We start from the raw sequence: 60,948 nt of genomic DNA, 5'->3' as shown, positions 1-60,948 counted from the left end.
TGGCTTTGAGCTTGTGTGCTGCTTGTACTCGTCATCATGTGTTGATCCCATAGGCGTTTGTGATGTGCGATCATGTGCCTTCGCAAAGCAGTTGTACCGAGGTGGGTGTTGGATTCCCCACGACTCAGTTTCTTTTGGCACAGGTTGCAAATGGCATTGCTGTTGTCAGAGGCAGACACACACAAAAAAAATGCCACACTGCTGAGCTCTGCAATGACGGCATTCTGGTGGTGGCATGCGTTGATTGGCGTGCTGTCTGGCTGACCCCGGGGGCCGATACATGCTGTCTGACTGTGCCACTAGCTCCTTGCCACGACCTCCCCCTGCTTCCAACTCGTCTCCTCCTTCTCACTGTCTCCCCTTCTGAACTTTCCCCCTCTTCTTCTTCTCTTCGAGCAGGCACCCACGTGACATCCACGGACACATCGTCATCATCAACCACTTCACTTGTATCTGACACATCAGCAAAGGAAGCAGCAGCGGGTACAACATCATCATCATCATCACACTGTACGTCCATGTGTGTAATGCTGGCTGACTGAGACATATCCCTGATATCTACCTCCCCTGGCAATAATGGTTGTGCATCACTAATTTCATCCAACTGATGTGTAAATAACTCCTCTGACAGATCAAGTGAAGCGGCTGTGGCGGCTGTGGTGGCTGTGGTGGCTGTGGCGGCTGTGGTGGCTGTGGCGGCTGTGGTGGCTGTGGTGGTAGTGGTGGCTGTGGTGGTAGTGGTGGCGGTGGTGGTGGCTGTGGTGGTAGTGGTGGTGGTGGTGGTGGCGGCGGGAGAGTGGTGCCCGAAGCTGAGCTGGAGGAGGATGGTGCGTCAAGGTTCCGAGTGGAAGCTGTAGAAGATTGGGTGTCCTGTGTAAGCCAGTCAACTATGTCCTCAGAACTTTGCGAGTTCGAATATGTGATTTCGAATATATGTGACGAATAAGCATGAGGGTGAGAAAATGAAGATTGAACCATATCCCCTTTTTTGTGGTGGAAGGGGTGCAGGGAATACAGTGTATTCAGTACATTATAAACAGCACATGTAAAGTGTCTTTGTTCAGCCGCTTTCCTCTGGTGGAGTCGAGAAGTCAGGGGCAATCCAGGCCTTGTTCATTTTATAAGAGTCAACTTGTCAGCATTTTCAGTTGACAGGCGGATACGCTTATCTGTTATTATGCCCCCAGCAGCACTAAATACCTACCGCTAGTGTCCTTTAGGACTTTTTAACACCTATTTTTCCTGCACCTACCAATTGCCTAAGACTTAACTTTTAATATTTCTCAAATAAAAAAGTAAATTTTGGTAGTGCACCGACATACATTTGTGTTTTAAAATTTCCAGTGTCACTGGCCTTTATTTGTCACTTTATGCCTAGACACACTGTTGCCATAGCAGGCTGCGCGCTTGCCTGTCTTTATTATCGGCACTGTATCTAGAGTTCATTTATACATGGGCTCCAGTGATTACTGTTTTAAAAATAGAGCCTCACGCTGCCCCCCGACATGTTTCGCCGAATCACGGCGTCCTCAGGGGTTCGGGCAGTGTGTGAGCGTGTTCGCCTCGCTTAAGGCTTTTATGACCTAGGTTGATGACGTGTTTCCTATGCGTTTGCTTGGGGGCGTGGTGTCCACCTTTGCTGGGCTACTGATTGGATGAATGGTGGGGCTCGGCTCTGTGACGACCTGGCCCCGCCCCTTGACGTCAGTTGTGTACAATTCCTCTGCTCTCTATTGGTGCGGGTCATCATTCCGTGCCGCGCTTATTGGTGACGCGGGCGCTCTCTCAGCTCCTGTGTTACTGCGCATGTTTTCATACTTTCATTGCGCATGCCCATAGACTTCGGCTCCAGCGATATCGCAGCACATCTGTTCCTCTGATGATCTCTACTGTAGCCTGTCAGCTATATTGTTTAGCAATGCGCTCTTTGCCTCTACTTACTGAATAGTCTATCTCCAAACGGCTTGAATGAAGGGTTCACGTACTCGTCCTTCCTATAGATGGTACCCTCACCTGAGAATAAATGAAATAAAAACATTAAAAGAAAAACTATAGAGTAGAATTTACGATGTATCATCAGTAGAAGAAAGAGCAGCCTCAAGTTAGGCTAGACCTAAATAATTAAAACATTCCTAAAGGAAAAATAGAAAAAGAATAATAGAATAAGATCAATTCCATGGAAAAAGTTGGAAATTCAAGCAAGGCCCTGTCGATTTATTGGGGACAATAAAAGGGAAAAAAGAGGAAAAATCAACCTAAGGAGATGAAAATAATCAAAAGGATTATTTTCCGAGCCCCACCAAATAAAGAGCTAGGCAGAAGATAATTCGAGATGAGGGTAAGATATACTCAAGGAACAAGTACATGTGGAACAGCACAGAGGATAGTATGTCTAGTGAGTAGCCATGAATATAGACAACTGTAAAGTAAACTAAATAAAGCAAAAAGCCTATAGACCCTACCCTTGTGTCTCGTTATTCCTCTTCTACCCTCCCCCCTCCCCAATTGATTGGACAACCAGTAAAAACAAGTCCAGTATTATATATTAAAATTCGGATAAATATGGAAACATATGGAAAGACTAGGGGAGATATACCGAATTGAAAAAAACATACCCAATTGAAGAAATGACAAGCCAACTGCTAATCCTGGAGAATAAATGCAAAATGAAGGAGCTAATCTAAAAAAAATCTGGGGGATACCAGCTGGGAAATAGTCTCTGCCGTTGGTGAATAGAGGCAAAGAGCGCATTGCTAAACAATATAGCCGACATCAGAGGAACAGATGTGCTGCGATATCGCTGGAGCCGAAGTCTATGGGCATGCGCAATGAAAGTATGAAAACATGCGCAGTAACACAGGAGCTGAGAGAGCGCCCGCGTCACCAATAAGCGCGGCACGGAATGATGACCCGCACCAATAGAGAGCAGAGGAATTGTACACAACTGACGTCAAGGGGCGGGGCCAGGTCGTCACAGAGCCGAGCCCCACCATTCATCCAATCAGTAGCCCAGCAAAGGTGGACACCACGCCCCCAAGCAAACGCATAGGAAACACGTCATCAACCTAGGTCATAAAAGCCTTAAGCGAGGCGAACACGCTCACACACTGCCCGAACCCCTGAGGACGCCGTGATTCGGCGAAACATGTCGGGGGGCAGCGTGAGGCTCTATTTTTAAAACAGTAATCACTGGAGCCCATGTATAAATGAACTCTAGATACAGTGCCGATAATAAAGACAGGCAAGCGCGCAGCCTGCTATGGCAACAGTGTGTCTAGGCATAAAGTGACAAATAAAGGCCAGTGACACTGGAAATTTTAAAACACAAATGTATGTCGGTGCACTACCAAAATTTACTTTTTTATTTGAGAAATATTAAAAGTTAAGTCTTAGGCAATTGGTAGGTGCAGGAAAAATAGGTGTTAAAAAGTCCTAAAGGACACTAGCGGTAGGTAGTTGTTGCCCAACACACCTTATCCTAGCACTTAAAGGGAAAACGTAGAAGTTGACAGCAGCACTAAATACCCGCTCAGACAAAACGCTGGCGGCAGGGCAGCACCTCCAAAGCGTAGAGCGCCAGTTCGTGCCACACGTCCAGCTTGGACACCCAGTAGTTGTAAGGCACTGAGGGATCACTGAGGACGCTGACACGGTCTGCTATGCACTCCTGCACCATCTTCCAAAATGTTTCCCTCCTTGTGACAGTAGGCCGCGCATCAGGGTGAGGGTGCTGGCGGGTGTCATGAAACTGTCCCAGGCCTTGGAGAGTGTTGCCCTGCCTCTGTAGGAACTGCTGTGTGTTCCCCTCGTCTCTCCTCCTCGGTTGGCTAAGGAACTATGGACTCTGCAGCCAGTGTTGTCAGATGGAAATTTTTGGCACAATTTTTCAACAAGTAAAAAAACACCCATTTTGGGCAAAGTACTTAATTTTGCAGACTTTGCTGCATCTGTGATTGTTAAAAACAAGCTTCGAATACTTCAATAATTTTCTGGGTTTTAAAAAACACTCATTTTGGGCAAAGTACTTAATATTGCAGCCCTTGCTGAATCAGTGAGAGATACATGTGTTAGATACTGCTGTTCTATTCTGTTATTTAAAAAACACCCATTTTGGGCAAGATCCTTAATTTGAGAAATATGAGAAGAGCGTCAAATAAGGGACGTGGCCCCGGTCGTGGTGCTGCTGGTGGAGCTCCTGCTGCAGGGAGAGGACGTGGTCGATCTGTACCAGCTACACGCACAAGTCAAACCCCTTCCTCAGGTGCGAATAGGCGACAGAACCTGCAGCGGTATTTGGTCGGGCCTAATGCGGCTCTATGAATGGTGAGGCCTGAACAAGTACAGGCGATAGTAGATTGGGTTGCTGACAGTGGCTCCAGTTCCTTCACATTGTCTCCCACCCAGTCTCCTGCTGAAAGACCACAGTTGGCACCTGCAGCCGATGTCCATCAGTCTTTCAGTCTTTCACCTCACCCCCTTGCACATCAGCCAAGCAGTCTGAGCCCCAAGTCATGCAGCAGTCTCTTCTGCTTTTTGATGACTCTGTTAGCAGGGTTTCCCAGGGCCATCCACCTAGCCCTGCCTCTGTAGGAACTGCTGTGTGTTCCCCTCGTCTCTCCTCCTCGGTTGGCTAAGGAACTATGGACTCTGCAGCCAGTGTTGTCAGATGGAAATTTTTGGCACAATTTTTCAACAAGTAAAAAAACACCCATTTTGGGCAAAGTACTTAATTTTGCAGACTTTGCTGCATCTGTGATTGTTAAAAACAAGCTTCGAATACTTCAATAATTTTCTGGGTTTTAAAAAACACTCATTTTGGGCAAAGTACTTAATATTGCAGCCCTTGCTGAATCAGTGAGAGATACATGTGTTAGATACTGCTGTTCTATTCTGTTATTTAAAAAACACCCATTTTGGGCAAGATCCTTAATTTGAGAAATATGAGAAGAGCGTCAAATAAGGGACGTGGCCCCGGTCGTGGTGCTGCTGGTGGAGCTCCTGCTGCAGGGAGAGGACGTGGTCGATCTGTACCAGCTACACGCACAAGTCAAACCCCTTCCTCAGGTGCGAATAGGCGACAGAACCTGCAGCGGTATTTGGTCGGGCCTAATGCGGCTCTATGAATGGTGAGGCCTGAACAAGTACAGGCGATAGTAGATTGGGTTGCTGACAGTGGCTCCAGTTCCTTCACATTGTCTCCCACCCAGTCTCCTGCTGAAAGACCACAGTTGGCACCTGCAGCCGATGTCCATCAGTCTTTCAGTCTTTCACCTCACCCCCTTGCACATCAGCCAAGCAGTCTGAGCCCCAAGTCATGCAGCAGTCTCCTCTGCCTTTTGATGACTCTGTTAGCAGGGTTTCCCAGGGCCATCCTCCTAGCCCTGCCCCAGAAGTGGAAGAGATTGAGGGCACCGATGCCCAACCACTTATCTTTCAAGATGAGTACATGGGAGGACCATCGGAGCACGTCTCGGATGAGGACGAAACACAGGTGCCAACTGCTGGGGCTTTCTGCAGTGTGCAGACCGACAAGGAGGGCAGGGGTGAAGACTGGGTGGAAGATGATGTGGAGGACGATGAGGTCCTCGACCCCACATGGAATCAAGGTCATGCGAGTGACCTATGTAGTTCGGAGGTAGAGGTGGTGGTCGCACAGAGCCACCAGCACAGCAGAAGAGGGAGCAGGGTGCAAAAGCGGAGCGGCCGTCCCCTAGACAGAACGCCTGCTACTGCCCACCGCAGCAAGGGACCGAGCACACCAAAGCCAGCTCCAAGGAGTTCCCTGGCGTGGCAGTTCTTCAGACAATGTACTGACGACAAGACACGAGTGGTTTGCACGCTGTGCAATCAGAGCCTGAAGCGAGGCATAAACGTTCTCAACCTGAGCACAACCTGCATGACCAGCATCTAAGTGCAAAGCACGAGCTGCAGTGGAGTAGACACCTCAAAAACCAAGAAAGGTCTCTGGCTCCTCCTGCTTCCTCTTCTGCTGCAGTCTCTGCCTCTTCATCCACCTCTGGAGTGACAGTGCCACCTGCCACCCCGCAAACAGAGGATCTGCCAGCAACACCACCACCTGGGTCACCAAGCATCTCCACAATGTCCCACGGAAGCGTTCAGCTCTCCATCTCCCAAACACTGGAGAGGAAGAGGAAGTACCCCCTACCCACCCGCGATCCCTGGCCCTGAATGCCAGCATTTCTAAACTACTGGCCTTTGAAATGCTGCCATTCCGTCTGGTGGAGACGGAGAGTTTGAAAGGCCTTATGGCGGTGGATAGCAGTTTGGCGCATGTCCTTCCACCACCAAGGATTGCAGGACGCTTCAGTTTGCCTCCTGTTGCTTCCTCCTCCTACTCCACTTCCTCATCCTCTACCGGCTCCTCATCCGGTCAGCGTAACACCGTCACCACCAACTTCAGCACAGCCCGGGGCAAACGACAGCAGGCAGTTTTAAAACGTATCTGTTTGGGGGACAGGCCCCACACTGCGCAGGAGCTGTGGATGGGCCTTGAACAGACCGATGAGTGGTTTGTGCCGGTCAGCCTCAAGCCCGGCCTGGTGGTGTGCGATAATGGGCGAAATCTCGTTGCAGCTCTGGGACTAGCCGGTTTGACGCACATCCCTTGCCTGGCGCATGTGCTGAATTTGGTGGTGCAGAAGTTCATTCACAACTACCCCGACATGTCAGAGCTGCTGCATAAAGTGCGGGCCGTCTGTTCGCGCTTCCGGCGTTCACATCCTGCCGCTGCTCGCCTGTCTGCGCTACAGCGTAACTTCGGCCTTCCCGCTCACCGCCTCATATGCGACGTGCCCACCAGGTGGAACTCCACCTTGCACATGCTGGACAGACTGTGCGAGCAGCAGCAGGCCATAGTGGAGTTTCAGCTGCAGCACGCACGGGTCAGTCGCACTGCGGAACAGCACCACTTCACCACCAATGACTGGGCCTCCATGTGAGACCTGTGTGCCCTGTTGCGCTGTTTCGAGTACTCCACCAACATGGCCAGTGGCGATGACGCCGTTATCAGCGTTACAATACCACTTCTATGTCTCCTTGAGAAAACACTCCTGGCGATGATGGAAGAGGATGTGGCCCAGGAGGAGGAGGAAGAGGGGTCATTACATAGGGTTTCCGGCCAGTCATTCCCAAGTGGCTCCGAGGGTGGGATCCTGCACCTACAACCCCAAGGTACACAATTGTCCAGCCAGGGCACAGTTCTGGAGGATGACGAGGTGGAGGAGAGGGAGGAAGAAGAACCGTGTTCACAGCAGGGTGGCACCCAGACCAGCTCATGGCCATCACTGGTGTGTGGATGGGGGGATACAGAGGACACAGACGATACACCTCCCACAGAGGACAGCTTTTCGTTGCCTCTGGGCAGCCTGGCACACATGAGCGATTACATGCTGCAGTGTCTCCGCAACGACAGCAGAGTTGCCCACATTCTCACTTGTGCTGATTACTGGGTGGCCACGCTGCTGGATCCCCGTTACAAGGGCAACGTACCGTCCTTAATTCCCTCACTGGAGCGTGATCGTAAGATGCGCGAGTACAAGCGCTCACTGGTAGACGCGCTGCTGGTGGCATTCCCACCTGACATCGGGGGCACAGTGGAAGCACAAGGTGAGGGCAGAGGAAGAGGTCGCCAACGCAGCTGGGGCACCGCCAGCACCTCAGAAGGCAGGGTTAGCATGGCAGAGATGTGGAAAAGCTTTGTCAGCACAACAACCAGCACCACCGGCTGATAAGGAACGTCTTAGCAGGAGGCAGCATTTCACCAACATGGTGGAGCAGTAAGTGGGCGCACGCCTACACGGACTGGCTGACGGGTCTGCCCCCTGCAACTTCTGGGTCTCCACATTGGGCACATGGCCTGAGCTTGCCCTTTACCCTTGGAGGTGATTTCAATGGGGTTCGAGGTCAAGTTCGGGTCCCGAACTCAAACTTTTTTGTGAAGTTCGGCCGAACCCGTCGAACCCGCACATCCAGGTGTCCGCTCAACTCTATTCGTCACTAAACATTTTGGAAGGAAAGGCGAGTTCTCTCAGGGGTATCTGTGCCCCCCGCTCTGGCCGGGCAGGAGAGCATGTCCATGGAAAACTCGCCCAACATGGATCATGGGTTACAGGGTGCAGTCCAAGTCTGTCACCGCCTGCTGGGTCAGGTTCTGCTGGAGGTCCTGCTGCTGGAGCCGGGTGGTGTCTTCAGAGGGAGGCTGAAGAAAGCTGCTCATTATAGACGGAAGTTGTTGCATATGGAGCTGGTGATGCTTCTACCCCCCCCCCCCCCAGTAAGACCTTAATGAGGACCGGCTGGTAATATGGAGGCTGTACTATAGTGTGAAGGCTGAAATCTGTAGGCTGCAATATAATGTGGAGGCTGTAATATAATGTAAAGGCTGTAATATAATGTGGAGGCTGTAATGTAATGTGGAGGCTGTAATATAATGTGGAGGCTGTAATATCATGTGGAGGCTGTAATATCATGTGGAGGCTGGTAATATGGAGGCTGTAATATAATGTGGAGGCTATAATGTAATGTGGAGGCTGTAATATAATGTGGACGCTGCAATATAATGTGGAGGCTGAAATGTAATGTGTAGGCTATAATATAATGTGGAGCCTGGTAATATGGAGGCTGTAATATAATGTGGAGGCTATAATGTAATATGGAGGCTGTAATATAATGTGGAGGCTATAATGTAATATGGAGGCTGTAATATAATGTGGACACTGTAATATAATGTGGAGGCTTTAATATCATGTGGAGGCTGCAATTTAATGTGGAGACTGGTAATATGGAGGCTGCAATGTAATGTGTAGGCTGTAATATAATATGGAGGCTATTATGTAATGTGGAGGCTATAATATAATGTGGACGCTTGTAATGTAATATGGAGGCTGTAATGTAATGTGAAGGTTATAATATAATGTGGAGGCCGGTAATATGGAGGCTGTTATATAATGTGGAGTCTTTAATATGAAGGCTGCAATATCATGTAGAGGCTGTAATATAATATGTAGGCTGTAATATAATATGAAGGCTGTAATATGGAGACTGTAATATAATGTAGTGGCTGGTAATGTAACATGTAGCCTGTAATGTAGAGACCAGTAATACGGAGGCTGTAATGTAACATGGAGGCCGGTTGTGTAACATAGAGGCCGGTAATGTTAAGTGGAGGCTGTAATGTAATGCAGAGGCTGGTAATATGAAGGCCGTAATATAATGTGGAGGATGTGATGTAATGTGGAGGCTGGTAGTATAGAGACTGTAATGTAATGTAGAGGCTAGTAATATGGAGGCTGTCATATAATGTGGAGGCTGAAAATATGGAGGCTGTAACATAATGTTTAGGCTGTGATGTAATGTAGAGGATGATAATATGAAGTCTATAAAATAATGTGGAGGCCGGTAATGTAACATAGAGACTGTAATGTAGAGGCGGTAATATTATGTGGAGGCCGGTAATGTTAAGTGGAGGCTGGTAATATGGAGGCTGTAATATAATTTGGAGACTGTAATGTAATGCAGGGGCTGGTAATATGAAGCCTGTAATATAATGTGGAGGCTAGCAGTATAGAGGCTGTAATGTAGAGGATAGTAATATGGAGTCTGTAATATAATGTGGAGGCCGGTAAGGTAACATGGAGACTTCAATGTAGAGTCCAGTAATACGGAGGCTGGTAATGTAACATGGAGGTTGTAATCTAATGTAGAGGCTGGTAAAAAAGAGGCTGTAATATGATGTGGAGGCTATAATGTAATGTAGAGGCTGAAAATATGAAGGCTGCAATATAATGCTGAGGTTGATAATATAAAATGGAGGCTGTAATGTAATATAGAGACTGCGATGTAATGTGGAGGCTGGTAGTATGGAGGCTGAAATGTAATGTAGAGGCTTGTAATATGGAGGCTGTGATGAAATGTGGAGGCTGAAAATATGGAGGCTGGCAATGTAATATGGAGACTGTAATGTAGAGGCCGGTAATACGGAGGCAGTAATATTATGTGGAGGCAGGTAATGTAATATGGAGGCTGTAATGTAATGCAGAGGCCGGTAATATGAAGGATGTAATATAATGTGGCGGCTGTAATGTAATGTAGAGGACGATACTATGGAGCCTGTTATATAATATGGAGGCTGTTATATGATGTGGATGCAGGTAATGTAATACGAAGGCTGTAATAGAAACATAGATGTAATGTGGAGGCTGTAATAGAATATGGAGGTTGATAATATAATGCGGAGGATATAATGTAATTTACAGGCTGGTAATATGGAGGCTGGAAAATGAAAACCACCAGCACTTCTGAGTTCAGCCAATCAGAGCGGGAGGGCGGGGCCTGGAGTTCAGGAATATTCCCGCCCCCAGAAATGCGACCTCTCCGTGCAGTTCTCCTCCAGGTCCGCCCATGCTCCATATAAAGGAGGGCTCTGGGCTGAGCAATCACTGCTTTCTGCTCACACCTAGAAGATGTCTGGTCGCGGTAAAGGAGGGAAAGGGCTCGGGAAAGGCGGCGCCAAGCGGCACAGGAAGGTGCTCCGTGATAACATCCAGGGCATCACCAAGCCTGCCATCCGCCGTCTAGCTCGCAGGGGAGGCGTCAAGCGCATCTCCGGCCTCATCTATGAGGAGACCCGCGGGGTGCTGAAAGTCTTCCTGGAGAACGTCATCCGGGACGCCGTCACCTACACCGAGCACGCCAAGAGGAAGACCGTCACCGCCATGGACGTGGTCTACGCGCTCAAGCGCCAGGGACGCACTCTCTACGGCTTCGGGGGTTAATGCTGCCTCCGTCCTCACAGCACAAAGGCTCTTCTCAGAGCCGCCCACATCTTCCCGGGGAGAAGCTACAATTCCTTCTGCGCTCAGCCACTGAGGGGTTAACACCGCCCGCACATCAGGGGACGGAGTGCCGGACAATTGTCCGAGATCAGCGGCGCCCTGTGCTCAGTACAGCCGGAGGTCCACAATACAGAAAGCCCCAGTAATGTAAATCCCGAGCCCCGGGTGTTCTCCACCGCTCCTGCCCCCGCAGCCACAAGACGAGCTGTGCTCGGAGACTGAGGGGTTAATCCGTCTCGGAGCTGCAGAGACAAAGACGCCAATGAGCGGCGCTGGTACGGGTCACATGACCGACTCCTCCTGTAGATCAGCAGCTCAACTATAGGCGGGAAATTCAAATGAGCGACGAGAGACGAGATCCTGGGCTCCCCCAGCCAATAGGAGCAGAGCTCTGGACCCCTCAGCCGTTATGTGCCCGTAGGAGTGGAGCCTCGTCCTCCACTGAGCGGCCGCACAGCCTGTCAGGGAGCGCCGCACTGAGAAGGAGGATGGGAGTAGTGGATGGGCATGGAGGAGGATGATGGGAGCAGTGAATGGGCATGGAGAATGATGGGAGCAGTGAATAGACATGGAGAAGGATGATGGGAGCAGTGAATGGGCACGGAGCAGGATAGCTTGTATTGTAACTTCCACTAGCGGTACCGCATCTCATCTAGCTGACAGTGAGGGAAACCGCAACCACTGTGAGAACGGGGAGACGCGGGAGCAGCTCCGCTGGAGACAGGGTGGGGGCTCTGAGAAGAGCCTTTGGGTCCGGAGAGCGGGGGGCGCTCACTTGGCGCTGGTGTACTTGGTGACGGCCTTGGTGCCCTCGGAGACGGCGTGCTTGGCCAGCTCTCCGGGCAGCAGCAGGCGCACGGCGGTCTGGATCTCCCGGGAGGTGATGGTGGAGCGCTTGTTGTAGTGAGCCAGGCGGGAGGCTTCCCCTGCGATGCGCTCGAAGATGTCGTTGACGAAGGAGTTCATGATGCCCATGGCCTTGGAGGAGATGCCGGTGTCGGGGTGCACCTGCTTCAGCACCTTGTAGACGTAGATGGCATAGCTCTCCTTCCTGCTCTTCCTCCGCTTCTTGCCGTCCTTCTTCTGGACCTTGGTGACGGCTTTCTTGGAACCCTTCTTGGGCGCTGGGGCGGACTTGGCGGGCTCGGGCATGCTGGGAGCTCGGTTGTCACTGCTGCAGAGCGGAGATCAGTAATGAAGAGAAGCCCCGCGCAGCTCCTTTTATTGCGGCCGCAGGTAAGGTGGGCTGGAGAGAGACGGCTTCCTATTGGTGGAGAAGAGGGGGCGTGTCCCCAGTGTCATTTCCAGATGATCGCTCATTGGCTGATTTCTGGTTTGGATTCGGCCAATCACAGAGGAGTTCTGACAGAAGCGCCAACTGTGGATTCACACTGTTCACCGGCCGTTTATAGTCAATAAAGTTGATTTATTTCTGCCACTTCAATACGGATAAGCAGAGAAGGAGTAGGTGGGTTCACTACAGAGCTGGCGCCGCTGATCTCCGCTGTGGAGGCGTCCTGTGCTCTGATGGTCCGGGCGTCACACAGGGGCACTTACCGCTCCTGACATGCGGCGAGTACATTGCTGCTGTAGAGGGTTCGTCCCCCCCTGTGTGTAATGGACTGCCCTCCAACCCAAAAGCCAGAGATCAGCCAATCACTGTAAAGCACTTGTTCTATAGCTCCGCCCCCTTCTCCAGTCTCTGCGCTGGTGTGCAGGGATAGAGCGCACGGCGGGGCTCCCATCCATCCATTAGCAGATAACTACTTCCCTCATTCTCCTCACTGGCTGACCACTACTCCCCTAATCATCCTCAATACCATATAACTACTTCACGTATTCTCCTTATTGCCCAACTTCACTCTGGCCGATCACTACTCCCCTCATCCTCCCGAGTATACGATCACTACTCCCCTCATCCTCCCGATCAGTGGTCTATAATGAGGGAATAATCCGCCTGGGACATGAGGCTTCCATGTATTCACACAATGCGGCAGCTCCGTCCTAGAGAAAGGGGGGGTCTCTGAGAGGAGCAGGAGCGGGGGGCGGAGCAGCAGGGGGGGGGGGCTCGCATAATCTATTCAGCTGAGCCGGGGGGCGGAGCAGCAGGAGGGGAGGGGCTCACATCCATGCATTCAGAAGAGCCGGGGGCGGAGCAGCTGCACAGGAGGGGCGGGGCTCACATCCATGCATTCAGAAGAGCCGGGGGCGGAGCTTCTCCACGCCCGCTGAATTCTAACCGGACGGTAATTGAGCGGACATTTCAAAAGCCATGGTACTAGTTCTAATAACCCCGCCCCCATAGCCTGCTCAGCATTAACCCGTCAGTGGCCGCCCGCTCCCCACCGGAGAAGGGGAGAACAGCTGGTGTCCAGGGATAGAGCGCACACTCAGCGGCGGCATCACTACCAGCAGAGGGCAGTGCGGGGCGGTTATCAGCCGAGCAGATAGGCCCTGATACACTGAAGAGAGCGGCGCTGACAGGGTTAACCCTATTCCTTCCCGCAGAGGAGCCGGAGCCCCCGCCCGCTGTGAGCGGAGATCGAGGGCAGAAGGGCGGAGTGAAGATCGTCTGAGGAGGAGGAGTTGGGAAGGGACTGACCGCATGCGTTATGTGGGAGGGGCGTATTACCTGAAGACACGCCCATCACCTGGGACTGGCGGAAAGGATGAGGTTGGGCTCCGCCTCTTTTGAACGATGATTGGCAACGGAAGTTTTGGCGGGCACATCATTGTACGAATAAACCAATAGGGATGTAGGGGTGTGGTTTACATGAGCCAATGAGGACGAGGCCGGGAGTATAAATGATCTGCACGGTCCGCTCCTCGCCTCATTCTCTTGCTGTGTACGGATCTCTGCAGAGCCATGGCCAGAACCAAGCAGACAGCCCGTAAGTCCACCGGTGGGAAAGCTCCCCGCAAGCAGCTGGCCACTAAGGCCGCCAGGAAGAGCGCCCCCGCCACTGGCGGAGTCAAGAAGCCTCACCGCTACCGCCCCGGGACCGTCGCTCTCCGGGAGATCCGGCGCTACCAGAAGTCCACCGAGCTGCTCATCCGGAAGCTGCCCTTCCAGCGCCTGGTCAGAGAGATCGCCCAGGACTTCAAGACCGACCTTCGCTTCCAGAGCTCCGCCGTCATGGCCCTGCAGGAGGCCAGCGAGGCTTACCTGGTCGGGCTCTTCGAGGACACCAACCTCTGCGCCATCCACGCCAAGCGGGTCACCATCATGCCCAAGGATATCCAGCTGGCCCGCAGGATCCGTGGGGAGAGGGCTTAGATCTGCGCCCCGCATCCAACAAAGGCTCTTCTCAGAGCCACCACCACCTCCTCCTCAGACGAGCTCCACTCCGCCCTTCACCTCTGCTCACAGCAGGCGGGTTAACCCTTTCAGCCCTGTGATTAGTAAGAGCAGTTCCTTTATCCAGAAGGCGCTCTCTCTGTATCTCCCCCCGTCTATCAGGGACTCGCTGAACGTGACCGATAACCGCCTCCATCCTCCCTGCCCACCGCCCTCTCCGCTCAGCGCTGCGGGAGAAGGGGGCGGAGCTATAGAACAAGTGCTTTACAGTGATTGGCTGATGTCTGGCTTTTGAAATTCCCGCTCAATTACAGTCCGGTTAGAGATCAGCGGCCAAACCCTCTCCAGCAGCAATGTCTGCCGCACTATGTCCGGAGTAGTGCTGTCCGATCCATGTCAGAGCAGCAGGGGGGAGCGGAGGCGCACACAGTACAGGGGGTCGTGCGCTGAGGCTAAGACTCCCATCATCCTACTGACTTATAGACTCCTCCTATTCTCTGAGTCACTAGAGCAGCACACGGAGTCTAGGACCAGGCTGCAGCGGTATAAAGCCCTCCCAGTGCTGTCCATATAATAGGACGCCTCCAGCAGTGCCCCCCACTCAGTATAATGCCCAGACCAGTGCCCCCAGCTCCCCCTCTAGTCCTCCGTCAGGGCACCACTGGTCTAACACTTATCACCTATCCGGGTCACTGGTCAGCCCGAGTAGGCGACTGAAGCCAAAGACTCCATTCATGTAAAACTTCCCATCTCTGGTCAGGAGCGGTAGGTGCCCCTGTGTGACGCCTCCACAGCGGAGATCAGCGGCATCGCCAGCTCAGTCGTACAGACCATGTGGGCGGCTCTTAGAAGAGCCTTTGGTTTGGGGCGGGGCAGAGCCGGGCTCACTTGCTCTTGGCCGGCTTGCTGCTCTCGGTCTTCTTGGGCAGCAGCACGGCCTGGATGTTGGGCAGGACGCCTCCCTGGGCGATGGTGACTCCGCCCAGCAGCTTGTTGAGCTCCTCGTCGTTGCGCACGGCCAGCTGCAGGTGACGGGGGATGATGCGGGTCTTCTTGTTGTCGCGGGCGGCATTGCCGGCCAGCTCCAGGATCTCGGCGGTGAGATACTCGAGCACAGCGGCCAAGTAGACGGGAGCGCCGGCGCCCACCCTCTGGGCGTAGTTGCCCTTGCGGAGGAGCCTGTGCACACGGCCGACCGGGAACTGGAGCCCTGCCCGGGATGAGCGGGTCTTGGCCTTAGCCCGCACTTTGCCTCCTTGTTTGCCGCGTCCAGACATCGTTCTCTTCTCTGTACAGATGAGACTGACAGCCCCGCTCCGCCCGTCACCTCTTATACCGGGTGGCGCAGGGAGAGCTCCTCTGTGATTGGCTGAATCCAAATCCGGTTTTCAGCGCCAAATCCTGCAGCCAATGAGGAAGCAGATGACCTGAAAAGGCTCGTGAGGACACGCCCTCTTTACGCCACCAATTGCCGGCCGCTCCCATAGCACAGTGTCCCGGTGTATCCCCGAGTGCCCGGCTCTGTATTCACACAATGCGGCAGCTTCGTCCTAGAGAAGGTGGGGGCTCTGAGAAAAGCAGGAGCGGGGGGCGGAGCAGCAGGAGGGGAGTTGCTCACAACATACATTCAGATGAGACCGGGGGGCGGAGCTCACAAATATTCATTCAAAAGAGCCGGGGGCGGAGGAACAGGAGGGGAGTGGCTCACAACATCCATTCAGCTGAGACGGGGGGCAGGGCTCACAACTATTTATTTAAAAGAGCCGGGGGGCGGAGCAGGAGGGGAGGCGGGGCTCACATCCATCCATTTAGATGAGTCGGGGGCGGAGCTTGTCCACGGCCGCTGAATTCTTACCGGACGGTAATTGAGCGGGTATTTTAAAAGCCATGGTACTAGTTCTATAGCCCCGCCCCCATAGCCTGCTCAGTAATAACCCGTCAGTGGCCGCCTTCTCCCGCTCCCCAACGGAGAACAGTCCCGTATTCTCTGTGCGGAGAAGAGCGGCTCCATCGCTGCGCTGGTGTCCAGGGATAGAGCGCACTATCCCCCTGCACGCACAGTACACTCAGCGGCGGCATCACTACCAGCAGAGGGCGGGGCGCAGTGAGAGGCGGGGCGGTTATCAGCCGAGCAGAGGCCCTGATAGACTGAAGAGAGCGGCGCTGACAGGGTTAACCCGCCCCCTATTCCTTCCCGCAGAGGAGCCGGAGCCCCCGCCCGCCGTGAGCGGAGAACGAGGGCAGAAGGGCGGAGTGGAGCTCGTCTGAGGAGGAGGTGGTGGCTCTGAGAAGAGCCTTTGGGAGAGAGGTGCGGGCGGCGCCGGTTACTTCTTGGCCGCGCTCTTCTTGGCTTTCGCCGCTTTCTTAGCCGGACTCTTGGCAGCCTTGGGTTTGGCCGCCTTCTTAGCCGGACTCTTGGCCAGCTTCTTGGGCTTGGGGGCAGCCTTCGGCTTCTTGGGGCTCTTGGCTGCTTTCTTGGCCGCGGCTGGTTTCTTGGTCTTTTTCGGGCTCTTGGCCGGAGCCTTCTTGGGCTTCTTCGGGGATTTAGCGGGTTTCTTGGCCGCAGTAGCTGCAGGTTTCTTGGCCGCCGCCGGCTTCTTCTTGGCCGCCTTGTCCTTGGTCTCCTGCTGCTTCTTGTTGAGCTTGAAGGAGCCGGAGGCGCCGCTGCCCTTCACCTGGGTGAGGGTCCCCTTGGTGACTAGAGCCCTGATGGCCACCTTGATGCGGCTATTATTCTTCTCTACATCGCATCCTCCTGCAGCCAGAGCCTTCTTCAGGGCGGCCAGAGACACCCCGCTGCGCTCCTTGGAGGCGGACACGGCTGTGACGAGGAGCTCGGACACACTGGGACCGGACGGCTTCTTGCTTTTCTTGGCGCCCCCTGCAGCGGCGGATTTCTTCGGCTGCCTCTTGGACTTGGCGGCCGCTTCGGCGGGAGAAGGAGCGGCTGCTGCTGGCGCGGTCTCTGCCATCGTGTGTGAGACTGAAATACAAAGACTTTTCCTGGAGAAAACACTGAGGCCGGAGCCGGGGCCGCCTCTTATATCTGGAGCGCTGCGCAGTGATTGGCTGCTGAGCTCCGCCCTCCTGCGCGTCTATTGGCTGACACTAGACACAGGCCCCGCCTACACCCCTCTCAGCCCGGCTGCAGCTCCGCTCTCCCCTTGTGCTTCCCTGCCCGGGAGAAGAGCCCTTTAGCGGCTAGAACCGGACAGGAGAGGCCGCCTGCCTCCTCCCGGACATCCCCCCTCACCGTGTGCCGCCGTCTGTGGCGGAGGAGGCGGGAGCAGGCCCCGGGATCTCCGCCACAGTCCTCCCGCTCTGCCTGACGTTCTGCACATCCGGCTGGATCCGGCCCGATGGCTCCGCTGCGGGGGCTGGTTCCCTCTCTTCCCGGCCCTCGTCCCCATCCCAGGGCTCTTCCCCACAAGGTGGGGCCGCAGGAAGCTGCTCGGACGCTGCGGGGAGGAGCTGGAGCCGCGGAGAGCCCGGGAGGGTAACACAGGCGGCGGCCTCCGCTCCCTGCCGGCTCCCGGGCTCCAGTGCTCCGTGTCCCTGCACATTCCCCGCTGCAGTGATGCCGCCTCATGTGTGTACAGGGCTCTCAGGGAGCAGAGATGCGTCTTGTGGCCAGGGCTGCAGCAGAGGGGGTGCCGGTACAATGGGGCAGAGTATGGCCCCGCCCCCCAGAAGTATGGACCCCGCTTTACTGACCCCCGGAAACATTCTGGGGAGTAAGAAATGTGGAGAAAACTGCCCCTATAATCCCCCTCATTGCACCTCCGTAATCTCAGGACAATACGGCAAAGTACAGTATAGAATAGTATTGAACAGTATAGAATAGTATAGTACAGCAAAGTATAGTATAGTGCAGCACAATATAGTACAGTATAGTACAGCACAGTATATTATAGTATAGTACGGTATAGTATAGTACTGCAAAGTATAGTATAGTGCAGCACAATATAGTACAGCACAGTATATTATAGTATAGTACTGCAAAGTATAGTATAGTGCAGCACAATATAGTACAGTATATTATAGTATAGTACGGTATAGTATAGTACTGCAAAGTATAGTATAGTGCAGCACAATATAGTACAGCACAGTATATTATAGTACGGTACAGTATAGTATAGTACTGCAAAGTATAGTATAGTGCAGCACAATATAGTACAGTATAGTACAGCACAGTATATTATAGTACAGTACGGTACAGTATAGTATAGTACTGCAAAGTATAGTATAGTGCAGCACAATATAGTAAAGTATAGTACAGCACAGTATGGTATAGGACAGTATAGTATGGAGGCTGGTAATATAATGTGGAGGCTGGTAATATAATGTGGAGGCTGTCATATAATGTGGACGCTGTAATATAATGTGGATGCTTTAATGTAGAGGCCCATAATATGGAGGCTGTCATATGATGGGGAGGCCGGTAATATAATATGGAGGCTGTAATGTAGAGGCAGGTAATATTGAGGCTGTCATATAATGTAGAGGCTGGTAATATAATACAGAGGCTGGTAATATAATACAGAGGCTATAATGTAATGTTGAGGTTGGTAATATAGAGGCTGTAATATAATGTGGAGGCTATAATGTAATGTTGAGGCTGGTAATGTGGAGGCTAGTTATATGGAGGCTGTCATATAATGTGGAGGCTGTAACATAATGTTTAGGCTGTGATGTAATGTAGAGAACGGCAATATGGAGTCTGTAATATAATGTGGAGGCTGGAAATGTAACACGTAGACTGTAATGTAGAGGCCATTAATACAGAGGCTGTAATATAACATGGAGGCCGGCAATGTTAAATGGAGGCTGTAATATAATGTGGATGCTTTAATGTAGATTCCCATAATATGGAGGCTGTCATATATTGTGGAGGCTGTAATGTAGAGGCCGGTAATATTGAGGCTGTCATATAATGTAAAGGCTGGTAATATAATACAGAGGCTGTAATGTAATGTGGAGGTTGGTAATATAGATGCTGTAATATAATGTGGAGGCTATAATGTAATGTAGAGGCTGGTAATGTGGAGGCTAGTTATATAGAGGCTGTCATATAATGTGGAGGCTGAAAAAAATGGAGGCTGTAACATAATCTTTAGGCTGTGATGTAATGTAGAGGCTGATAATATGAAGTCTGTAATATAATGTGGAGGCCGGTAATGTAACATGGAGACTGTAATGTAGAGGCCGGTAATACGAAGGCTGGAAATGTAACATGGAGGCTGTAATCTAATGTGGAGGCTGGTAATATAGAGGCTGTAATATGATGTGGAGGCTATAATGTGATGTAGAGACTTAAAATATGAAGGCTGCAATATAATGCTGAGCTTGATAATATAAAATGGAGGCTGAAATGTAATATAGAAGCTGCAATGTAATGTGGAGGCTGGTAGTATGGCGGCTGTAATGTACTGTGGAGGCTGGTAGCATGAAGGCTGAAATGTAATGTAGAGGCTTATAATATGGAGGCTGTGATGAAATGTGGAGGCTGAAAATATGGAGGCTGGTAATGTAATATGGAGACTGTAATGTAGAGGTTGGTAATAGGGAGCAGTAATATAATGTGGAGGCGGGTAATGTAATATTGAGGCTGTAATGTAATGCAGAGGCCGATAATATGAAGGATGTAATATAATGTGGAGGCTGTAATATAATATGGAGGCTGTTATGTAATGTGGAGGCCAGTAATATGGAGGCTGTTATATAATGTGGATACTGGTAATGTAATATGAAGGCTGTAATGTAGAGGCCGGTAATGTTATGACTGTTAATATAATATGGAGGCTGTAATATAATAAAGATACTTTAATATAATGCGGAGGATATAATGTGCAGGCCAGTAATGTTATATGGAGGCTGTAATATAATGTTGAGGCTGGTAGTATGGAGGCTGTTATGTAATGTAGAGGCTAGTAATATAATGTGGAGGCTGTGATGTAATGTGGAGGCTGTAACATAATGTTTATGCTGTGATGTAATATAGATGACGGTAATGTAACATGGAGGCTGTAATATAATATGGAGGCTATAATGTAATGTAGAGGCTGAAAATATAAAGGCTGTAATAAAATGTTGAGATTGATAATACAAAATGGAGGCTGTAATGTAAAATAGAGGCTGTGATGTAATGTGGAGGCTGGTAGTATTATGTGGGGGCTGTGATGTAATGTGGAGGTTGGTAGTATGGAGGCTGTAATGTAATGTAGAGGCCGGTAATATGGAGGCTGTAATATAATGTGGAGGTCGGTAATGTAACATGGAGGCAGTAAAGTAATGTGGAGGCTATACTGTAATGTAGAGGCTGGTAATATGGAAGCCCGGTAATATAATATGGAGGCTGTAATGCAGAGGCTGGTAGTATGGAGGCTGTAATATAATGTGGAGGCTATAATGTTGAGGTTGATAATATATTATAGAGGCTTTAATATAATGTAATTTACAGGCTGGTAATACGGAGGCTGGAAAATGAAAACCACCAGCACTTCTGAGTTCAGCCAATCAGAGCGGGAGGGCGGGGCCTGGAGTTCAGGAACAGTCCCGCCCCCAGATATGCGACCTCTCCGTGCAGTTCTCCTCCAGGTCCGCCCATGCTCCATATAAAGGAGGGCTCTGGGCTGAGCAGTCACTGCTTTCTGCTCACACCGAGAAGATGTCTGGTCGCGGTAAAGGAGGGAAAGGGCTCGGGAAAGGCGGCGCCAAGCGGCACAGGAAGGTGCTCCGCGATAACATCCAGGGCATCACCAAGCCTGCCATCCGCCGTCTAGCTCGCAGGGGAGGCGTCAAGCGCATCTCTGGCCTCATCTATGAGGAGACCCGCGGGGTGCTGAAAGTCTTCCTGGAGAACGTCATCCGGGACGCCGTCACCTACACCGAGCACGCCAAGAGGAAGACCGTCACCGCCATGGACGCGGTCTACGCGCTCAAGCGCCAGGGCCGCACTCTCTACGGCTTCGGGGGTTAATGCTGCCTCCGTCCTCACAGCACAAAGGCTCTTCTCAGAGCCGCCCACATCTTCCCGGGGAGAAGCTACAATTCCTTCTGCGCTCAGCCACTGAGGGGTTAACACCGCCCGCACATCAGGGGACGGAGGGCCGGACAATTGTCCGAGATCAGCGGCGCCCTGTGCTCAGTACAGCCGGAGGTCTACAATACAGAAAGCCCCAGTACTGTAAATCCCGAGCCCCGGGTGTTCTCCACCGCTCCTGTCCCCGCAGCTACAAGACAAGCTGTGCTCGGAGACTGAGGGGTTAATCCGTCCCGGAGCTTCAGAGACAAAGACGCCAATGAGCGGCGCTGGTACGGGTCACATGACCGGCTCCTCCTGTAGATCAGCAGCTCAACTATTGGCGGGAAACTCAAATGAGCGACGAGATCCTGAGCTCTCCCAGCCAATAGGAGCAGAGCTCTGGACCCCTCAGCCGTTATGTGCCCGTAGGAGCGGAGCCTCGTCCTCCCGTCACCCAACACTGGAACAGTCCATTGTCAGATATTTAGGACCAGGCAGAGGAGAGAGGTCCCGTAACAGAGAATCTGGCTTCATGTCATAGCAGAGAATCATGCTTAACGTCACCCAACACTGGAACAGTCCATAGTCATAAATTTAGGCCCCGGCACCCAGGCAGAGGAGAGAGGTCCCGTAACAGAGAATCTGGCTTCATGTCAGCAGAGAAACAGTCTTCATATCATAGCAGAGAATCAGGCTTCATATCATAGCAGAGAATCATGCTTAACGTCACTCAACACTGGAACAGTCCATTGTCAGATATTTAGGCCCAGGCAGAGGAGAGAGGTCCCGTAACAGAGAATCTGGCTTCATGTCAGCAGAGAATCAGTCTACATGTCATAGCAGAGAATCATGCTTCACGTCACACACCACTGTAACAGTCCATTGTCATAAATTTAGGCTCCGGCACCCAGGCAGAAGAGAGAGGTCCCGTAACAGAGAATCTGGCTTTATTTTAGCAGAGAATCAGTCTTCATATCATAGCAGAGAATCATGCTTCACGTCACCAAACACTGGAACAGTCCATTGTCAGATATTTAGGCCCAGGCAGAGGAGAGAGGTCCCGTAACAGAGAATCTGGCTTCATGTCAGCAGAGAATCAGTCTGCATGTCATAGCAGAGAATCATGCTTCACGTCACACACCACTGTAACAGTCCATCGTCCTATATTTAGGCCCAGCACCCAGGCAGAGGAGAGAGGTCCTGTAACAGAGAATCTGGCTTCATGTCACCAGAGAATCAGTCTTCATGTCATAGCATAGAATCATGCTTCACGTCACCAAACACTGGAACAGTCCATTGTCAGATATTTAGGCCCAGGCAGAGGAGAGAGGTCCTGTAACAGAGAATCTGGCTTCATGTCAGCAGAGAATCAGTCTTCATATCATAGCAGAGAATCAGGCTTCACGTCACCCACCACTGGAACAGTCCATTGTCAGATATTTAGGCCCAGGCAGAGGAGAGAGGTCCCGTAACAGAGAATCTGGCTTCATGTCAGCAGAGAATCAGTCTGCATGTCATAGCAGAGAATCATGCTTAACGTCACCCAACACTGGAACAGTCCATTGTCATAAATTTAGGCCCCGGCACCCAGGCATAAGAGAGCGGTCCCGTAACAGAGAATCTGGCTTTATTTTAGCAGAGAATCAGTCTTCATATCATAGCAGAGATTCATGCTTCACGTCACCCAACACTGGAACAGTCCATTGTCAGATATTTAGGCCCAGGCAGAGGAGAGAGGTCCCATAGCAGAGAATCATGCTTCACGTCACACACCACTGTAACAGTCCATTGTCATATATTTAGGCCCAGGCACCCAGGCAGAGGAGAGAGGTCCCGTAACAGAGAATCTGTCTTCATGTCTGCAGAGAATCAGTGTGCATGTCATAGCAGAGAATCATGCTTCACGTCACCCACCACTGTAACAGTCCATTGTCATAAATTTAGGCCCCGGCACCCAGGCAGAGGAGAGAGGTCCCGTAACAGAGGATCTGGCTTCAAGTCAGCAGAGAATCAGTCTTCATATCATAGCAGAGAATCATGCTTCACGTCACCCAACACTGGAACAGTCCATTGTCAGATATTTAGGCCCAGGCAGAGGAGAGAGGTCCCGTAACAGAGAATCTGGCTTCATGTCACCAGAGAATCAGTCTTCATGTCATAGCATAGAATCATGCTTCACGTCAACCAACACTGGAACAGTCCATTGTCAGATATTTTGGCCCTGGCACCCAGGCAGAGGAGAGAGGTCCCGTAACAGAGAATCTGGCTTCATGTCAGCAGAGAATCAGTCTTCATATCATAGCAGAGAATCATGCTTCACGTCACCCACCACTGGAACAGTCAATTGTCATAAACTTAGGCCCAGGCACCCAGGCAGAGGAGAGAGGTCCCGTAACAGAGAATCTGGCTTCAGGTCAGCAGAGAATCAGTCTTCATATCATAGCAGAGAATCAGGCTTCACGTCACCAGCCACTGTAACAGTCCATTGTCAGATATTTAGGCCCCGGCACCCAGGCAGAGGAGAGAGGTCCCGTAACAGAGAATCTGGCTTCATGTCACCAGAGAATCAGTCTTCATGTCATAGCATAGAATCATGCTTCATGTCACCCAACACTGGAACAGTCCATTGTCATAAATTTAGGCCCCGGCACCCAGGCAGAGGAGAGAGGTCCCGTAACAGCGAATCTGGCTTCATGTCAGCAAAGAATCAGTCTTCATATCATAGCAGAGAATCATGCTTCACGTAACCCACCACTGTAACAGTCCATTGTCAGATATTTAGGCCCCGGCACCCAGGCAGAGGAGAGAGGTCCCGTAACAGAGAATCTGGCTACATGTCAGCAGAGAATCAGTCTTCATGTCGTAGCAGAGAATCAGGCTTCACGTCACCCAAGATTGGAACAGTCTATTGTCAGATATTTAGGCCCCGGCACCCAGGCAGAGGAGAGAGGTCCCGTAACAGAGAATCTGGCTTCATGTCAGCAGAGAATCAGTCTTCATATCATAGCAGAGAATCATGCTTCACGTAACCCTCCACTGTAACAGTCCATTGTCAGATATTTAGGCCCCGGCACCCAGGCAGAGGAGAGAGGTCCCGTAACAGAGAATCTGGCTACATGTCAGCAGAGAATCAGTCTTCATGTCGTAGCAGAGAATCAGGCTTCACGTCACCCAAGATTGGAACAGTCCATTGTCAGATATTTAGGCCCCGGCACCCAGGCAGAGGAGAGAGGTCCCGTAACAGAGAATCTGACTTCATGTCAGCAGAGAATCAGTCTTCATATCATAGCAGAGAATCATGTTTCACGTAACCCACCACTGTAACAGTCCATTGTCAGATATTTAGGCCCCGGCACCCAGGCAGAGGAGAGAGGTCCCGTAACAGAGAATCTGGCTACATGTCAGCAGAGAATCAGTCTTCATGTCGTAGCAGAGAATCAGGCTTCACGTAACCCACCACTGTAACAGTCCATTGTCAGATATTTAGGCCCCGGCACCCAGGCAGAGGAGAGAGGTCCCGTAACAGAGAATCTGGCTTCATGTCAGCAGAGAATCAGTCTTCATATCATAGCAGAGAATCATGCTACACGTCACCCACCACTGTAACAGTCCATTGTCAGATATTTAGGCCCCGACACCCAGGCAGAGGAGAGAGGTCCTCTAACAGAGAATCTGGCTTCATGTCAGCAGAGAATCAGTCTGCATGTCATAGCAGAGAATCAGGCTTCACGTCACCCACCACTGCAACAGTCCATTGTCATATATTTAGGCCCAGACACCCAGGCAGAGGAGAGAGGTCCCGTAACAGAGAATCTGGCTTCATGTCAGCAGAGAAACAGTCTTCATATCATAGCAGAGAATCATGCTTAACGTCACCCAACACTGGAACAGTCCATTGTCAGATATCTAGGCCCAGGCAGAGGATAGAGGTCCCGTAACAGAGAATCTGGCTTAATGTCAGCAGAGAATCAGTCTACATGTCATAGCAGAGAATCATGCTTCACGTCACACACCACTGTAACAGTCCATTGTCATAAATTTAGGCTCCGGCACCCAGACAGAGGAGAGAGGTCCCGTAACAGAGAATCTGGCTTTATTTTATTTTTATTTTTTTATTAACAATTTTTATTGTTTTTTGTTTTCATCGTACAGAAAAAGCGATGGTCATATACATCATAGTTATGATCAGAGATGTTTTACACTTTTCAGACCAAGTAATTCAACATTCCAATCTACGTTGAAATAAGAAACAGCCATTGGGTACATAAAAGAAAACAAACAAAAGAAATAAACATTAAAACACAAGGAGGTCCAGAAAGGACCCAACAGGATAGTTATATCAAAGTTCAAGAATCCTCTATTTGAATGAGCTTTACATTCGATTCTCGTGTCTAGAAACACTGATGTGTAAGCACTTTTAGGCAATTGTAGGCAAACCGTCGTATACTTGACTGAATGTAAAAACAGTATTGAACAGAAATTCCAATATAGTTGGTTAGTCAGCAGCAGCTAATCAAATTTTCTATATTCTCTCCACGGGGCCCAAATCTGTAGAAAGGTGTGCCTAGTACGTAACTCCCAGTGTGATATCTCCTCTAAACGATAAATTTGGTCTAGTCTATTTCTCCAATGTTCCAGGTCAGGGATTGATGTAGATAGCCAGAGTTTAGGGATTAGTAGTCTGGCAGCCACTATCATAAAAGAGAAGAGCGTAGTTTTGTGGGATTTAGATCTTCCTATACCAAGGCTGAGCAGTGAGATTTCAGGAGTGCAGGGGAAGGAGGTCTGGCATAACTGATTACTGAGCTTAAATATTTCCGACCACCATGGCTGGATTAGCGCGCAGGACCACCAGATATGGAAAAAGGAGCCCCTTTCCTTGCAGCATCTCCAACAAATATCAGAGTGTTGCGGATTATAGAGACAGGTCTTGTCTGGGGTCTTGTACCAACGCGACATTATTTTGTAGCTGTTCTCTTGGATTACAATACATCTGGATATTTTATGTGGAGTTATCAAGATCTGCGTTATTTCGGGGGGGGACAAGGTACGTTGTAGATCTGTCTCCCAAAGCCCAATTATAGCAGGTTTGACAGCAGAAGAAAGGGATTTAAGATGTTTATAGATAGTGGATATGGTTTTGATGGGATATTGAGAGGTCCCAATCAGCTTGTCAAACCAAAGAAGGCTCTGAGTAGGCGAGGTTCCTTTAGCCAAAAGGAGTGATTCCTTTTTGATAAAGTTCAAGAGGAAAGGGTTTTTGATTGTAACCTTAAGAAGGTCACAAATACTGTGATCAGAAAGGATACCTCCATCTTCATTGAAGAGTTTAGTAACCTTCAGCTCTACATTTTCAAGAGCAGAGGGACAGCTATCTCTTAGTTCTTTAGGGGCTAGGGAAATCACATCTCCTACAGAAAGGAAAGGAGAAGGAAGGGTCAGAGCACCTGCAGTAGACAAAAACCATCTCCAAACCTTCAGGGTATTTTTGATCATGGGATTTGGAATAGTGTTGGGTGGTGGGGCGGGTCTATTGGATAAGATAAGGGCCCTACCGGGGGACGGTAGGAAAGCATTCTCTAGTGCCATCCACAACTTATGAGGGGGGCTTCTAATCCAGTCCACTATTCTTGCGAGTTGGATGGCTTTCATGTACATCTCTGGGTCGGGCAGTCCGATACCACCTCCAGACTTAGGCTTCGACAAAGTTTCAAAGGATATACGGGAACTCTTCCCCTGCCATATAAATTTACGTATACTCCTGTTAAGAGAGGAAAAGTAGGATTTGGGAATTTCAATGGGGAGTACCTGCATCAAATATGTAAGTCTAGGGATCACCAGGGACATAAGTATGTTCTTTCGTCCAAACCAGGATAAATAAGGTAAATTAAGAGAGTCCATCTGGGAGATCATAGATGCTAAGAGAGGTTTGTAATTGAGTCTAAACAAGTCTCCAAGACACGGGGATAATTTTACTCCTAGGTATGTCAAATGTTGGGTCTGCCAATTGAAGGGGGATTTGTGTTGGAGTGAAGTGAGTGTCTGGGGAGAGAGGCCGATATGGATTATCTGAGATTTAGTCGCATTAATCTTGAAGTTTGACAAAGAGCCGAAAAGAGTGAGATCTGATATAATCACAGGTATAGATATAAGAGGGTTGGTAGTGAGTATTAAGAGGTCATCTGCGAAAGCAGCTAGCTTAAATTCACAACCACCAACCCGCAGTCCCTTGACATCAGTGTTTTGCCGAAGAGATTGCAACAGGGTTTCCATCACCAGGACGAAAAGAAGGGGGGAAAGGGGGCAACCTTGTCTTGTCCCATTGCTAATGGGAAAATTAGAAGACAAGGTGTCGTTGACTGACACAGACGCCGAAGAGTGGGTGTACATGGAGAAAACAGCATTTATGAATGGTTTAGGAATCTGAAATTTCGACAAGGTGAGAGAAATGTAAGTCCAATCAACCCTGTCGAATGCTTTTTCGGCGTCTGTGCCAAGCAAAACCAAGGGGGAGGATTTGTGAGAGGCATAGTATAGGGCGTTCAAAATTTTAGAGGTGTTATCCTTTCCCTCTCGACCTCTGACGAATCCCACCTGGTCTGGATGTATCAATTGCGGCAGAAGGCACTGAAGTCTAGTGGCCAACATTTTAGACAGTAGCTTAAGGTCTACATTCAAGAGGGAAATGGGGCGATAATTCGAGCACAAGGTGGGATCTTTGCCCTGTTTAGGGATGACCGTGATGATGGCTTTTGTCATGTCTATAGATAGCGGAAGTTTATCTAAGGTTTGGTTGTAAATTGGCAGCAAGAAGGGGAGTAAGACTTCTTTAAATGTGGAGTAATATGTGATTGGGAGCCCATCTGGGCCTGGGCATTTCCCTTTAGGGGTCGACTTAATGGCGGAAAGCAGTTCTGGGATGGTAAATGGTTTGGACAGGGATTCTCCCTGGGGCACTGACAGTGATGGAAGTTTTAGAGAAGACAAGAAGACATTAATGTTGGAGTCTCTATCCAATGCAGGGTCCGGGAGTGTCGTAGGGGGGAGATTATATAAGGATTCATAGAATTTCCTAAATTGTTCTGCAATGTCTTTTGCCTTAAATAGGTGGGAGCCTTGAGGTGATTTAATGTTTTGTATATAACGCAAAGACTTCCTCTGCTTAATTCTCTGCATTGCGAATTTAGAAGCTTTATTCCCATGTGCAAACACTTTCTGTTGCGCTGATAAATAATATTTTGCAGATTTCTCATTAAGAAAGTTCTTTAGTTCTGTCCTAAGGGAGGTGAGTTCAGAGAGATGTTGGGCCAACAAGGACTGTTTATGTGCCTTTTCCAGGGTGTGAATTTTAGATAGAATGTCGGAGAGTCTCTTGTCAGATTGCTTTTTAAGAAAGGAGCAAAGGCTGATTAGTCTGCCTCTAATAAAGGCCTTATGGGCGTCCCATATCGTCTGAGGAGATACATCACTGGTGTTGTTAACCGAGAAATATTCTTCCAGGTAAGAGTTGATTTGGGCCACGTGCTTACTATTCCCCAGCAAGGATTCATTAAATCTCCAAATAGAAGTCTTATTAATTCCATTGGGTGGGCGTACGTCACAGAACACAGGAGAGTGGTCAGACAGAGTTATATCTCCTATCTTAGCTAGCGTGCAGAACTGCAGATGCTCTTTTGAGATGAAGATATAATCAATCCTACTATAGGATTTATTAGAGGGAGAATAAAAGGAGTAGTCTAAATTCTTAGGATTAAGACAGCGCCATACATCTGTCACTCCAAGGTGTTGAAGTCTAGTGTGGAGGGAGTTAAGGGCTTTTTTGGAAACGGCCGACTTTTTGGAGGTGGCGTCAAGGAGCGGGTTGAGAGCTATGTTAAAATCGCCCGCCAATATTAGTATTCCTTCTCTATGGGTTTCTATCAGAGCCATTAATGTATTAAGCCAAGCGATCTGATCTGTATTTGGAGCATATGCATTTACTAAGGTGAACACTGAAGTTCCTATCAAGCCTTTAAGGATGAGAAACCTGCCTTCAGGGTCCTGTATATGTGAGTTGTACTGGAAGGGCAGGTTCCTACGAAAGCCAATACTGACTCCTCTCGAGGCGGCCCCCCCAGCTCCGCAGTGGTACCATGTGGGGAATTTTGAAAAAGAGAGGTTGGGATAATTCCCATGTTTGAAATGTGTTTCCTGAAGGAAAATTAAAGAACATTTTTCTTTATTTAAAAGGGAAAAGATCTGGCATCTTTTGGATGGAGACCTCAGCCCTTTGACATTGTAGGTTACTACTCTTAAGTCAGCCATGGCTGTGGTGTATGTATGTAGAGGATAAAACAAAAAATTTGGGCATCAAATGTGCATGACTAACCAACCCCAACGGAGAGAGGGAACCACCTCGAGGTAAGCAACAGCTCCCGAAAAGGCAAGGATTCCTCTTTAGTGGGTGATACACATCAGCATATGGGTAATAGATAGCAGAGCATTCTTGAGACCTATCAAAGGACAAAGAAAAAATAACAACAGAACAAATTAAACAAAAACACAACCAAAGACAATACCAGTATGCTACTAAGAAATAATAGCAAACTAGCATTATATGCAGGGGGGGATATTGCATTACTCAATGTAATCTGCAATAACTTTGACTCCCTTTTAGGAGGATAACTAAAGCAAGATTAAGATAGAACTCCAGCTATCATCTAAGAGGGTGGGATTATTTATATATAATGGTCAATCCGAGTGGACCTAGGACAAAAGCGACTCAGTATAGCTCAACAACCTACGGAGCAGATAGGACCGTATCTTTACAGCTCAAGGCTAGGAGGGCAGATTCGAAAAATTCTGCTTAAAATAAACCGTTTAATCATCCGTCAGTGTCAGTCGCTTAGAAGAAGAAGCTCGGCGGGTCCTCTTCATTCTACGGGATCTTTGAGTGCGAGGAGTTTCCCATGTACCTTCTGTATTCAGAGTAGGTATATCAGTAGTATCGCGGACTAGCTCCCAGTTTTCAACGGGAAGTGGCAGAATTTGCAGAATGTCATATGCCGCATTCAAGTCTGCGTAAGAGTGGATGGATATTCTGCGTCCATTGTGAAAGAAGGACAACCCGAATGGGAATAGCCATCTGTACATGATCTTTTTATGTCTCAGCAGATCCGTGAGAGGTTGTAAAGATTTCCGTTTTTTCAACGTGGATTGGGCCAGATCTTGATATACGGAGATGGGGTTGTCATCCCACGAAAACGAGGGGTTACTTCTTGCCCCTTTCAAGATAGCCTCCTTGACTGGGAAATGCAGGAACTTGCAAATAATGTCTCTTGGGGGATCCGTAGACTGAGGCTTGGGGCGTAGCGCTCTGTGAGCTCGTTCCAGAATCACCTCATGGGTGGAGTCAGGGCCTAAGAGTTTCAAGCAAATCTGCATCACTGCTTCAGAGATTTCATCTGGGCCTACCGTTTCAGGAACACCCCTGAAACGGAGGTTATTCCTCCTTCCCCGATTTTCCTGATCTTCAAGTTGCGTATAAAGGGCATTCAGATGCTTCTGGTGAACGCTTAGTTGATCGGAGGTAGCAGTTTGGTGGGCAGTGAGGGCTAGATTCGCCTCCTCTAATGCTTCCACCCGCCTCCCTATATGCTTCACATCTTCTTTGATGGAGCTAAGATCAGTCTTCAACGGTTCCAAGGCTTCAGACAGGGCTCTTTTCAAGAAGGACTTGGAGAGCGATAGTGAGTCAGCTTCAGGAGATTCGTCTCTCACCTTCTCAGCAGCGACATCCGCCTGCTGCTTGCTTCTCGGCGTGCACGGAGGTTCCGGTGCCATTTTGGAGTCTCTGGCCACATAGGTCTGTGCCGCTTTCTTTATGAACTTCTCCATTCCGCCCGCTTGAGAGCTTGATCTGGACGACTCTGGGGCATCAGCAGGTCTTGGCCCCCCGATCTTGACCATTGTTCGCTAATTTAGCTTGGAGTTAGAGCTTCTAAGGGAGTCATGTACAGCGGAGCAGCGCTTCACACAGCCATCCGGTTCAAGCGCTTACGTCGTTAGGAGTGAAAGAGTTAAAGCATTTCAAGTCCTGTAATGTAGAGGCAGTCTATGGTCTGTTTAACTGCAGCTCTGTATTTCAGTGTGATCGCACCTTTATAAATAGCAGTGTAAATGAGGTACAGATGTATTAATCGTCAGCTGGTGACCCTGTTTGGGAAATTCAACTTGTTTGTAGTCCGCGAGTTAGGTCTAATTTGCTATGCCTATGTTTTTGTCTCAATAGGTTTATATTGCCTGCTGGTGTTAGCCCAGGTATCGTTCTTGTATAGGGGCCTTCTATTAGGCTAATCAGGTACTTTATAAGTCCTGTACTGGGGCAGCTACTAGCCCCAATGAGGTGTCCTAAAGCTTATGCAGGCTCTCTCTTCAGCTCGCTCTGTATGTCACTACAGGAGCCGTGAGACAGGCGCGGCGAAATCTCTCAAATGTGAGCACTCAAGAGCGGCCCTGAGCTCTCTGCCGTTGATGGCTCCGGCCGGAACTACTTTCCCTCGTTATAGTTGCGGCTTGGCTCGGGTGGAATATCGCACTCACCTCTGCTGCGCTGACTTAATTTACCGGTGTGGGAATCGGGTGGATCGCTTCCTTCACCTGCAGTAGGCAGGGACTCGCAGACCTGTAGAGTCCGGACTCTTTTTTCACGATCGGGTGCGTCCTTCAGCCAGGAACGCTGACTTCGGTGGCTGTTGTATATCGTCCTGATCTCTCAGCGCTAAGTTGCAGCTGCTCAATAAATGTTCGGCTCTAATGAGCCCTTTGTCTGGTTGGAGTCAGGGTCAATCTTCTCCACACAGCGTCTGGAAACCTCCGGGAGCGCAGTCACCGGCGCCTGCAAGGGAACAGGCCCGGCCTCTGAAATCAGACGTGTCGTCCTTTATAAGGCACAAATAAGCGGATAAGGCAGCTGGGTCTTCTCTTCTCTCTTGCCAGAGCCTTCAGAGCCACTTGATTTAGTAATTAGTGTCCCTTAAATTGTGAAATTAGGCTATAAGAGCAGGAGCTCACTTCACGTGCGACCTTCCTGCTGCACAGCTGGCTCCGCCAATCTGGCTTTATTTTAGCAGAGAATCAGTCTTCATATCATAGCAGAGAATCATGCTTCACGTCACCAAACACTGGAACAGTCCATTGTCAGATATTTAGGCCCAGGCAGAGGAGAGAGGTCCCGTAACAGAGAATCTTTCTTAATGTCAGCAGAGAATCAGTCTGCATGTCATAGCAGAGAATCATGCTTCACGTCACCCACCACTGCAACAGTCCATTGTCATAAATTTAGGCCCAGGCACCCAGGCAGAGGAGAGAGGTCCTGTAACAGAGAATCTGGCTTCATGTCAGCAGAGAATCAGTCTTCATATCATAGCAGAGAATCATGCTTCACGTCACCCAACACTGGAACAGTCCATTGTCAGATATTTAGGCCCAGGCAGAGGAGAGAGGTCCCGTAACAGAGAATCTGGCTTCATGTCAGCAGAGAATCAGTCTGCATGTCATAGCAGAGAATCAGGCTTCACGTCAGCCACCACTGTAACAGTCCATTGTCCTATATTTAGGCCCAGGCACCCAGGCAGAGGAGAGAGGTCCTGTAACAGAGAATCTGGCTTCATGTCAGCAGAGAATCAGTCTTCATATCATAGCAGAGAATCATGCTTCACGTCACCCAACACTGGAACAGTCCATTGTCAGATATTTAGGCCCAGGCAGAGGAGAGAGGTCCCGTAACAGAGAATCTGGCTTCATGTCAGCAGAGAATCAGTCTGCATGTCATAGCAGAGAATCATGCTTAACGTCACCCAACACTGGAACAGTCCATTGTCATAAATTTAGGCCCCGGCACCCAGGCATAAGAGAGCGGTCCCGTAACAGAGAATCTGGCTTTATTTTAGCAGAGAATCAGTCTTCATATCATAGCAGAGATTCATGCTTCACGTCACCCAACACTGGAACAGTCCATTGTCAGATATTTAGGCCCAGGCAGAGGAGAGAGGTCCCGTAACAGAGATTCTGGCTTCAGGTCAGCAGAGAATCAATCTTCATATCATAGCAGAGAATCAGGCTTCACGTCACCCACCACTGGAACAGTCCATTGTCAGATATTTAGGCCCTGGCACCCAGGCAGAGGAGAGAGGTCCCGTAACAGAGAATCTGGCTTCAGGTCAGCAGAGAATCAGTCTTCATATCATAGCAGAGAATCAGGCTTCACGTCACCCACCACTGGAACAGTCCATTGTCAGATATTTAGGCCCTGGCACCCAGGCAGAGGAGAGAGGTCCCGTAACAGAGAATCTGGCTTCATGTCAGCAGAGAATCAGTCTTCATGTCATAGCATAGAATCATGCTTTACGTCACCCAACACTGGAACAGTCCATGGTCATATATTTAGGCCCCGGCACCCAGACAGAGGAGAGAGGTCCCGTAACAGAGAATCTGGCTTCATGTCAGCAGAGAATCAGTCTGCATGTCATAGCAGAGAATAAGGCTTCACGTCACCCACCACTGTAACAGTCCATTGTAATAAATTTAGGCCCCGGCACCCAGGCAGAGAAGAGAGGTCCCGTAACAGAGAATCTGGCTTTATTTTAGCAGAGAATCAGTCTTCATATCAGGGCAGAGATTCATGTTTCACGTCACCCAACACTGGAACAGTCCATTGTCAGATATTTAGGCCCAGGCAGAGGAGAGAGGTCCCGTAACAGAGAATCTGGCTTTATTTTAGCAGAGAATCAGTCTTTATATCATAGCAGAGAATCAGGCTTCACGTCACCCACCACTGTAAGAGTCCATTTTCATAAATTTAGGCCCAGCACCCAGGCAGAGGAGAGAGGTCCCGTAACAGACAATCTGGCTTCATGTCAGCAGAGAATCAGTCTGCATGTCATAGCAGAAAATCATGCTTCACGTCACCCACCACTGTAAGAGTCCATTTTCATAAATTTAGGCCCAGCATCCAGGCAGAGGAGAGAGGTCCCGTAACAGAGGATCTGGCTTCATGTCAGCAGAGAATCAGTCTGCATGTCATAGCAGAGAATCAGGCTTCACGTCAGCCACCAATGCAACAGTCCATTGTCAGATATTTAGGCCCAGCACCCAGGCAGAGGAGAGAGGTCCCGTAACAGACAATCAGGCTTCACGTCAGCCACTAGTGCAACAGTCCATTGGCATATATTTAGGCCCAGCACCCAGGCAGAAGAGAGAGGTCCCGTAACAGAGAATCTGGCTTCATGTCAGCAGAGAATCAGTCTTCATGTCATAGCAGAGATTCAGGCTTCACGTCACCCAACATTGGAACAGTCCATTGTCATATACTTAGGCCCCGGCACCCAGACAGAGGAGAGGTTCATTCAAATTTGGGTAGCCTCGCAATATAATGGTAAAATGAAAATAAAAATAGGATTGAATGAGGAAGTGCCCTGGAGTACAATAATATATGGTTAAGGGGAGGTAGTTAATGTCTAATCTGGACAAGGGACGGACAGGTCCTGTGGGATCCATGCCTGGTTCATTTTTATGAACGTCAGCTTGTCCACATTGGCTGTAGACAGGCGGCTGCGTTTGTCTGTAATGACGCCCCCTGCCGTGCTGAATACACGTTCAGACAAAACGCTGGCCGCCGGGCAGGCCAGCACCTCCAAGGCATAAAAGGCTAGCTCTGGCCACGTGGACAATTTAGAGACCCAGAAGTTGAATGGGGCCGAACCGTCAGTCAGTACGTGGAGGGGTGTGCACAAGTACTGTTCCACCATGTTAGTGAAATGTTGCCTCCTGCTAACACGTTGCGTATCAGGTGGTGGTGCAGTTAGCTGTGGCGTGTTGACAAAACTTTTCCACATCTCTGCCATGCTAACCCTGCCCTCAGAGGAGCTGGCCGTGACACAGCTGCCTTGGCGACCTCTTGCTCCTCCTCTGCCTTGGCCTTGGGCTTCCACTTGTTCCCCTGTGACATTTGGGAATGCTCTCAGTAGCGCGTCTACCAACGTGCGCTTGTACTCGCGCATCTTCCTATCACGCTCCAGTGCAGGAAGTAAGGTGGGCACATTGTCTTTGTAGCGTGGATCCAGCAGGGTGGCAACCCAGTAGTCCGCACACGTTAAAATGTGGGCAACTCTGCTGTTGTTGCGCAGGCACTGCAGCATGTAGTCGCTCATGTGTGCCAGGCTGCCCAGGGGTAAGGACAAGCTGTCCTCTGTGGGAGGCGTATCGTCATCGTCCTGCCTTTTCCCCCAGCCACGCACCAGTGATGGACCCGAGCTGCGATGGGTGCCACCCCGCTGTGACCATGCTTCATCCTCATCCTCCTCCACCTCCTCCTCATCCTCGTCCTCCTCGTCCTCCAGTAGTGGGCCCTGGCTGGCCACATTTGTACCTGGCCTCTGCTGTTGCCAAAAACCTCCCTCTGAGTCACTTCGAAGAGACTGGCCTGAAAGTGCTAAAAATGACCCCTCTTCCTCCTCCTCCTCCTCCTCCTCCTGGGCCACCTCCTCTTCCATCATCGCCCTAAGTGTTTTCTCAAGGAGACATAGAAGTGGTATTGTAACGCTGATAACGGCGTCATCGCCACTGGCCATGTTGGTGGAGTACTCGAAACAGCGCAACAGTGCACACAGGTCTCGCATGGAGGCCCAGTCATTGGTGGTGAAGTGGTGCTGTTCCGCAGTGCGACTGACCCGTGTGTGCTGCAGCTGAAACTCCACTATGGCCTGCTGCTGCTCGCACAGTCTGTCCAGCATGTGCAAGGTGGAGTTCCACCTGGTGGGCACGTCGCATATGAGGCGGTGAGCGGGAAGGCCGAAGTTACGCTGTAGCGCAGACAGGCGAGCAGCAGCAGGATGTGAACGCCGGAAGCGCGAACAGACGGCCCGCACTTTTTGCAGCAGCTCTGACATGTCGGGGTAGTTGTGAATGAACTTCTGCACCACCAAATTCAGCACATGCGCCAAGCAAGGGACGTCAAACCGGCTAGTCCCAGAGCTGCAACGAGATTTCGCCCATTATCGCACACCACCAGGCCGGGCTTGAGGCTCACCGGCAGCAACCACTCGTCGGTCTGTTGTTCTATACCCTGCCACAATTCCTGTGCGGTGTGGGGCCTGTCCCCCAAACATATGAGTTTCAGAATGGCCTGCTGACGTTTACCCCGGGCTGTGCTGAAGTTGGTGGTGAAGGTGTGTGGCTGACTGGATGAGCAGGTGGAAGAAGAGGAGGAGGAAGCCGAGTAGGAGGAGGTGGCAACAGGAGGCAAAGAATGTTGCCCTGCGATCCTTGGCGGCGGAAGGACGTGCGCCAAACAGCTCTCCGCCTGGGGCCCAGCCACCACTACATTTACCCAGTGTGCAGTTAGGGAGATATAGCGTCCCTAGCCGTGCTTACTGGTCCACGTATCTGTGGTTAGGTGGACCTTGCTACAGATGGCGTTGCGCAGTGCACACTTGATTTTATCGGATACTTGGTTGTGCAGGGAAGGCACGGCTCTCTTGGAGAAGTAGTGGCGGCTGGGAACAACATACTGTGGGACAGCAAGCGACATGAGCTGTTTGAAGCTGTCTGTGTCCACCAGCCTAAATGACAGCATTTCATAGGCCAGTAGTTTAGAAATGCTGGCATTCAGGGCCAGGGATCAAGGGTGGCTAGGTGGGAATTTACGCTTTCTCTCAAATGTTTGTGAGATGGAGAGCTGAACGCTGGCGTGTGACATGGTTGAGACGCTTGGTGACGGAGGTGGTGGTGGTGGTGTTGGTGGTACATCCCCTGTTTGCTGGGCGGCAGGTGCCAACGTTCCTTCAGAGGCGGAGGAAGAGGCCGAGGCGGCAGCAGCAGAAGAGGCCGAGGCGGCAGCAGCAGAAGAGGTAGCAGGGGGAGCCTGAGTGACTTCCTTGGTTTTAAGGTGGTTACTCCACTGCAGTTCATGCTTTGCATGCAGGTGCCTGGTCATGCAGGTTGTGCTCAGGTTCAGAACGTTAATGCCTCGCTTCAGGCTCTGATGGCACAGCGTGCAAACCACTCGGGTCTTGTTGTCAGCACATTGTTTGAAGAAGTGCCATGCCAGGGAACTCCTTGAAGCTGCCTTTGGGGTGCTCGGTCCCAGATGGCGGCGGTCAGTAGCAGGCGGAGTCTCTTGGCGGCGGGTGTTCTGCTTTTGCCCACTGCTCCCTCTTTTGCTACGCTGTTGGCTCGGTCTCACCACTGCCTCTTCCTCCGAACTGTGAAAGTCAGTGGCACGACTGTGGCGAAACCAACCTCGCCACTGGGTTTTGGAGGGGGCTGTTTAAAAGCCTCTTGCCTCAGGATTATGGCCCATAGTAACTTTTAAACCCCTGAACCTATTCCAGGGAATTTTGGATAGGTTTGTCCCCCAAGTTATACTGTTTAAATTGATGTAAGTTATATGTATGGACAATGTAACCTCACAAAGTTGTAACAACTTATAATAAGTGTAACTTGTCAGCTTGGGAGGAATATGCTGGGTGTGGTTCTATTGTCCCATTGTCCCATTGTGTGTTTAAATGGTGATGTCTGTCCTGTTGTCTCCACATGTGTATTGGCGATCTCCCCTTTGTCCTGAGAGATAATTGGATTATCCCTCGGTCGTCTCCCAGGCAGAGAGGAGGAAACCATGATGCATTGTGGGGATAAGTTGTATCTGTCCTGTGTCGCAGTGTCCCTTCTGGTCCTCTAGGGGGCGGGAACGATTGGTTGCTGTATTTACAGTGTGTGTGTTGTGAATTACTGATTGGTTGGATTTCAAAACCCTGTGGGCAGTACTATGTTTGGTTTTTATCAATAAAAGAGGCTGTACTCGAAGTACAGTCAGACCACTGCTAGACCCTCAAGACGGAGCCTTGTCTCGTTATTGGGGGGATTCCCTGTATGCTGTTGGAGACTGATTGCCAGGAGTGTAAGCTGATTGGATCCTTTTCCTGTTCGTCTGCTGACAGCTATTTGTGAGGTTCCAGTTTGGAGTGCTATTTTGTATCCAGTTCGGGAGGTTGGTGTTCTGCAGTAGCTGTGCCTGTCTCTCGGAAAGGGGCATATCGCCTAAACGGATTTTAACCCCTTGTCTGCTGAAACGGTCCGTTACATTGGTGGCAAGCAGCGGGATCGTTCCTACAGCCAGAAGGACAGCTACAGGAGACACCATTTCTGTGGATTCTACAATTTAAGGGCAACGCATGTCTCAGTACAGCGACCCTAAAAGCACCAGGATGGAACCAGCAGTGGAGTACAGATACTCTGTGGAGGAATTTGACCGTATGATGTGGTTGCGGCTGAACTTCTTCGGACCCAATCCAGCTGAGAAATACGTGAAGTTCGTGAGGAGTCTAGTGTCTAAGACCCTACTATACCGGGCAGAAGGTGACGGTCAGCTGCCACGTTGGGTGGACCTCCATCGGAAGTTACGGTTGCGGGACAGTGGGAGCCCAGTCTCCATTCCCCAGCGGCAGTGTGAAGTGCAGGGAGGGGAGAGCAGCGGCCTCCCTCCCCAGCGGCAGGCTGAGTTACAGGGGGCAGAGGTAGTTGTTCCTGCCCCCCAGCAGCAGAGTGATATGCCGGGAAGGCAGTGTGAAGTGCAGGGAGAGGAGAGCAGCGGCCTCCCTCCCCAGCGGCAGTGTGAAGTGCAGGGAGGGGAGAGCAGCGGCCTCCCTCCCCAGCGGCAGGCTGAGTTACAGGGGGCAGAGGTAGTTGTTCCTGCCCCCCAGCAGCAGAGTGATATGCCGGGAAGGCAGTGTGAAATGCAGGGAGAGGAGAGCAACGGCCTCCCTCCCCAGCGGCAGGCTGAGTTACAGGGGGCAGAGGTAGTTGTTCCTGCCCCCCAGCAGCAGCATGATTTTTTGGGAATTGGGAGCCGAGTCTCCATTCCCCAGCGGCAGGCGGAGTTACAGGGGGCAGAGACAGTCGGTCCTGTCCCCCAGCGGCAGAGTGTCCTACAGGGAATAGAGAGCCCAGTCTCCTTTCCCCAGCAGCAGGACACTGTATTGGGAGCGGATGCGGTCGGTCGCCCTCCCCAGCGGATGGAAGTATGTATGGGAGAGGAGCTCATTACCCCCTCTTCCCAGCGGCAGATTAACGCACCAGGGGGAGACAGTAAGCCCCACAACAGTGCAGATGGGACCGTGGTCTCTGCACTTACAGCACAGGGGGTAGGGACAGTCGGTCCTGTCCCCCAGCAACAGGGCTGTTTAGCCAAAGGGGAGACAGTCAGTTTCCCCCTCCAACAACCAGACTCCAACCAGGCTTCTTCCGTGGTAAAGCTGGCACCAGGGCAGAGTCCCGCTGATACCTGCCCACAAAGCAACCTCCACTCCAAGCCAGGGAGCAACTCAGAGACCGGGAGTACCAGCTACAAATATAATCTTGGTGGATTCACTGGACAGAGACAGGCTACGAAATTCAGCAGGTCCAGTATTTTGTTGTGGGTGGCCTGCCAGACTAACTCAGGTACCGACCGGCGTGAGGTCAGGTATCTGGTTAGTCTTCCCTGGGGGGGGGAGATGTGTGGCGAAACCAACCTCGCCACTGGCTTTTGGAGGGGGCTGTTTGAAGGCCTCTTGCCTCAGGATTATGGCCCATAGTAACTTTTGAACCCCTGAACCTATTCCAGGGAATTTTGGATAGGTTTGTCCCCCAAGTTATACTGTTTAAATTGATGTAAGTTATATGTATGGACAATGTAACCTCACAAAGTTGTAACAACTTATAATAAGTGTAACTTGTCAGCTTGGGAGGAATATGCTGGGTGTGGTTCTATTGTCCCATTGCCCCATTATGTGTTTGGGTGGTGATTCCTGTCCTGTTGTCTCCACATGTGTATTGGTGATCTCCCCTTTGTCCTGAGAGATAATTGGATTGTCTTCGGTCGTCTCCCAGGCAGAGAGGAGGAAACCATGATGCATTGTGGGGATATGTTGTATCTGTTCTGTGTCGCAGTCTCCCTTCTGGTCCTCTAGGGGGCGGGAACGATTGGTTGCTGTATTTACATTGTGTGTGTTGTGAATTACTGATTGGTTGGATTTCAAAACCCTGTGGGCAGTACTATGTTTGGTTTTTATCAATAAAAGAGGCTGTACTTGAAGTACAGTCAGAGCACTGCTTGACCCTCAACACGGAGCCTTGTCTCGTTATTGGGGGGATTCCCTGTATGCTGTTAGAGACTGATTGCCAGGAGTGTAAGCTGATTGGATCCTTTTCCTGTTCGTCTGCTGACAGCTATTTGTGAGGTTCCAGTTTGGAGTGCTATTTTGTATCCAGTTCGGGAGGTTGGTGTTCTGCAGTAGCTGTGCCTGTCTCTCGGAAAGGGGCATATCGCCTAAACTGATTTTAACCCCTTGTCTGCTGAAACGGTCCATTACAACGACCTTCATTCCATGTGGGGTCTAGGACCTCATCGTCCCCTGCATCGTCTTCCACCCAGTCTTCCTCCCTGACCTCCTGTTCAGTCTGCACACTGAAGAAAGACGCAGCAGTTGACACCTGTGTTTCGTCATCATCAGAGACATGCTGAGGTGGTATTCCCATGTCCTCATCATCAGGAAACATAATTGGTTGTGCGTCAGTGCATTCTATGTCTTCCACCGCTGGGGAAGGGCTAGGTGGATGCCCTTGGGAAACCCTGCCAGCGGAGTCTTCAAACAGCATAAGAGACTGCTGCATGACTTGAGGCTCAGACAGTTTCCCTGGTATGCATGGGGGTGATGTGACAGACTGATGGGCTTGGTTTTCGGGCGCCATCTGTGCGCTTTCTGCAGAAGACTGGGTGGGAGATAATGTGAACGTGCTGGATCCACTGTCGGCCACCCAATTGACTAATGCCTGTACCTGCTGAGGCCTTACCATCCTTAGAACGGCATTGGGCCCCACCAAATATCGCTGTAAATTATGGCAGCTACTGGGACCTGAGGTAGTTGGTACACTAGGACGTGTGGCTGTGGCAGAACGGCCACGTCCTCTCCCAGCACCAGAGGGTCCACTAACACCACCACGACCATGTCCGCGTCCCTTACTAGATGTTTTCCTCATTGTTATCGTTTACCACAACAACAAAAATATTATTTGTCCCAATGTATTGAATTCAAATTCAGGCCTTTTTTTACAGACACCTAACACTATCTGGCATCTATTTAGGTCCCGTATTACACTAATACAGGCACAGCAGTAACCACAGATTTAGCTGGATATAAATTGTAGGCCTAGTATTTAGGTGCTGGGTGACAGGTATAGGTTTACGGACAGAATTAGACTTGGAGATGCACAGTAGCGTGTGTGTGAAGTTATTGTGGATGACACTATCCGCACCTTCACTCTAATATACCCTTTTAAGGATACATTTAAAGTAGGCCTGATACAGCAGAAACCACTGATTTAGAGAATTGCTAAGTTGGGAATTGTATTTCAACCCAGAACAAAAATTGTGCTTTGACGGACACAAAATAACTTGACCAGCCACAGCAATAACCACAGATTTAGCTGACTATACATTTTTTTTATATTTTTATTTATTTAAAGTAATTATAATTGTACAATCATGAAATAAAGGAGTCGTACATAATCCATAATGGGTTGTACAAAGTATACGATAGATGTAAACATTAGATGTAAACAGTAACAACACAGTGAAACTGCAATGAGGACGTAAGCAAGATAAGGTCGGTGTAGTTGAATACAAACACTCCTATTGAGTCTGAATCGAGAGCATATTTATAATTGTAATTACAGAATAATTCTTACCAAGTAGTGGAATTAGTGGAGAAGGCCAACACTTAGGCTATTATAACCTCTCTCTTTACTGACCCGAGGGGAAAGTATGTATATTCCCTACTTATGAGTCGACTGTTTGTTAACAGAGGTCTGCATGTGATTGGAGTGGTTGTGTTTCACCCATCCATCCCATTTAACACTAAATTTCTGTAAATTACGCTCTTCAGCAGCCGCCAAATCTTCAAATCTATATATGCTATCTATCTTATCCTTCCACATTTCTGGGGACGGAAGTTCTGTTGAGAGCCAAAAGCGAGGCAGAAGGAGGCGAGCGGCCATGAGAAGGATGTGGAATAAAGGGAGGATCTTTTTAAGGTGAACGGCAGCAGACAGATGATAAGTAAGAACACTGTGATGGACGGCTGACACTAGCACATCGCTAGTGTCTGTCAGCTAAATAGGACCACATCTGGTGGTAGAAACCCTTTAAGTAACGTAAATCGATGATCATCCGCCAGTCTCCTGATGGTTTTGGTACCAGAAAGATGGGAGAATAAACCCCCTGCCGCCATTCGCGAGGAGGAACCTCCTCTAATGCTCCTTTGCATATATACTGGAGAACCGAGTCTTCCAGGATTGTCAGGACGAACTTGTCCCGAGGAAGGGAAATTAAATCTATTGTGTACCCCGATGCTATCACCTGTAGCACCCAAGGGTCCGGAATTTTTTGCATCCAAAAACTTTTGAATAAACTCAAACGTCCACCGACTGGGGGACTGGAAACTGGTCCTTCCTCTGGAGCACCGGGGAGTGGGGAAGGGGAATTGACGGGCTGTAGGGAGTCATAGATCAGCCCTGCGGTTTCCACGACCGCGACCCCTACTTCTCTTACTACCTTCAGAACGCCTCTGGGTTCTATCTCCCCCCTGAAATCTTTCTCCTCCTCTACCTCTTCCTCGACCCCGAAAGGACTGCTGGGGGAGGGATTTACCTTTCTTGTCCGCTAAGTTCTCCATGAGAGAATCTAATTCAGAACCGAACAATCTACCCGGTTCATAGGGAAGGGAGCAAAGATTAAACCTGGACGTATTGTCCGCCGCCCATGGCTTTAATCAGAGTGGGCGCCTGCTGGCTGAGGAGAGCGCCATAGACTTGGCCGCTAATTTTAATTGTTGTTGGGAGGAATCTGATAGGAAATCAATCCCCAGTAAGAGAGTCTTAAATTGATCCAGGATGTCGTCCCGGGCAACCCCAGAATCCAAGCCTGATTGGATTCTGAGAGTGCGCGCACGGATAAACTCTGAAACTTCAGAGCACGCTATAGCATCCGAGGCAGAGGCGGAGGCAGCCGAGTAGTTGCGTCTAAGCGTGCACTCTGCTCGTCTGTCTAGGGGGTCCTTTAGGTTGCTGCCGTTGTCTGAGGGGACTAGGGTTCTTTTGGAGAGCTTCGATATGGCCATATCCACCTTTGGAGGTGGAACCCAAACTAAGGAATCCGCATCCTGTAGAGGGAACATTAGTTTAAATCTCTTTGTTAATACTGGACCCTTCTCCGGGTGTTTCCGCTCGGTTGCCATTAATTTCTTTAAAGACTCGTCCACTTTAAAGGCCCTTGGCCCACTAGAGGTGGACTGTGGAGCTTCCCCTTGCTCAACATCATGGTCCCTCGACCTGATGGAGCGCAACAGCCTTTGGGTTTTTTCGGCCGGAAAGAGGAAGGCCGAACTCTCTTCCTCAGAGGAAGAATTGTCCTCAATGGAGATGACGTCTTCAGACATGGGTACAGGACCAGGAGAAGCCTGTCTGGGCCTCTTGTTAGAGACTGCTCCCTTAATCTCGGCAATGGACATATCCATGAACTGCTTCATCCAGGAAAACATCTCCACCACCGTTGGCTCTGGGTCCGTTGGTCTGGGTCGGCAGCCTGGGCATCGGTGGAATTCGTACGAATCCGGCAACGGGGTGCTGCAGCTGGAACAGGCGAGATGTTTCTGCTTCTGAGTGGATTTGCCTAAGAAACAGACAACAGGATAAGAATTTGGACCCAAGAATGGCTCTAAAAATAGAGCAGTACCTTACCATGAGGTGGCGATGCCATCTTAGAAAGAAAAAGCAAGGTGACTTCAAGGTACTTCCTGAGCGCAGGAGTAACCAAACAGCAGATGTCAGTTGAACTCAGAATGGCAAAGCATGGCACTGTGACTGGAGTATAATCCAACGATGCCTGGAAGAGTAGATGGGCCCAGAAGTCATCCACCTGAGGCACGCTCAGTGCCCCCCCCCCCCCCCCCCTTCCCACCAGAGGCAGGAGAGGGCAGGACACCGCTCCTAGAAGATAAGAGAAGGCAGAATTAAACATTATAATATTATAATACTACAAGTATAACAATGGGAGACTCCAGTAAGGAGTCTATCCTGTCCTGGAGTCCACAGGACAATAAAAAAGCAACCCCGTCCAGTTAGGGGACGGGTTATATGGGGTAGGGGCTTAATTAGTAATTTACAAATTAGGATACTTAGGCAGAAATTTTTTGTTCAATAAAAATTCCGCCTGTCCTGACCAGCTTCACAGGGGCAAATACCCCCCACTTGTGCTGCTGTAAGGACGAAAGGGAACAATGGATGGAGCACAGGGTGAGAACAATGGATGGAGCACAGGGTGAGAACAATGGATGGAGCACAGGGTGAGAACAATGGATGAAGCACAGGGTGAGAACAATGGATGGAGCACACAGTGAGAACAATGGATGGAGCACACGGTGAGAACAATGGATGGAGCACACGGTGAGAACAATGGATGGAGCACACGGTGAGAACAATGGATGGAGCACACGGTGAGAACAATGGATGGAGCACACGGATGGAGCACACGGTGAGAACAATGGATGGAGCACACGGTGAGAACAATGGATGGAGCACACGGTGAGAACAATGGATGAAGCACACGGTGAGAACAATGGAAGGAGCACATGGTGAGAACAATGGATGGAGCACGCGGTGAGAACAATGGATGGCGGCCATTTTTAACTCACAGACACGGTTCGGACTTTTCTACACGGTGCCATCTCGCCGGTATTTGGTGCCCAGAGACATCGGGCAGTAGTTGTAAACTATAGAACAGGGGACACATGATACAGTAGTTATGTTAGATATAGCCTGTATATGTTCTGCGGAATCTGCATTACACTGTATCTACCAAACTACTGAACGGATCTGGGTGAATTTTGGACATGTGGTTCACCCAGATCCCCCGGTTCCCGAGGATATGTTTTGGGGTTATTGCATGTTTTGGGGTTCCTGTGATGTTTTATAAAACAGTCTTTCTCTGCCTGTGATAATTATATTATCTGGACCTAATGAATTATTAGGGGGGGTCCGTCCAAGATCATGCGTGTGATGGAGGAGGGGGTGAGGGCACTGGGGCAGCTGGGCAGGCTTCCAGACCACCACAGACCACAAGTTACCTCCACAAATTATTTTGTCCAGTCCAGATTTGATTAGTTTACCACCAGGGCCAGGCAGTCCGCCCCAGGCTCCCACTCCCAGCCACTAGCCAGAGGCCAGAGCAGTCAGACGAGACCAGTCACCACAGACCGCACTGCAAGAACAGAAGTTCAAGTTCCCGCCGCGCTAATCTGAATGCCGGCGGCGTCCCGGCGTGGGGCAGCAGCAGGCAGCGACAGGCACAGCGTCTGACGTCACCTGCCGCTGCGCAGCTACGTTCCTCTGCGCAGCTGCTCCAAAGCCTTTCAAAGGGGAATGCAGCCGGAATACCGTCCGCAGGTTAGGTTGTAGTAACACAGCAATGCGGCGGCCGAATCAGCGAAGCGGGGGGGGGGGGGGGGTGGGGTCGGGCAACGGGGCCAGGAACAATCAATTGCCCCCCTGCAGACACAAAAAAATAAAAGTATTAAATTGGAACTGGCCTGGCCCCCCGGGGTCCGGGCCCCTTACTGGTATCGGCTGTACCCCCCTGATGGCGGCCCTGCCCTCCGGCATGCCACAGTCCAGGTGTTAGTCCCTTGAAACAACTTTTCCATCACTATTGTGGCCAGAAAGAGTCCCTGTGGGTTTTAAAATTCGCCTGCCTATTGAAGTCAATGGCGGTTCGCCCGCTCGCAAATGGAAAATGTTATGTTCGCGACATCTCTACACACAAGCGCAGCCGCCTGTCCACAGCCAATGTGGCCAAGCTCACGGTCATTAACATGACCCAGGCCTGGATCCCTCAGGACCAAGTCTGTCACCGCCTGCTGGGTCAGGTTCTGCTGGAGGTCCTGCTGCTGGAGCCGGGTGGTGTCTTCAGAGGGAGGCTGAAGAAAGCTGCTCATTATAGACGGAAGTTGTTGCATATGGAGCTGGTGATGCTTCTACCCCCCCCCCCCCCTCCCCCAGTAATACCTTAATGAGGACCGGCTGGTAATATGGAGGCTGTACTATAGTGTGAAGGCTGAAATCTGTAGGCTGCAATATAATGTGGAGGCTGTAATATAATGTAAAGGCTGTAATATAATGTGGAGGCTGTAATGTAATGTGGAGGCTGTAATATAATGTGGAGGCTGTAATATAATGTGGACGCTGTAATATAATGTGGAGGCTGTAATATAATGTGGAGGCTGTAATATAATGTGGAGGCTGTAATATAATGTGGAGGCTGTAATATAATGTGGAGGCTGTAATATAATGTGGACGCTGTAATATAATGTAAAGGCTGTAATGTAATGTGGAGGCTGTAATATAATGTGGACGCTGTAATATAATGTAAAGGCTGTAATGTAATGCGGAGGCTGTAATATAATGTAAAGGCTGTAATATAATGTGGACGCTGTAATGTAATGTGGACGCTTGAAATGAAATATTGAGGCTGTAATATAATGTAGAGGTTGTAATATAATGTGGAGGCCGGTAATATAGAGGCTGTTATATAATGTAGAGTCTGTAATATAAAGGCTGTAATATCATGTAGAGGCTGTAATATAATATGGAGGCTGTAATATAGTATGAAGGCTATAATATGGAGATGGTAATATAATGTGGGGGCTGGTAATGTGGAGGCTGTGATATTATGTAGAGGCTGATAAAATGGAGAATGTAATACAATGGTGAGGCTAATAATGTTATATGGAAGCTGTAATGCAATATGTAGGATGTAATGTAATATAGAGGCTATAATATAATGTGGCGGCCGTAAATTGGGAGGCTGTAATATAATGTGGAGGCTGTTATATAATGTGGAGGTTGGTAATGCAATATGGAGGCTGTAATATAATATGGATGCTTTAATGTAGAGGCCCATAATATGGAGGCTGTCATATAATATGGAGGCTGTAATGTAATGTAGAAGCGGGTAATATTGAGGCTGTCATATAATGTAGAGGCTGGCAATATAATACAGAGGCTGTAATGTAATGTGGAGGTTGGTAATATAGAGGCTGTAATATAATGTGGAGGCTATAATGTAATGTAGAGGCTGGTAATGTGGAGGCTAGTTATATGGAGGCTGTCATATAATGTGGAGGCTGAATATATGGAGGCTGTAACATAATGTTTAGGCTGTGATGTAAGAAGAGAACGGCAATATGGAGTCTGTATTATAATGTGGAGGCTGGTAATGTAACATGTAGACTGTAATGTAGAGGCCATTAATACGGAGGCTGTAATATAACATGGAGGCCGGTAATGTTAAATGGAGGCTGGCAATATGGAGGCTGTAATTTAATGTGGAGGCTGTGATGTAATGTGGAGGCTGGTAATATAGAGACTGTAATGTAGAGGCTAGTAATATGGAGGCAGTAACATAATGTTTAGGCTGTGATGTAATGTAGAGGTCGATAATATGAAGTCTGTAATATAATGTGGAGGCCGGTAATGTACCATAGAGACTGTAATGTAGAGGCGGTCATACGGAGGCTGTAATATTATGTGGATGCCGGTAATGTTACAAAGAGGCCGGTAATGTTAAGTGGAGGCTGGTAATATGGAGTCTGTAATATAATTTGGAGACTGGCAGTATAGAGGCTGTAATTTAGAGGATAGTAATATGGAGGCTGTAACATAATGTTTAGGCTGTGATGTAATGTAGAGGACGGTAATATGGAGTCTGTAATATAATGTGGAGGCTGGTAATGTAACATGGAGACTGTAATGTAGAGGCCGGTAATACGAAGGCTGGAAATGTAACATGGAGGCTGTAATATAATGTGGAGGATGGCAATATGGAGGCTGTTATATAATGTGGACGTTGGTAATGTAATATGGAGGCTGTAATATAATGTGGATGCTTTAATGTAGATGCCCATAATATGGAGGCTGTCATATAATGTGGAGGCCGGTAATATAATATGGAGGCTGTCATATAATGTAGAGGCTGGTAATATAATACAGAGGCTGTAATGTAATGTGGAGGTTGGTAATATAGATGCTGTAATATAATGTGGAGGCTATAATGTAATGTAGAGGCTGGTAATGTGATGGCTAGTTATATGGAGGCTGTCATATAATGTGGAGGCTGAAAATATGGAGGCTGTAACATAATGTTTAGGCTGTGATGTAATGTAGAGGACGGTAATATGGAGTCTGTAATATAATGTGGAGGCTGGTAATGTAACATGTAGACTGTAATGTAGAGGCCAGTAATACAGAGGCTGTAATGTAACATGGAGGCCGGTAATGTAACATAGAGACAGGTAATGTTAAGTGGAGGCTGGTAATATGGAGGCTGTAATGTAATGCAGTAGCTGGTAATATGAAGGCTGTAATATATTGTGGAAGCAGTGATGCAATGTGGAGTCTGTAATATAATATGGAGGCTGGTAATGTAATATGTAAACTGTAATGTAGAGGCCATTAATACGGAGGTTGTTATATAACACGGAGGCTGGTAATTTTAAATGGAGGCTGGTAATATGGAGGCTGGTAGTATAGAGACTGTAATGTAGAGGCTAGCAATATGGAGGCTGAAAATATGGAGGCTGTAACATAATGTTTAGGCTGTGATGTAATGTAGAGGCTGATAATATAAAGTCTGTAATATAATGTGGAGGCCGGTAATGTAACATGGAGGCTGTAATGTAATGCAGAGGCTGGTAGTATGGAGGCTGTAATATAATGTTGAGGTTGATAATATATTATAGAGGCTTTAATATAATGTAATTTACAGGCTGGAAAATGAAAACCACCAGCACTTCTGAGCTCAGCCAATCAGAGCGGGAGGGCGGGGCCTGGAGTTCAGGAACAGCCCCGCCCCCAGCCTCTCCGTGCAGTTCTCCTCCAGGTCCGCCCATGCTCCATATAAAGGAGGGCTCTGGGCTGAGCAGTCACTGCTTTCTGCTCACACCTAGAAGATGTCTGGTCGCGGTAAAGGAGGGAAAGGGCTCGGGAAAGGCGGCGCCAAGCGGCACAGGAAGGTGCTCCGTGATAACATCCAGGGCATCACCAAGCCTGCCATCCGCCGTCTAGCTCGCAGGGGAGGCGTCAAGCGCATCTCCGGCCTCATCTATGAGGAGACCCGCGGGGTGCTGAAAGTCTTCCTGGAGAACGTCATCCGGGACGCCGTCACCTACACCGAGCACGCCAAGAGGAAGACCGTCACCGCCATGGACGTGGTCTACGCGCTCAAGCGCCAGGGCCGCACTCTCTACGGCTTCGGGGGTTAATGCTGCCTCCGTCCTCACAACACAAAGGCTCTTCTCAGAGCCGCCCACATCTTCCCGGGGAGAAGCTACAATTCCTTCTGCGCTCAGCCACTGAGGGGTTAACACCGCCCGCACATCAGGGGACGGAGGGCCGGACAATTGTCCGAGATCAGCGGCGCCCTGTGCTCGGTACAGCCGGAGGTCTACAATACAGAAAGCCCCAGTAATGTAAATCCCGAGCCCCGGGTGTTCTCCACCGCTCCTGCCCCCGCAGCCACAAGACGAGCTGTGCTCGGAGACTGAGGGGTTAATCCGTCCCGGAGCTGCAGAGACAAAGACGCCAATGAGCGGCGCTGGTACGGGTCACATGACCGGCTCCTCCTGTAGATCAGCGGCTCAACTATAGGCGGGAAATTCAAATGAGCGACGAGATCCTGAGCTCTCCCAGCCAATAGGAGCAGAGCTCTGGACCCCTCAGCCGTTATGTGCTTGTAGGAGCGGAGCCTCGTCCTCCTGTCCTGAGCGGCCGCACAGCCTGTCCCCAGGGAGCGCCGCACTGAGAAGGAGGATGGGAGCAGTGATTGGGCATGGAGTATGATGGGAGCAGTGAATGTGCATGGAGGAGGATAGCTTGTATTGTAACTTCCACTAGCGGTACCGCATCTCATCTAGCTGACAGTGAGGAAACAGCGGCCACTGTGAGAACGGGGAGACACAGGAGCAGCTCCGCTGGAGACAGGGTGGGGGCTCTGAGAAGAGCCTTTGGGTCCGGAGAGCGGGGGGCGCTCACTTGGCGCTGGTGTACTTGGTGACGGCCTTGGTGCCCTCGGAGACGGCGTGCTTGGCCAGCTCTCCGGGCAGCAGCAGGCGCACGGCGGTCTGGATCTCCCGGGAGGTGATGGTGGAGCGCTTGTTGTAGTGAGCCAGGCGGGAGGCTTCCCCTGCGATGCGCTCGAAGATGTCGTTGACGAAGGAGTTCATGATGCCCATGGCCTTGGAGGAGATGCCGGTGTCGGGGTGCACCTGCTTCAGCACCTTGTAGACGTAGATGGCATAGCTCTCCTTCCTGCTCTTCCTCCGCTTCTTGCCGTCCTTCTTCTGGACCTTGGTGACGGCTTTCTTGGAGCCCTTCTTGGGCGCTGGGGCGGACTTGGCTGGCTCGGGCATGCTGGGAGCTCGGTTGTCACTGCTGCAGAGCGGAGATCAGTAATGAAGAGAAGCCCCGCGCAGCTCCTTTTATTGTGGCCGCAGGTAAGGTGGGCTGGAGAGAGACGGCTTCCTATTGGTGGAGAAGAGGGGGCGTGTCCCCAGTGTCATTTCCAGATGATCGCTCATTGGCGCTGATTTCTGGTTTGGATTCGGCCAATCACAGAGGAGTTCTGACAGAAGCGCCAACTGTGGATTCACACTGTTCACCGGCCGTTTATAGTCAATAAAGTTGATTTATTTCTGCCACTTCAATACGGATAAGCAGAGAAGGAGTAGGTGGGTTCACTACAGAGCTGGCGCCGCTGATCTCCGCTGTGGAGGCGTCCTGTGCTCTGATGGTCCGGGCGTCACACAGGGGCACTTACCGCTCCTGACATGCGGCGAGTACATTGCTGCTGTAGAGGGTACGTCCCCCCCTGTGTGTAATGGACTGCCCTCCAACCCAAAAGCCAGAGATCAGCCAATCACTGTAAAGCACTTGTTCTATAGCTCCGCCCCTTCTCCAGTCTCTGCGCTGGTGTGCAGGGATAGAGCGCACGGCGGGGCTCCCATCCATCCATTAGCAGATAACTACTTCCCTCATTCTCCTCACTGGCTGACCACTACTCCCCTAATCATCCTCAATACCATATAACTACTTCACGTATTCTCCTTATTGCCCAACTTCACTCTGGCCGATCACTACTCCCCTCATCCTCCCGAGTATACGATCACTACTCCCCTCATCCTCCCGATCAGTGGTCTATAATGAGGGAATAATCCGCCTGGGACATGAGGCTTCCATGTATTCACACAATGCGGCAGCTCCGTCCTAGAGAAAGGGGGGGGGTCTCTGAGAGGAGCAGGAGCGGGGGGCGGAGCAGCAGGGGGGGGGGGGGCGCGCATAATCTATTCAGCTGAGCCGGGGGGCGGAGCAGCAGGAGGGGAGGGGCTCACATCCATGCATTCAGAAGAGCCGGGGGCGGAGCAGCTGCACAGGAGGGGCGGGGCTCACATCCATGCATTCAGAAGAGCCGGGGGCGGAGCTTCTCCACGCCCGCTGAATTCTAACCGGACGGTAATTGAGCGGACATTTCAAAAGCCATGGTACTAGTTCTAATAACCCCGCCCCCATAGCCTGCTCAGCATTAACCCGTCAGTGGCCGCCCGCTCCCCACCGGAGAAGGGGAGAACAGCTGGTGTCCAGGGATAGAGCGCACACTCAGCGGCGGCATCACTACCAGCAGAGGGCAGTGCGGGGCGGTTATCAGCCGAGCAGATAGGCCCTAATACACTGAAGAGAGCGGCGCTGACAGGGTTAACCCTATTCCTTCCCGCAGAGGAGCCGGAGCCCCCGCCCGCTGTGAGCGGAGATCGAGGGCAGAAGGGCGGAGTGAAGATCGTCTGAGGAGGAGGAGTTGGGAAGGGACTGACCGCATGCGTTATGTGGGAGGGGCGTATTACCTGAAGACACGCCCATCACCTGGGACTGGCGGAAAGGATGAGGTTGGGCTCCGCCTCTTTTGAACGATGATTGGCAACGGAAGTTTTGGCGGGCACATCATTGTACGAATAAACCAATAGGGATGTAGGGGTGTGGTTTACATGAACCAATGAGGACGAGGCCGGGAGTATAAATGATCTGCACGGTCCGCTCCTCACCTCAGTCACTTGCTGTGTACAGATCTCTGCAGCGCCATGGCCAGAACCAAGCAAACAGCGCGTAAGTCCACCGGTGGGAAAGCTCCCCGCAAGCAGCTGGCCACTAAGGCCGCCAGGAAGAGCGCCCCCGCCACTGGCGGAGTCAAGAAGCCTCACCGCTACCGGCCCGGGACCGTCGCTCTCCGGGAGATCCGGCGCTACCAGAAGTCCACCGAGCTGCTCATCCGGAAGCTGCCCTTCCAGCGCCTGGTCAGAGAGATCGCCCAGGACTTCAAGACCGACCTTCGCTTCCAGAGCTCCGCCGTCATGGCCCTGCAGGAGGCCAGCGAGGCTTACCTGGTCGGGCTCTTCGAGGACACCAACCTCTGCGCCATCCACGCCAAGCGGGTCACCATCATGCCCAAGGATATCCAGCTGGCCCGCAGGATCCGTGGGGAGAGGGCTTAGATCTGCGCCCCGCATCCAACAAAGGCTCTTTTCAGAGCCACCACCTCCTCCTCAGACGAGCTCCACTCCGCCCTTCACCTCTGCTCACAGGAGGCGGGTTAACCCTTTCAGCACTGTGATTAGTAAGAGCAGTTCCTTTATCCAGAAGGCGCTCTCTCTGTATCTCCCCCCGTCTATCAGGGACTCGCTGAACGTGACCGATAACCGCCTCCATCCTCCCTGCCCACCGCCCTCTCCACTCAGCGCTGCGGGAGAAGGGGGCGGAGCTATAGAACCAGTGCTTTACAGTGAATGGCTGATGTCTGGCTTTTGAAATTCCCGCTCAATTACAGTCCGGTTAGAGATCAGCGGCCAAACCCTCTCCAGCAGCAATGTCTGCCCGCACTATGTCCGGAGTAGTGCTGTCCGATCCGTGTCCGAGCAGCAGGAGGCGCACACAGTACAGGGGGTCGTGCGCTGAGGCTAAGAATCCCATCATCCTACTGACTTATAGACTCCTCCTATTCTCTGAGTCACTAGAGCAGCACACGGAGTCTAGGACCAGGCTGCAGCGGTATAAAGCCCTCCCAGTGCTGTCCATATAATAGGACGCCTCCAGCAGTGCCCCCCACTCAGTATAATGCCCAGACCAGTGCCCCCAGCTCCCCCTCTAGTCCTCCGTCAGGGCACCACTGGTCTAACACTTATCACCTATCCGGGTCACTGGTCAGCCCGAGTCAGCGACTGAAGCCAAAGACTCCATTCATGTAAAACATCCCATCTCTGGTCAGGAGCGGTAAGTGCCCCTGTGTGACGCCTCCACAGCGGAGATCAGTGGCATCGCCAGCTCAGTCGTACAGACTATGTGGGTGGCTCTTAGAAGAGCCTTTGGTTTGGGGCAGAGCCGGGCTCACTTGCTCTTGGCCGGCTTGCTGCTCTCGGTCTTCTTGGGCAGCAGCACGGCCTGGATGTTGGGCAGGACGCCGCCCTGGGCGATGGTGACGCCGCCCAGCAGCTTGTTGAGCTCCTCGTCGTTGCGCACGGCCAGCTGCAGGTGACGGGGGATGATGCGGGTCTTCTTGTTGTCGCGGGCGGCATTGCCGGCCAGCTCCAGGATCTCGGCGGTGAGATACTCGAGCACAGCGGCCAAGTAGACGGGAGCGCCGGCGCCCACCCGCTGGGCGTAGTTGCCCTTGCGGAGGAGCCTGTGCACACGGCCGACCGGGAACTGGAGCCCTGCCCGGGATGAGCGGGTCTTGGCCTTAGCCCGCACTTTGCCTCCTTGTTTGCCGCGTCCAGACATCGTTCTCTTCTCTGTACAGATGAGACTGACAGCCCCGCTCCGCCCGTCACCTCTTATACCGGGTGGCGCAGGGAGAACTCCTCTGTGATTGGCTGAATCCAAATCCGGTTTTCAGCGCCAAATCCTGCAGCCAATGAGGAAGCAGATGACCTGAAAAGGCTCGTGAGGACACGCCCTCTTTACGCCACCAATTGCCGGCCGCTCCCATAGCACAGTGTCCCGGTGTATCCCCGAGTGCCCGGCTCTGTATTCACACAATGCGGCAGCTTCGTCCTAGAGAAGGTGGGGGCTCTGAGAAAAGCAGGAGCGGGGGGCGGAGCAGCAGGAGGGGAGTTGCTCACAACATACATTCAGATGAGACCGGGGGGCGGAGCTCACAAATATTCATTCAAAAGAGCCGGGGGCGGAGGAACAGGAGGGGAGTGGCTCACAACATCCATTCAGCTGAGACGGGGGGCAGGGCTCACAACTATTTATTTAAAAGAGCCGGGGGGCGGAGCAGGAGGGGAGGCGGGGCTCACATCCATCCATTTAGATGAGTCGGGGGCGGAGCTTGTCCACGGCCGCTGAATTCTTACCGGACGGTAATTAAGCGGGTATTTTAAAAGCCATGGTACTAGTTCTATAGCCCCGCCCCCATAGCCTGCTCAGTAATAACCCGTCAGTGGCCGCCTTCTCCCGCTCCCCAACGGAGAACAGTCCCGTATTCTCTGTGCAGAGAAGAGCGGCTCCATCGCTGCGCTGGTGTCCAGGGATAGAGCGCACGACCCCCCTGCACGCACAGTACACTCAGCGGCGGCATCACTACCAGCAGAGGGCGGGGCGCAGTGAGGGGAGGGGCGGGGCGGGTATCAGCCGAGCAGAGAGGCCCAGATAGACTGAAGAGAGCGGCGCTGACAGGGTTAACCCTATTCCTTCCCGCAGAGGAGCCGGAGCCCCCGCCCGCCGTGAGCGGAGAACGAGGGCAGAAGGGCGGAGTGGAGCTCGTCTGAGGAGGAGGTGGTGGCTCTGAGAAGAGCCTTTGGGGGAGAGGTGCGGGCGGCGCCGGTTACTTCTTGGCCGCGCTCTTCTTGGCTTTCGCCGCTTTCTTAGCCGGACTCTTGGCAGCCTTGGGTTTGGCCGCCTTCTTAGCCGGACTCTTGGCCAGCTTCTTGGGCTTGGGGGCAGCCTTCGGCTTCTTGGGGCTCTTGGCTGCTTTCTTGGCCGCGGCTGGTTTCTTGGTCTTTTTCGGGCTCTTGGCCGGAGCCTTCTTGGGCTTCTTCGGGGATTTAGCGGGTTTCTTGGCCGCAGTAGCTGCAGGTTTCTTGGCCGCCGCCGGCTTCTTCTTGGCCGCCTTGTCCTTGGTCTCCTGCTGCTTCTTGTTGAGCTTGAAGGAGCCGGAGGCGCCGCTGCCCTTCACCTGGGTGAGGGTCCCCTTGGTGACTAGAGCCCTGATGGCCACCTTGATGCGGCTATTATTCTTCTCTACATCGCATCCTCCTGCAGCCAGAGCCTTCTTCAGGGCGGCCAGAGACACCCCGCTGCGCTCCTTGGAGGCGGACACGGCTGTGACGAGGAGCTCGGACACACTGGGACCGGACGGCTTCTTGCTTTTCTTGGCGCCCCCTGCAGCGGCGGATTTCTTCGGCTGCCTCTTGGACTTGGCGGCCGCTTCGGCGGGAGGAGGAGCGGCGGCTGCTGGCGCGGTCTCTGCCATCGTGTGTGAGACTGAAATACAAAGACTTTTCCTGGAGAAAACACTGAGGCCGGAGCCGGGGCCGCCTCTTATATCTGGAGCGCTGCGCAGTGATTGGCTGCTGAGCTCCGCCCTCCTGCGCGTCTATTGGCTGACACTAGACACAGGCCCCGCCCTCACCCCGCTCAGCCCGGCTGCAGCTCCGCTCTCCCCTTGTGCTTCCCTGCCCGGGAGAAGAGCCCTTTAGCGGCTAGAACCGGACAGGAGAGGCCGCCTTCTCCGCGCCTGCCTCCTCCCGGACATCCCCCCTCACCGTGTGCCGCCGTCTGTGGCGGAGGAGGCGGGAGCAGGCCCCGGGATCTCCGCCACAGTCCTCCCGCTCTGCCTGACGTTCTGCACATCCGGCTGGATCCGGCCCGATGGCTCCGCTGCGGGGGCTCGTTCCCTCTCTTCCCGGCCCTCGTCCCCATCCCAGGGCTCTTCCCCACAAGGTGGGGCCGCAGGAAGCTGCTCGGACGCTGCGGGGAGGAGCTGGAGCCGCGGAGAGCCCGGGAGGGTAACACAGGCGGCGGCCTCCGCTCCCTGCCGGCTCCCGGGCTCCAGTGCTCCGTGTCCCTGCACATTCCCCGCTGCAGTGATGCCGCCTCATGTGTGTACAGGGCTCTCAGGGAGCAGAGATGCGTCTTGTGGCCAGGGCTGCAGCAGAGGGGGTGCCGGTACAATGGGGCAGAGTATGGCCCCGCCCCCCAGAAGTATGGACCCCGCTTTACTGACCCCCGGAAACATTCTGGGGAGTAAGAAATGTGGAGAAAACTGCCCCTATAATCCCCCTCATTGCACCTCCGTAATCTCAGGACAATACGGCAAAGTACAGTATAGAACAGTATAGAACAGTATAGAATAGTATAGAACAGTATAGTACAGCAAAGTATAGTATAGTATAGTACAGCAAAGTATAGTATAGTGCAGCACAATATAGTACAGTATATTATAGTATAGTACGGTATAGTATAGTACTGCAAAGTATAGTATAGTGCAGCACAATATAGTACAGCACAGTATATTATAGTATAGTACGGTACAGTATAGTATAGTACTGCAAAGTATAGTATAGTGCAGCACAATATAGTACAGTATAGTACAGCACAGTATATTATAGTATAGTACGGTACAGTATAGTATAGTACTGCAAAGTATAGTATAGTGCAGCACAATCTAGTAAAGTATAGTACAGCACAGTATGGTATAGGACAGTATAGTATGGAGGCTGGTAATATAATGTGGAGGCTGGTAATATAATGTGGAGGCTGTCATATAATGTGGACGCTGTAATATAATGTGGATGCTTTAATGTAGAGGCCCATAATATGGAGGCTGTCATATAATGGGGAGGCCGGTAATATAATATGGAGGCTGTAATGTAGAGGCAGGTAATATTGAGGCTGTCATATAATGTAGAGGCTGGTAATATAATACAGAGGCTGGTAATATAATACAGAGGCTATAATGTAATGTTGAGGTTGGTAATATAGAGGCTGTAATATAATGTGGAGTCTGTAATGTAATGTTGAGGCTGGTAATGTGGAGGCTAGTTATATGGAGGCTGTCATATAATGTGGAGGCTGAAAATATGGAGGCTGTAACATAATGTTTAGGCTGTGATGTAATGTAGAGAACGGCAATATGGAGTCTGTAATATAATGTGGAGGCTGGTAATGTAACACGTAGACTGTAATGTAGAGGCCATTAATACAGAGGCTGTAATATAACATGGAGGCCGGCAATGTTAAATGGAGGCTGTAATATAATGTGGATGCTTTAATGTAGATTCCCATAATATGGAGGCTGTCATATATTGTGGAGGCTGTAATGTAGAGGCCGGTAATATTGAGGCTGTCATATAATGTAAAGGCTGGTAATATAATACAGAGGCTGTAATGTAATGTGGAGGTTGGTAATATAGATGCTGTAATATAATGTGGAGGCTATAATGTAATGTAGAGGCTGGTAATGTGGAGGCTAGTTATATAGAGGCTGTCATATAATGTGGAGGCTGAAAAAAATGGAGGCTGTAACATAATCTTTAGGCTGTGATGTAATGTAGAGGCTGATAATATGAAGTCTGTAATATAATGTTGAGGCCGGTAATGTAACATGGAGACTGTAATGTAGAGGCCGGTAATACGAAGGCTGGAAATGTAACATGGAGGCTGTAATCTAATGTGGAGGCTGGTAATATAGAGGCTGTAATATGATGTGGAGGCTATAATGTGATGTAGAGACTTAAAATATGAAGGCTGCAATATAATGCTGAGCTTGATAATATAAAATGGAGGCTGAAATGTAATATAGAAGCTGCAATGTAATGTGGAGGCTGGTAGTATGGCGGCTGTAATGTACTGTGGAGGCTGGTAGCATGAAGGCTGAAATTTAATGTAGAGGCTTATAATATGGAGGCTGTGATGAAATGTGGAGGCTGAAAATATGGAGGCTGGTAATGTAATATGGAGACTGTAATGTAGAGGTTGGTAATAGGGAGCAGTAATATAATGTGGAGGCGGGTAATGTAATATTGAGGCTGTAATGTAATGCAGAGGCCGATAATATGAAGGATGTAATAAAATGTGGAGGCTGTAATATAATATGGAGGCTGTTATGTAATGTGGAGGCCAGTAATATGGAGGCTGTTATATAATGTGGATACTGGTAATGTAATATGAAGGCTGTAATGTAGAGGCCGGTAATGTTATGACTGTTAATATAATATGGAGGCTGTAATATAATAAAGATACTTTAATATAATGCGGAGGATATAATGTGCAGGCCAGTAATCTTATATGGAGGCTGTAATATAATGTTGAGGCTGTGATGTAAAGTGGAAGCTGGTAGTATGGAGGCTGTTATGTAATGTAGAGGCTAGTAATATAATGTGGAGGCTGTGATGTCATGTGGAGGCTGTAACATAATGTTTATGCTGTGATGTAATATAGATGACGGTAATATAATGTGGAGGCTGTAATATAATATGGAGGCTATAATGTAATGTAGAGGCTGAAAATATAAAGGCTGTAATAAAATGTTGAGATTGATAATACAAAATGGAGGCTGTAATGTAAAATAGAGGCTGTGATGTAATGTGGAGGCTGGTAGTATTATGTGGGGGCTGTGATGTAATGTGGAGGTTGGTAGTATGGAGGCTGTAATGTAATGTAGAGGCCGGTAATATGGAGGCTGTAATATAATGTGGAGGTCGGTAATGTAACATGGAGGCAGTAAAGTAATGTGGAGGCTATACTGTAATGTAGAGGCTGGTAATATGGAAGCCCGGTAATATAATATGGAGGCTGTAATGCAGAGGCTGGTAGTATGGAGGCTGTAATATAATGTGGAGGCTATAATGTTGAGGTTGATAATATATTATAGAGGCTTTAATATAATGTAATTTACAGGCTGGTAATACGGAGGCTGGAAAATGAAAACCACCAGCACTTCTGAGTTCAGCCAATCAGAGCGGGAGGGCGGGGCCTGGAGTTCAGGAACAGTCCCGCCCCCAGATATGCGACCTCTCCGTGCAGTTCTCCTCCAGGTCCGCCCATGCTCCATATAAAGGAGGGCTCTGGGCTGAGCAGTCACTGCTTTCTGCTCACACCGAGAAGATGTCTGGTCGCGGTAAAGGAGGGAAAGGGCTCGGGAAAGGCGGCGCCAAGCGGCACAGGAAGGTGCTCCGTGATAACATCCAGGGCATCACCAAGCCTGCCATCCGCCGTCTAGCTCGCAGGGGAGGCGTCAAGCGCATCTCTGGCCTCATCTATGAGGAGACCCGCGGGGTGCTGAAAGTCTTCCTGGAGAACATCATCCGGGACGCCGTCACCTACACCGAGCACGCCAAGAGGAAGACCGTCACCGCCATGGACGTGGTCTACGCGCTCAAGCGCCAGGGCCGCACTCTCTACGGCTTCGGGGGTTAATGCTGCCTCCGTCCTCACAGCACAAAGGCTCTTCTCAGAGCCGCCCACATCTTCCCGGGGAGAAGCTACAATTCCTTCTGCGCTCAGCCACTGAGGGGTTAACACCGCCCGCACATCAGGGGACGGAGGGCCGGACAATTGTCCGAGATCAGCGGCGCCCTGTGCTCAGTACAGCCGGAGGTCTACAATACAGAAAGCCCCAGTAATGTAAATCCCGAGCCCCGGGTGTTCTCCACCGCTCCTGTCCCCGCAGCTACAAGACAAGCTGTGCTCGGAGACAGAGGGGTTAATCCGTCCCGGAGCTTCAGAGACAAAGACGCCAATGAGCGGCGCTGGTACGGGTCACATGACCGGCTCCTCCTGTAGATCAGCAGCTCAACTATTGGCGGGAAACTCAAATGAGCGACGAGATCCTGAGCTCTCCCAGCCAATAGGAGCAGAGCTCTGGACCCCTCAGCCGTTATGTGCCCGTAGGAGCAGAGCCTCGTCCTCCCGTCACCCAACACTGGAACAGTCCATTGTCAGATATTTAGGACCAGGCAGAGGAGAGAGGTCCCGTAACAGAGAATCTGGCTTCATGTCATAGCAGAGAATCATGCTTAACGTCACCCAACACTGGAACAGTCCATAGTCATAAATTTAGGCCCCGGCACCCAGGCAGAAGAGAGAGGTCCCGTAACAGAGAATCTGGCTTCATGTCAGCAGAGAAACAGTCTTCATATCATAGCAGAGAATCATGCTTAACGTCACTCAACACTGGAACAGTCCATTGTCAGATATTTAGGCCCAGGCAGAGGAGAGAGGTCCCGTAACAGAGAATCTGGCTTCATGTCAGCAGAGAATCAGTCTACATGTCATAGCAGAGAATCATGCTTCACGTCACACACCACTGTAACAGTCCATTGTCATAAATTTAGGCTCCGGCACCCAGGCAGAAGAGAGAGGTCCCGTAACAGAGAATCTGGCTTTATTTTAGCAGAGAATCAGTCTTCATATCATAGCAGAGAATCATGCTTCACGTCACCCAACACTGGAACAGTCCATTGTCAGATATTTAGGCCCAGGCAGAGGAGAGAGGTCCCGTAACAGAGAATCTGGCTTCATGTCAGCAGAGAATCAGTCTGCATGTCATAGCAGAGAATCATGCTTCACGTCACACACCACTGTAACAGTCCATCGTCCTA

The 60,948-nt window shown here is 50.6% G+C and overlaps 9 protein-coding genes across 9 annotated transcripts; 3 read left to right on the top strand and 6 right to left on the bottom strand.

The window, feature by feature from the left end:
• The first annotated feature begins 10,473 nt into the window (after positions 1–10,473).
• On the top strand, positions 10,474–11,073 carry LOC122923851 (histone H4). The gene has a single exon (XM_044274691.1). It carries the CDS (start codon positions 10,482–10,484, stop codon positions 10,791–10,793), a length of 312 nt encoding a protein of 103 aa, XP_044130626.1. The 5' UTR covers positions 10,474–10,481; the 3' UTR covers positions 10,794–11,073.
• A 513-nt stretch (positions 11,074–11,586) lies between these two features.
• On the bottom strand, positions 11,587–12,130 carry LOC122923848 (histone H2B 1.1). Its single transcript, XM_044274689.1, has one exon. The coding sequence runs from the start codon at positions 12,003–12,005 to the stop codon at positions 11,625–11,627; it is 381 nt and encodes a 126-aa protein (XP_044130624.1). The 5' UTR covers positions 12,006–12,130; the 3' UTR covers positions 11,587–11,624.
• A 2,821-nt stretch (positions 12,131–14,951) lies between these two features.
• On the bottom strand, positions 14,952–15,469 carry LOC122923845 (histone H2A type 1-like). Its single transcript, XM_044274686.1, has one exon. It carries the CDS (start codon positions 15,426–15,428, stop codon positions 15,036–15,038), a length of 393 nt encoding a protein of 130 aa, XP_044130621.1. The 5' UTR covers positions 15,429–15,469; the 3' UTR covers positions 14,952–15,035.
• Positions 15,470–16,473: 1,004 nt separating this feature from the next.
• Positions 16,474–17,129, bottom strand: LOC122923852 (histone H1B-like). Its single transcript, XM_044274692.1, has one exon. The coding sequence runs from the start codon at positions 17,121–17,123 to the stop codon at positions 16,476–16,478; it is 648 nt and encodes a 215-aa protein (XP_044130627.1). The 5' UTR covers positions 17,124–17,129; the 3' UTR covers positions 16,474–16,475.
• A 31,916-nt stretch (positions 17,130–49,045) lies between these two features.
• Positions 49,046–49,679, top strand: LOC122923849 (histone H4). Its single transcript, XM_044274690.1, has one exon. The coding sequence runs from the start codon at positions 49,252–49,254 to the stop codon at positions 49,561–49,563; it is 312 nt and encodes a 103-aa protein (XP_044130625.1). The 5' UTR covers positions 49,046–49,251; the 3' UTR covers positions 49,564–49,679.
• A 611-nt stretch (positions 49,680–50,290) lies between these two features.
• On the bottom strand, positions 50,291–50,768 carry LOC122923847 (histone H2B 1.1). The gene has a single exon (XM_044274688.1). It carries the CDS (start codon positions 50,707–50,709, stop codon positions 50,329–50,331), a length of 381 nt encoding a protein of 126 aa, XP_044130623.1. The 5' UTR covers positions 50,710–50,768; the 3' UTR covers positions 50,291–50,328.
• Positions 50,769–53,728: 2,960 nt separating this feature from the next.
• LOC122923846 (histone H2A type 1-like) lies at positions 53,729–54,230 on the bottom strand. Its single transcript, XM_044274687.1, has one exon. The coding sequence runs from the start codon at positions 54,119–54,121 to the stop codon at positions 53,729–53,731; it is 393 nt and encodes a 130-aa protein (XP_044130622.1). The 5' UTR covers positions 54,122–54,230.
• Positions 54,231–55,103: 873 nt separating this feature from the next.
• On the bottom strand, positions 55,104–55,823 carry LOC122923853 (histone H1B-like). Its single transcript, XM_044274693.1, has one exon. It carries the CDS (start codon positions 55,815–55,817, stop codon positions 55,170–55,172), a length of 648 nt encoding a protein of 215 aa, XP_044130628.1. The 5' UTR covers positions 55,818–55,823; the 3' UTR covers positions 55,104–55,169.
• Positions 55,824–59,449: 3,626 nt separating this feature from the next.
• Positions 59,450–60,079, top strand: LOC122923854 (histone H4-like). The gene has a single exon (XM_044274695.1). The coding sequence runs from the start codon at positions 59,453–59,455 to the stop codon at positions 59,762–59,764; it is 312 nt and encodes a 103-aa protein (XP_044130630.1). The 5' UTR covers positions 59,450–59,452; the 3' UTR covers positions 59,765–60,079.
• The last annotated feature ends 869 nt before the right edge of the window (positions 60,080–60,948 follow it).

Source organism: Bufo gargarizans, unplaced genomic scaffold (assembly GCF_014858855.1).
Source record: "Bufo gargarizans isolate SCDJY-AF-19 unplaced genomic scaffold, ASM1485885v1 original_scaffold_1997_pilon, whole genome shotgun sequence".
Classification (NCBI taxonomy): Eukaryota; Metazoa; Chordata; class Amphibia; order Anura; family Bufonidae; genus Bufo; species Bufo gargarizans.
The sequence above is the reverse complement of the archived record's forward strand: the minus strand, read 5'-3'. Positions and strand labels throughout refer to the sequence as shown.

What these genes read in the sequence shown, in the direction of transcription:
- LOC122923848 (XM_044274689.1), bottom strand. Translation starts at nt 12,005, where the DNA reads ATGCCCGAGCCCGCCAAGTCCGCCCCAGCGCCCAAGAAGGGTTCCAAG.
- LOC122923847 (XM_044274688.1), bottom strand. Translation starts at nt 50,709, where the DNA reads ATGCCCGAGCCAGCCAAGTCCGCCCCAGCGCCCAAGAAGGGCTCCAAG.
- LOC122923846 (XM_044274687.1), bottom strand. Translation starts at nt 54,121, where the DNA reads ATGTCTGGACGCGGCAAACAAGGAGGCAAAGTGCGGGCTAAGGCCAAG.
- LOC122923852 (XM_044274692.1), bottom strand. Translation starts at nt 17,123, where the DNA reads ATGGCAGAGACCGCGCCAGCAGCAGCCGCTCCTTCTCCCGCCGAAGCG.
- LOC122923854 (XM_044274695.1), top strand. Translation starts at nt 59,453, where the DNA reads ATGTCTGGTCGCGGTAAAGGAGGGAAAGGGCTCGGGAAAGGCGGCGCC.
- LOC122923851 (XM_044274691.1), top strand. Translation starts at nt 10,482, where the DNA reads ATGTCTGGTCGCGGTAAAGGAGGGAAAGGGCTCGGGAAAGGCGGCGCC.
- LOC122923853 (XM_044274693.1), bottom strand. Translation starts at nt 55,817, where the DNA reads ATGGCAGAGACCGCGCCAGCAGCCGCCGCTCCTCCTCCCGCCGAAGCG.
- LOC122923849 (XM_044274690.1), top strand. Translation starts at nt 49,252, where the DNA reads ATGTCTGGTCGCGGTAAAGGAGGGAAAGGGCTCGGGAAAGGCGGCGCC.
- LOC122923845 (XM_044274686.1), bottom strand. Translation starts at nt 15,428, where the DNA reads ATGTCTGGACGCGGCAAACAAGGAGGCAAAGTGCGGGCTAAGGCCAAG.